Source organism: Protomyctophum parallelum, assembly GCF_964188405.1.
Source record: "Protomyctophum parallelum genome assembly, chromosome: 8".
Classification (NCBI taxonomy): Eukaryota; Metazoa; Chordata; class Actinopteri; order Myctophiformes; family Myctophidae; genus Protomyctophum; species Protomyctophum parallelum.
Window position 1 is genome coordinate 27,734,074 of NC_139703.1, and position 69,774 is coordinate 27,803,847.

General features: G+C 41.2%; 1 protein-coding gene across 1 annotated transcript; it reads right to left on the reverse strand.

Moving 5' to 3' along the window:
* Window positions 1-2,497: 2,497 nt before the first annotated feature.
* Window positions 2,498-40,080, reverse strand: csf1a (colony stimulating factor 1a (macrophage)). The gene is made up of 10 exons (XM_083770411.1): window positions 39,897-40,080; window positions 22,587-22,700; window positions 20,140-20,202; window positions 16,687-16,857; window positions 14,738-14,933; window positions 11,065-11,781; window positions 6,683-6,867; window positions 4,793-4,839; window positions 4,273-4,326; window positions 2,498-3,950 (listed from the first exon to the last, which is right to left on the reverse strand). Exons 1-9 carry the CDS (start codon window positions 39,927-39,929, stop codon window positions 4,281-4,283), a joined length of 1,572 nt encoding a protein of 523 aa, XP_083626537.1. The 5' UTR covers window positions 39,930-40,080; the 3' UTR covers window positions 2,498-3,950; window positions 4,273-4,280.
* Between the last annotated feature and the right edge of the window lie 29,694 nt (window positions 40,081-69,774).

The following is a 69,774-nucleotide window of genomic DNA, read 5'->3' on the forward strand; positions in this document are numbered from 1 at the left end:
AAATGTCACTGAGGGCAGGAAGGCTGCATCCAGTGATCTTCTGGACAGACTTCACCACCCGCTGTAGAGCCTTCCTATCTGCCTCAGAGCTTTCATGCCACACAGTGATGCAGGATGTTAGGATGCTCTCAGTGCTTAATTTCAGCCGCTTGGCGGAGCTCAGCTCCGGTACCTGTCACTTGAGCTCCCCTACCTATAGAGGCAGCTCCGGTAGCTGTAGAGGGCGCTCCGCCACCCCAAATGCAATATACAATACATCTCTATTATTATTTTAGTTTCATTTTCAAGTCAACTAGGCTCCTTCCTCGTCATAGTTACTTCTATTTCCAGTACGATTCCAAAATATTCTTATTTTGAAATGTGTGGCCGTTTTGAGAGGAAATAGGTGTCTATGGAACCCCGGCGTCGTGAGGCTTGACGCCTCAAATCACTGTTGACGGTGCCGGGTGCGTAAATAAAAACAACTCGTCTCGACTTTTGCAATTTGCATCTGTTGTCGTTCGTTGCATATGGAATATGGAACTTTCATACTTTTATGGAACAATAGATTAACTGCTACTTGGAGTTTATAGCCTTGGGGACAGCATGCGTTTTGTTTTCGGTTAGTTTAGTTGGTGATGGTGAAATGGTGAGTTCTTATGAACAGAACTGACTGCATTGCCAAATCTCGCAAAGACACGCGGCTTTACAATATGGCTCCATCAGAATCGAATATGATAACGCTTGCTTTGGTGGGCCCGAAATAAAAAAAAAGACTAGTAGGCCTACAGAATTAAGTAGTAGTAGCATTATTGAGTTGTCATCGGATGAGGAGGAGGTCGGTGGTCGGAGGAGGAGCGGAGGAGGAACTTGGAATTTGGATAAGGACAACAACGCGCATGCAGGTATTTAGCATTGCGTACTGTTCTGATGATGGGCCACCCTAACTTGTTATACTGTATTTTATACATTATGTAATATAATATAACGTTGAGCCGCTGTGCCAACTGAACTGCAAGTTGTGTGTTGTGGCGGGCCCCTGTGTAAACTGCTGCTGCAAATGTTATTGATTGACTGATTGGACATTTTATTCAGCTTGTAGAATGGTATACAGTTCAATTTGGCTGCTACGAGTATAAAACCAGAAAAAGAAAAATACTTGTTACTTCAGGTTCCTCCATTTTCCATTGCGTGCACGCACCAGAGCTCTGGCACCTAACAATTTAGAAATTAAGCACTGGATGCTCTCCACTGCAGCGCACACCTGTAGAAGGAGGTTAAGGACAGGGGTACCCAGCCACGCCCACTACAGCCTCCTCAGGAAGTACACACGCTGGTGGGCCTTCTTTACTAAAGGAGGCCGAGTTGAGCTTCCAGGTCAGGTTGTTGGCAATAATGCACTCCCAGGTATTTGAAACTGGGGACCACCTTCACAGCATCTTCTCCACCGATGAAGAGGGGGCTGGAGGGGGGTCCACGATCATCTCCTTTGTCTTTTTGACATACAGTATTATGTCAGCAGGGTCCTCTGTATTATAGATTTTTTTTTCTGATATTGTAAAATAACTTAATCGAAATATGCACAGTTTATACCTGGATTTCAGAACATGGACGATGAATAGTGGTAAATATGCTTAACTGGATTCAGTAATACTGGCTTTTGACTGATCTATTTAGGTATGTAATTATTTAGACTGGCTATCACCTGAGCATAGATCAAATAGTTACTCATCAGTTATAATATATACCTATAATTAGACTGGCTATCACCTGAGCATGATCAAATAGTTACTCATCAGTTATAATATATACCTATAATTAGACTGGCTATCACCTGAGCATAGATCAAATAGTTACTCATCAGTTATAATATATACCTAAAACCTTTTCCTCTTACAACAATTGAATTTCATATTTATATATTATGTATTCCTGCCATACTTTCGCTGTCAGGTGGAAACCTTGCATGACAAAAACAGTTATGCTTATAGGAAATGGAAAAAAGAACCTGCATGTGTACTCCAATGTAATCCATTGTTATATTTAGCCACAGGCACTTAACTGAATTAAGTTAGGCCTAATTTTTTATTAAAACCACAGACACTCCTAATCACTGAGCATATTTCGGGCTATTTGACATCTAAAATACATCTAAATAGCCATCTAAAACCGGGTTATAACTGGTCTAAAAGTGAACGCTTTTTAGCAGTCTATAAGCTTAGATTAGACATTGAAACAACGTAATTTCAACAGCTAGACAGTCTATATATAAATGCTTAAAAGTAGCTAATCAATATCTAAGCTTAGCTAAGCCAAAATCTCTAAAAGTCTTTAACTTTTAGACCAGTTATAACCCAGTTTTAGACAGATGATAGCTGACTATCGCTCAGTGCGTAACCACTTTCACATGGCCAGGAAATTTCAATATTTCTCCATTTAATTTGTGTTACACCGTCACACAACAAAATAGTGCATCAATTTATGATAAAGCAAAAATACCAAACATGGAGATATACAAGGTTTTGCCACGATAGCAACAATATGATAACATTAATCTTAACGTATAGTAATTACTTGACAAATCACTTGGCACATTTGGACTCTCATATTGATGTAATTATTGGAACATTTGTACATTTAATGTTGAATAATGACTTGAATAGACTTGAAAGTACAAAGCATATCAATGGGTAGTAAATGCAGTCATTTTTCACATTGTGTTTGCAAAAGCCCTCTGCAGACTTTGCAGTGTTGATGTTCTTGGTGTTAGTGTTAGTTCTGTTGCATTAGTGGCGCTGGTGGGTTTACAAGTTGGCTACATTTCACAGAGCCTCACTGCTGTAGTTTCATATATCAAGATATCTGTGGTCGTATTGTACAAGCTGACGGACATGTCACGCCGCACACAACACAATGGAAATCATTCTCATCATGCAGGGGCTTGGTCCAGTTCTCAGGATAAAAGGTTTCTTAAGACAAGGGTAAATAACAGACTATTCTTTTGATTCCATGGGTTGTTGTAAGCATATAGTGCTGTCATTATTCTTAGTGCAGTAGTGTAGTACTTCTTATCTATAGACTATAGTGTGCATTATCCATTGTCAGAGTACTTGAGGCTAGAACTGCATGGGCGAAAACAAGAGGTTAAAATCTAAATATCAGCAATGCAAATGCTTTTTTAAAAGCAATCATACATTGTGACGGCACAGAATTGTTTTCTAAAGCAGTAGGTCTTGTTAGTGGCTGTTTCCGCCCATGCAGTTCAAGCCACTATATTGAATTTTGATGTTTCAGACAGTATGTCTGTGATCATCTGCTCCACGGATGTGTGCGCGCATCATCGACGATGACTGACATCATTTGCCAAAAGAAGTCCACATGGATCTCATCACTGATTTAAGTGACTTAAAAAGGAGAGACACACTCGATTGCAATAAGCCATCAATTGTTATCATTATCAAGTAGTCTGCTATATGCTGTTATTAAACTGCAGTCCTACAACTGTAAAGACAGCTTAATTTCCACATGCATATCTTAAAATATGGGCGCCATGAGTAGTGATTCTCAAACTTTTTAATTTCAAGGAAACCCGTGTTGATATGCATTAAGCCATTACTACGCAGTACTGCAGGTATAGAGATAACAGTGAAAATATCAAGATAGCCATTCCTCTATGTTCTCTAGCTGTATTTACTTATACTTGTAATAATGGCAGAGATTAACAATCAATCATTTAGCTGAGGAGCCCCTGGAACACATTGAGAACCACCGACTTAGAAAATAGTAAAAGCACTCTCTTAAAATTCTGACAATACATTAGCATGAATAAACTTAATCTGTATAAAAATAGATACTTCTTTTATATCCATATATATGTACTGTATATATACACACACAACATAAGATAACATCAAGAGGAAAACGGGATTAGCTCAAACATTTCCATGTATTTCATCTGACATGTTCAAAGCCTGGAAAGAAAAGAGAGAGAGAGAGAAAAAAAGACACAAATAAGTAGTTTACCTTACATTTCAGTATAACTCAATCTATAGCTGACTTAGGGTTAGTTTAGCTCTAATGCCATTGTCAGTAAAAAGACAATAAAAAGAGCATATTGATAAGAATTGTATTCAGAAAAGACATTTTTTATTTCATTAACAACCATCAACTTGGCATATATATATTTTTTATCAGAGTATCTTTAATAATAGCAGATATTTCTGCTACTCGCCGTACAGGCCTACAGGGTTTAAGATTGGGATTTCTTCCCCCCAATAAGGAAACAACACTCACCAGTTCTCTCACACAATGGTGTCACAAGGCTGGAGCGCCACTTCTTTGCCCACCCTGTAAAACAATTAAACAAAAAATAAACATAATGTATTGTATACATAATCACTGTTCGCTTACCTTATCATATAATTTTATTATACAGTATATATGTCCCAGCCCCCCCCCCCCCCCCCAAAAGAGAAAGGCAGGCAGGCAGGCAGACAGACAGACAGACTAGTCGCTGAATGCAGGCTGCCATGCACAGCGACATTGACAGGGGTTTCCACAGCTACCCCACAACACAGCATCTCAATGTTTTAATCATAATACTACATGTACAATAACTAAACATAAATCTCACTTGAATAGGATTGCAACACTTTACAATTTCAAATCATAAAATAATAATAATATATATATTTTCTTTTTCTTTTGGAGGGCCTCCCCCTGTCGGGGCCCCCTGGCTGTAGCCCACCCTAGCCCAATGGTAAGACCGCATCTGGCTGTGCCATGTTTTTAGAACAACTGTATCATAAATTACCTCTTTTTGTCAGTGAGACGAGAGCAATGGAATAGGCCTTCAAATCTCTGAAATAAAATAAAGCAAAACATTTTGATTGTCTTTCCAAACACACATTCAGATTGTCATTAGTTTCAAATGTTCTAATAGGCTATCAAAAAGCAGGTACGACTGAATAATATTTAAACTGATTTATTGTCCCATTTAATTCTGAAAGATGCTCACAGATTATTTAACCACTTGAACCGTATCCTTCCTATGGGGCAAACAGTCTGTGAAAATAGCAGATCTATTAAGTTGATTGATTGATTGATTGATTGAATACTTGAAAAAAAAAGCACAGAAAGTACAGTTCTATACGAAAGGATGCTAATTAAACCCAAGAAAGCACTATGGGGGGGCGGCGGTGGCTCAGGGGTAGAGTGCCTGGATGGTAACCGTAAGGTTGCCAGTTCGAACCCGGGCTCCCCCAGAGTTACTGTCGAAGTGTCCTTGAGCAAGACACTGAACCCCTAATTGCTCCCGATGTGCTAGTTGGTGCCTTGCATGGTTTCCGCTGCCATCGGTGTATGAATGGGTGAATGTAATGCACAATCTCTGTAAAGCGCCTTGGATAAAGGCGCTATATAAATGCACCATTTACCATTTCTTTTACCATTTGAGCTTGTACAGCTGCTATTTTCAGTGAAGAGATTTATTTAGAGGGCAAAAAAGGAATAGGCCCTAGACCTCTAGGGGACTCCCCCCCCCCCCCCCCAGGTTGGCAGAGGAAGTGTAGCGCCCAGGATTACATTAGATAATTGACACTGGGTGAAAAAATGGGTTGCAAAATTGTGGGATAAATTTTTAAAGATAATTAAATATACAGAGGAGAGTAAGAAAAAGCCCACTGGCTTGTATTTGGTGCAATATGAGTAAAATAGATTCAGAAATAAAGGAATCCTCTTTTTCTGTTTTCTGTCTTCTGTAACAAGGAACTGGACGTAGAAATTCTATTCACTCACATTTTATGATGAATGCAATATAGAAAACTATTAGAATTGTGCAATTATTATCACTCCGGTTCCTTTCTCACAGAGAGCACATAAAGATGATTGACAATTTGGACTCATATAAGAAAATGTTCCATGCAGAGCCTTTCAGAGTTTGGATCAGTGGGTTGCACTGGCTAGGCTAGGGGACTGGCAGTTTTCCTTTGAAAATGAATCAAATATTATGCTCCGGTGCATGTGAATGCATTTATCTTGCCAATATTATGAACTACCAGTAGACAGCTGAAATTACACTCCTGCATGCAGAAAATGCAGTTATATACAGTAGATATACATGTAGAGGAAACGGCACAGAAGGTGAGAGGGAAAAACTAAACCAAATGGCTGTACAATTCTGTCCAGTAACTTGATGGGCCATACCGGGTTTGTATTGCCCAGTGAAATGGGTTACATGGGTTATGTTAAGATTGTTGACCACACAGCACACAACAGGAAAAAACGATTATGCATATTATGTTTCAATAAGGTTGCATCAGTCAGTCCGTCAGTCAGTCTGTATTTACTTGAGATTGACTATGAGATTAACTTTGACGTAGACCTACATTTTAATGGCCTTCAGTTTATGTAAGAATTTGAACATAACCCATCTGCCTTTTTTAATAGATGTCAGTTCTAATCAATTTGAGTCTGTGAGTCAGTAATTCACTCATTCAGTCAGTCAGTCAGTCAGTCAATGGCCTGTGGACTTGTGACATTGACTATGCTGACTATACCCAGCTAACTTTGACATGCTTTGACATCTTAATTGTCGGTATTAGGTAACAATTTCAATAGAACCCAGACCGTTTTATAGATTTTTGTTCTAGTAGTCAATTTGATTTTGCAACGCTATTTATTTCAAAGCATAACTATTACTTACTATTTTCCTTATGAAACAATAGAAGGCGAAGAATAACAAAAATCCCCCAGAAACTGCAGCCAAGGTGAATACCGGCTGGCCAGAGAGCTGTTCCCAGCTACTGGTTCCATCCACATTTTTTTCTTTTGGACCCTCGTACAATGACGTCCTGCTGGTGGCCGTAGATTCTATGTTAGGAAGCACATCTGAGAGAGAGAGAGAGAGAGAGAGAGATAGAGAGAGAGAGCAAAGCAGGATAGCATGAAGTAATGATGAGGTTGCATATTGAATTTTCCATATTCAGTGAAAGAGCAGATATGGGCCAGCAAATATAATTTAAGTCAGGAATTATATAACAGAAGTTTTTAAATAACTGTGATGGCACGGCCCTTTAAGGCCACAATTATGTGTATGCTCATTTTACATTTAATCACAATTGTGTACACGGCAGAAAGCCAACAAAAAAGTCAATTAACAAAAGACCAATACGATATATTTCTGATATTCCCTTTTCTCAACACCCTCCATTTCCTCTTCTGCTACTCATCCACAGTTTACAATTATTATTATTAGTATTATTATTATTGATAATTGTTACATGGCTTGGTTCAATGCTCAATTCTTATTGGTCAATCTTTCTAGCTAGCCTCCTATAAACCTGTAAGCTAATAACCATGCATAACAGCAATTGTAAGTAGCTGTGTAATTAGCAGTGTAATATACAGTTTCTCGTACTGTAGGTAATGCTTCAGTTTAACAATCTTAAGTAAATAAGTAGGCTTATCTTAAGAAGGCTACAGAGTTTTCTCACAGTTCCAACTATAGAATCCAATAAGACTGTGTTGTACCTTTGTTGGGGAGAGGGGGTGATATAATATTTTGTAGTTATATTTTGTGTAAATGTAAATCTTATATGTAGCTGTGTAATACAGACAGATAACCCTTCAGGGTGATTATCATCTGCTTTGGTCCAGTAATAATGATTCACTGTTCATTATATCTTGCAAAATCTGCAAAACACATCTCATATGTCACACAGTGTACACATAAGTAATTGCTGCACAATTGTGAAGTTGTATGTTATGTACATTACAGAATATGTTAAATCTGAATTCTAATATACAGTATTTTGTTCTAATACTTTTAAATTCTTCCTAATCATAACAGTAAAACATTTGGCTATTTAAAACATTAAATACTACTAGTTCCATGAACACCGGCCAGTACACTACTTGGTAAGTAAGGTAAGTATTATTCGGTGTATTTAAAAGAACAAAGGGAGCACATAATACATACATATGCATATGTAGTATGCATAAGTGGATATTGGATCCACTTATAAAAGTGGCACCGAAAAGGTGTAGGCTGAAGCCAAGGCTTATGGTGCTTACCCTTTATGAACGTGGCTGGGTTTTTTATAACAATACATTTTTTTTGGTTTGGACATTGGTTTAAATAATACATACAAAATATAATAATAATAATAATAATAATAATAACAATAATAATAATAATTATTATAATCGTAGTAATAATAATAATAATGATATATACTGAAAACGTTCATGTTTCAAAAAAGTTAAAAAATAACTATCTTTGTTTTAATGTAAGTGACACATTCCTCCCAGTTGATTGTTGTACATTTGTTGAGGTTTTAGTAACAGTTGGAGTACTTTCTCATGTTAATGTATTTAATACTTGATTTTTAAACTTAAAAAAAAAAAAATTGTAAGCGTTGTACACATACTTCTTTGTCTAGATTATTCCATAGTTTAACCCCCTTTACGGATAGGCATCTGCCTTTTGTGTCTGTCCTTCTGGTTCCTATTTTGAATAAAGCCGTCCCCCTGAGTGGATATTGTGACTCTCTTAGTTCGAACAGCTCCTGCATGCAGGTGGGGAGTATTTTATTGTATACCTTGTATATAATTACAGCCGTATTCAGGTCCACTAAGGTCTTCTAATTTGAGATAATTTGTTTTTATAAAGAGTGGATTGGTTGGTGCTATAGTATATACTCGGTTTGATTTACAATTCTTATGTTTTTTCTTTTGCAACATAATAGATTGGTTTGATGATTGTTTTAAAGGTGTTCCCCCATACTTCCACACAATAAGTTAAATATGGAAGTATGAGGGAGCAGTATAGTATGTAGAGTGAGTTTTTGTTTACTTTTGTGTTTCATTTTATATAGTATTGCAATTGATTTTGATAGTTTTCTTTCGAATCAAATCAAATCAAACTTTATTTATAAAGCACGTTTTAAGACAACCAAGGTTGACCAAAGTGGTGTACAGATCAGTGGCAAAACAGAGACAAGCAAGAGAACACAGAATGTAAACAAGAAACACAATCAGAAATTATGACAAAAATATAAGCATGAAAGGTTAAAATAAGTTAAAAAAAAAGAGCTAGGATAAAGTAAAACCTAAAATGGACTCAAGAGGGATTGAAAGCCAGGGAGAAAAGATGAGACTTAAAAACATTAATAGACGGGGCAGATCGAATAATAAAGGGGCAAGCTCTTCCAGAGCCTGGGAGCTGCAGCCGCGAAAGAGCGTGCGCCCCTAGTTCTCTTCTTGATTATTCGGCCCTCTAGCAGTACCTGATCAGCGGAGCGCAGAGCTCTAGCCGGGGTGTAGGGTTTCACGAGCTCGGAGAGATACTCGGGGGGCCAGCCCATTTAAACATTTAAAAGCAAATAAGAGGACTTTAAAATCGTTTCTAAAAGAAACCGGGAGCCAGTGAAGGGAGGCCAACACGGGGGTTATGCGTTCTCTCTTTTTGGTACCAGTTAATAAGCGAGCAGCAGCGTTCTGGACCAGTTGCAGTCGTCTAATTGCAGACTGTTCGATGCCAATGTAGAGTGAATTGCAGTAGTCTATCCTGGTGTTATCTATCTTTTGGTGTTATCTATATGTGGTCTATTGTAATTCCCAGGCTTTGGAGTGGTTCAATGACATTTTATTGACATCAAGCCAGGATTTCAGGATTTCTAGTTCCCTTTCCACTGTGTGCAGGAGCTGCCCGAGATCTTTCCCGGGGTAGTGTAAACTGGTGTCGTCTGCGAACAGGACACATTTTAACAGTGGCAGTGCTTTGCATAGGTCATTAATATATAAGATAAATAATTTGGGACCCAGTACTGAACCCTGTGGTACTCCATATGTTATTTTTAGAAAGCCTGAATCACCATTTTCCATATGTACAAATTGTTGCCTGTCATTTAGATAACTTCTTAGCCATGCTTGGGCAACTCCTCTGATACCATACCTCTCCATCTTCTTTAGTAGAGTGTATCGTATCGAAGGCCTTCTTGAGGTCTATGAAGACCCCTATGGTGTATTCCCCTTTGTCTATACTGGTTGTTATTGCCTCCACTAGCTCTGTTACTGCCATTGAAGTGGACCTGTTGGATCTGAAACCATATTGGTGGTTACTCAGTAAATGGTGTTTATCAATGAATGTATCTAGCCTTATAACTAATATTTTTTCTAATATTTTAGAGAATTGTGATAACAGAGAGATAGGTCTATAGTTAGTGTATTGATGTTTGTCACCGCTCTTGTAGACGGGGATAACTTTGGCCGTTTGCATGGTGTTGGGGAAAATGCCTGTTGAAAATGTTGTAAATATGTGTTAATGGTGTGATTATGGTATTATATTTTTAATTAATGTCATATCAATATCAGAACTGTCAGTGGACTTTTTATTTTCATATGATCCTACAATGTACAATATCTCCTGTTCCTGTACACCTCTGACAAAGATTGAATGTGGATTTTGATTTATAATTCTATAGTCGGCTTCTCTGTCTCCTGGTGCTGCTATTTTGTTGGCTAGGCTTGGTTCAAAGAAATGACAAAGAAATCGTTGAATTCGTTGGCTATTGTTTTTGGATAAGTATTTTGGATTTTCACCTGTCCCAGTACCTTTTCTAATTATGCTATTTAGTGTTTTCCAAGTAGCTTTGATGTGTTTTTTACTGTATCTTATGATGTTAGTCAATTTATTTGTATGTCTTGTAACGGGTCTCTGTTTCTTTTGTTCTTTGTTTGATACATTTTCTGTATAATGCATTTTTCTTTTTGCAGGCATTTTCAATGCCTTTCGTTATCCACAGGGTATCCTGTTTGTGGTTGTGTTTATTAAGGGTTTTTCTTAGAGGACAATGTTTGTTGGTATTGTATACCTCATTATTCTACTAATACTGTACTGTTGAGACATAGGTTATAATAATAATATCAACCAACGCACGTACCCACGCACGCGCACACGCACACACGCACCCACGCACACACACACACACACACACACACACACACACACACACACACACACACACACACACACACACACACACACACACACACTCACTAATTCATTAATTATCAAAATATTACCTTTAATAATAATGTCCTGGATTGCATTAATGTCCTTTGGAAATGCAGTTTGGGCTTTGGGATCCTCCGCCATGGAACTATCTTTCAGTTCATATGAATGTAATTCCATCATATATGGTTGCACAGCAACAAAAGGCACCCTCTCAGTATCATGGTATGAAGTATTCATAGTGCTCTCAGTTTCTTTCCCCATAGCCTTAGGTTTAAGACTTGAAGCCCCATTTTGAAGAACAGTGTAAGGGGCTCCAGAGTTACTAGAATCCAGTGATCTCTTTGCCAAGACGTGTTTTGTATTACCGTCACTACTTTGAGTAATGTCCATCATACCATACAGGGAAGCATCTGCCCCAGATTGAGCCAATTTGTCTTTCAATGAGTCCTGAGTCCGGTTTCCTAATGGGAACCGTCTGCTTCTCCACTCCGGCTTATGGAGCAATGGCTGGTGCTCCTTTACAGTCGGCGGATGGAACAGCCATGAGGTGTCCCTCTTCTTAATGGGATGTGTATCTGGGAGACCGACTGCCACCGAAGGAATGGAGCCGTTGGTCTGTGCGCCACTAGGGGAGAGGGACCTGGGTGGCCTGATGCCAGGTGTTTGCTGATTAGGACGTGGCTGCCGAGGCCTTCTCCATACGCTGTTGGCAGGGTAGGAGACGGTGGTCGTCTGAGTCGAAATGGAACAAGAGCACTGGCATTCAGGACTAGGCCTACTTGTACCTAAAAGAAGGATAACAATGTGGGAAAAAGGAGTAATTAATTACAATTGTATCTTTATTATGTTTTTCATAACGCAAATGAAATGAGCCACTGTCATTTTAATTTAAGGAGAAACACGGACTATCCCCAAGCCTTCAGCAATGTTTTGGGGTTGTGCAGGTTTATGATCAATGGGGAGAAGATATATAAAGGGCTGTCATTGCATCGTTATGCTGCCCCCAGTGTAACGCGTTTGGACAGTGAACACATCGAAAGGTAGTGTGGCTGCTGTGGCATCACTAGGACAAACATGACGTTACATTGTTAAAACCATACGAAAACTCATAGCGTAGACATTTACAGATGAGGCTCTGCTGGCTGGGGTACATGCAGACTCAAATGAGGCAATAGCGGACTTCAGCATTTAATATGTATGCTTAATGGGATGTTTTGCAATTGCTCAACAATAGGACAGGACATATAATCTTCATAAACAGTTGCGGTCATGTTTCTCTGTCGCTCACACAAACTGTAAACACGATAAATTGAATTACAATTTACAATTTACAATTTAGGCATTTAGCAGACGCTCTTAATCCAGAGCGACTTACATTTAGGCAAGAACAAAAGCATGGGAATACATCACATAAAAGCATTTATCATGAAACATGCGTAAGCTAAGAAGGTAACAGTGGAATATCTATATGATGAAACTATACATACACTATACATAATAAACTATACATATTCACTACTATGCTATACATATGTACTATGGCGTGCTATGACTATATACAATACAATTATAGTGCTGTCTACATAACATGCTATAAGTCTGTGTCAAATGCTATCTAAGCCAACAGAAATGCTATCTAAGGGGTTAGGGTAAGTGCTATGGGCCATGATGGAGTCTGAAAAGGTGGGTTTTCAAATATTGGCAATGACAACATGCTTAAACTTGTAGTGTTTAGAAAAATACAAGTATTTCCTGACATCTTGTCAGGAAATAGGCTACTGTCACATGTTCCGTGCACTCATTATTGTCTGCTGTTTATATTCCATTACCCGGAGGGACTGCATGCATCGGGATTGGTTGATGAATAATTGCTGATTGAGTTGTAATGACCATTTTATGCTATTTCAAGGAGGAAAATCATGTTCAGCTAATACACTATTCGAATGGTGTATAATATTTTTTGTTATCTCTCTTCATCCCAGGCAGCTACCATTGCAGCAGGGTAAACATCTTTCCCCATGTAGCAGTGAGACACACAAAACAACATTTTCGTGAATGGAAATGGCAAACAGATGACCGCTTCCTGTTACACATTTTGTGAGAAGGAATTACAGACTCTGGATTGGTTGATGCTTCTACCAAGAGAAGAATGGAAGCTGAACAAGTTTAAATAGTGAAATGCGTGGGATTCAATCTGGTGAGCACTAGTAATAATAATAATAGCTTATAATAGCTTACATTTATATAGCGCTTTTCTAAATACCCAAAGCGCTTTACATAGGAACACTACGGAACAGACTTTATTAAGAAAAAAAAACAAAGCAAAACATACAGTAACAGATACAACAACAGTACAGGGTTAAAAAGATAAAAGGATAAACGAGGGAAGGGGGGGACATCCTTACCAGACCTCAGCTGGGGAAAGCTATCCTGAAGGTGGGTTTTGAGTGAGGTTTTGAAAGAGAGGAGAGAGGGTGTTGTCAATGGCATTAACCTGTACTCTGTGAGTGAAAGGTAACGAATGTCACTACAGACAATGTCAGACAGCATCTTTCTCTCCCTTTCTATAAAAGGACATAATTGTCCAACACATTGGCACATAGTGGAAAATCCCCGAAGTCATGGGTGACTTGCATGCCCCCTGTGCCTTTAAGGAATGTGTGCCGTTCTGTGTCAGGCCCAATCTCCTTTGCAGTGCTGGATTGGCAGCCCCCAAGCCAGCCATAACAAATGGAGGCTTTGTTAAAGCTAAAATGCTTTTGGTAAACTTTATTTAAATGCGCTGCTTTCTTTTGTTTCCGTTGGCTTTGAGTTGTTTGTCATTATTGCATCGACATTGCTGACAGGAGAGCAGGGAAGGACAGGGTCCTTTGGCCATGATCAAAGAGAAGCTGTATGAGCAGCAGGTTTTGAGCCCATGCACCGCCGTCTGCGTTTGTGGCTCAGGAGGAGAGTGTAGCCGCAGACGCAGTCACAGTCACAGTGCTAACTTTTGAACAGCAGAAAGAGTTGTTGAACTTACAAATGCAGTTGCAGGATAAAACACATACAACTGACAGAGGGATTTTGCCTTACAAGTACAACTGAAGGAGAAGGTTTTGGATATGGAAAAGTTAAAGCACGAGACAGAGATGGTGAGGTTGGAGATTGAGGACGCGTGGCTAAAGTTGGTGAGAGAGGGTAAGGTGAGTGAGGTAAAGAGGGAGAAGTCAGGTGGTGACAATGGCAATATTTTGAATCGTCTTCGGTTGGTTCCAAAGTTCAATGAGAAAGAGGTGGAAGTTTTCTTCACTCTGTACGAGCGGGTGGCAGACGCTCAGGGCTGGGGTGATTTGGACCGGACGGTGAGCACGCACGCCCAGTGCGTGCTCACTGGGCGTACGTGCGCCAAATATGCAGAGGCAATAATAAGTCCTATCTTGAGTATGCAGAGGCAATAATAAGTCCTATCTTGAGTTTGCCCGGGACCTGTCAACGCATTTCGAGCACTGGTGTGTGGCTTCAGGGGTGAAGGACTACCGATGACCTGGCTGCTCTTATTGTGCTGGAGCAATTTAAGAACTCAGTCCCCGAACCGGTGGCCATGTACATTAGCAAACAGAAGGCAAAGACTGGAGGCTGCAGCGCTCACCGATGAATTCTCATTGACACACAAAGTTATGGTGGTGTGTCTGGGGGTGGCAGAGTTGTGCGACAGGCCTAAGGAAATGTGCCGAGCTCAGTAGCAATAACCCACTGTACCTGTGGCGGAGGTGTCTGAGACAACAGTGGGGGATTCGGTAGTCTCCTCCACAGCATACTCTTCTTGGCAACTCCAATCCACAGTGCCAAGACTCTCTGACATTAGCATCATATACATCTGGAACACACTTCTAGCCGTTTTAAGAGCGTCTTTTGTTGAGCTGCCAAACACCCTGGTAAACCTTACTGGGTTGTCCTGCCAGAAATAGAGAGAAATGAAAAATGATCGCATGAAGTAGTATAGAAGCATGTGCACTGTATAGGCAGGAATGTACACGCGCACGCACGCACGCACGCACGCACGCACGCACGCACGCACGCACGCACGCACACACACACACACACACACGCACACACGCACACACGCACACACACACACACACAATCTGACCCCATCTTGTCGGACATGTCTCTCATGTCTGTGTTTCCTATCTCTCTACACTGAGATACATAATAATAAGCATAAGCATACAATTTGCAAAAGCAGCATTTCAACAATTTTACAGCATGGGTTCCCAAACTTTTCAGCCCACGACCCCAAAATAATGCTGCCATTGACTCGCAACACAACCCGAACCACGGAATAATTTTGTGCACATAAGCGTTCACATAAGCGTGCACATTTGGTGCGCATTTATCCGCACATGTAATGTATTAAGTCGACTAGGGATTAGGGTTGGGTGACGATACGAATACATTGTCAATCGCGAATATACGAATCCAATCGCCGAATATTTTTATTAGGCGGTTTCTCGGGACGATTTAGCCCAGATAACCTGTAAAGTGTGAGCAACATGTGAATCAATTTGGCCCAGCAAAGTAGTAACAGCGGCCGGGTGGAAATCCCCCGTTATAATGGTATGCTCCCACAGTCCCCGCACTGTCAGCAGCCAGCATCGGGCACCGCGGCACGGCACTTACGGCAGCCTGGCTGGGAGCCGAGGGAGGCTGTAGCCTACATGTTGTTTAAGCTCCGGAGTCCAGACCCATGCAGTTTAATAATATACAGTCACAACAGAATGCACACTGCTGTCTCGTGTCTCATCACAATCCCAATGCGCCACCCGTGAGTGGCGGGGGGGAAAATAAAAAAACTGTCTACTAGTGTTAGTGTATAGGCACGGGGATCATTCATTAGCTTAGCGATTAGCTTAGCGTGTAGCCAATACTGGTGCAACCCACTGATTGAACTTCATCTTCGCCTGTAATCCAAGTTATTTTTATTGACAACGTGAACTAACCCCGACACCAGCGCTGCAAAAATAGACAGATCTACAAGCTCTCAACGCGTAGCGAACGGCACTGCAAAAACAGGCAGGACGCGATGCCTTGAGAGCCTGTGTGGATCAGCCCGGCCGCAGCTCCGAGCCTCCGACGACCGGTGCGGGGAGGGAAGGGAGCAAGTTACCCTGGCTGCGCTGCAGTCTGCAGAAACAGACTGATCTACAAGCTCTCAACGCCTAGCGAACGGAGCTGCGAAAACAGGCAGGACGCGGCGCCTTGAGAGCTTGTAGATCTGGCTTTTTTGCAACCTGCAGTGAGCTGTTCTCACTTTACTTTTATGACACGAATACATCGTCAATCGGCGAATATTGGTCAGACGATTGGCGGTTGAAAACAATTGGCATATCGCCCAACCTTACTAGGGATCTTGTAACAATTATGGTTCAGATGTATTTGTAATCATTTTTATATTGTATTTCACTCATTCTGTTGAATGAGTTAAAATAATGATAAAAATAAATGTCCCTAAATAGTTTCGCGACCCAACTTTGGGAGCCCCTGCCTTACAGGGCAATGTGCAGCTAAAGAGTGCCCATTAAGCTATACTGTATACTAGACATAGGAGAATGAGAGGTGTTTGTTCTGAATTTGCACAATATTGACCTACACTGTATGTTGACCAGGCTGTGCCAGCTTTACGCATTTATGCTTATTTTATTGCTTACCTCAAGTTCTTCATTGATCTCATGTATACATCCTTGAGAATAGAGGTTGTAGATCATCTTCTTCAATGTGTTGACATATCTTCTGTTGTCTGACTTCCTGGCGTATTGGAAATGGGAGTTCAGCAGCTCCAGAATATATGGAAAGGTTGCTTTGACGTAACAGGTTTTACTCTATAGGACACAAAAGGTTGAACATTTCAAACCAGTCAGTTTCAGGGATGTTGATCAGAATGATCACCACTATGTAAAACTAGAACTGCACTCTGTCCAGTGCCAACTTGCCAACAAGCTGAAACAAGTTGAAATTTGAAGTTGAAATTTGAAGTTGAAATTTGAAGTTGAAATTTGAAGTTGAAATTTGAAGTTGAAATTAAATACTAAAACAACAAATAAACCTTTAAAGAAACGTATTATATAACTGGCTGTCGATGGTGACGTAATTACGATATGTTTCAATATTGGTTGGGTAACAGGTAACGTACCGTATGTATGTATACATGTATGTACGCAAGTTGACAGTACTGTACTGTGGTTGGCTGGCGTATGGTATACGTGGTAGGAATATATATTGGATGTTGATGGTGACGTAATTAGGATATGTTTCAATGTCGGGTGGATAAATGGTCTGTATGTATACATGTATGTAATCTGAAATCTTAATTACGTCACCATCAAAAGCCGGTTATAACCCGACATTGAAACATATCTTAATTACGTCACTATCAACATCCAGTATACTTACCACACATACGTCCACAATACTTGCGTGCTAATTATGTCTGTTTTGCGTGCGTGCGAATTGACAGCATCTTTTTCTCATACATAAAGAAATGCATGTTTTGAATGAAACAAAGAGCATTACTTCACCGTGTTGTGTGTCATCTGGTAAAGTAAGAAGTGGATTATAGACTGTGGGAGAATGGATGATGTAACCGAGCTGAGACTAGAACATTGTGGTCTAGCCAGTTGTTTGAAAGTCACAGGCAAACATCCAGACGGTCAGTGTGCGAAGTCTGGAGCTATTCAACTTTTTTCTTTGTCATATATATAAAATACAGAAGTGTAAGGCAACAGTTAAGGGAGTTGTCAGATCTGGTTATAGATGGATATAGACAGTTATTTTTTATTATAGACGGCTTACAGGGCACTCACAATTAGTATTCACTCGTTATAATGGATTTCACTTTTAACCATATGAACCCTAGCATCCTTATGTCATAACAGGCGGATATTTGGCAAAAACAGCTCAAGCTCACAGCATGCCACACTCCAGACTTTCCACCTCGGAGGCCAGCCTGGTCTGTGTTTCTAAATCGTTGTGTGATCCGGTCTAGACCGGAGGGTAAAGATTTTTTATTTTTATTTTTATTTTTTTTGGCGTTGCTTTGTTAACTATTCCAAGAAGTACGTGTCGGATTCATATGCTGCATCAAGGCATTTATTGGGTAGGCCCTAAAATGATGATGTCCATGATCACGGGTGAATTTGGGGTACCCGTTTGTGGTTTGCTTTTCAACCCCACCGGGGTTGAACCGGTGCCGTTCTTTTTCCCACCTAATTTTTAACCAAATTAATTGGTTCATATCCTTAAAAGTTGGTTGAGATCTGGAACCAAAACAAATGCTTCTTCTTGCCCTGAAGTGAGAACCAAAGTGCGTGTGTCACTATTCAGCTTGGAAGATGCAGATGTGATATAACCAAAAAATAAGGAACGGAACCAGTTCAGTCCCAGAATGTCCTTGTCTCTTCTCATGTATAGCCTAGCTATAAATATTTCCAGGCTATCTCATTTAGAGTATTGCAACTATAGCCTATAACTATAGCTTCAGCCAAAGTTGTTCTTCGGCTGCAGTTGGTGCAGAATGCACCTGAAAGGCTTGTAACTGGTTCAAAGAGATTTGTGCACATCACTCCTGTTTTAGCTACTGGCTGACAGTCAACTTTAGAATCTATTTTATGGCACCTGTAGCTACATCTGGGAGCGCTAACCCCTTATGTTAGTTATGTACCACCAGCACATATCCTGAGTTCGTCAGATACATTTTATTGGTTGCACACAGTACCTGCACTCCTACAGTAGGTTGAGGTTAGAAGTAGGCTTACCAGTTGTTCTCCCCGTGTCCCCTAGGTAGTAGGTACCCTCACAAAAAACATGCAGTAATCCTGGTCTCTAAACTACCTCCCCCTGGCCAGCCGGGGCGCCTGATGGAGGGGAAAGGAACTGGTCGGAATAACGTGTTCCTTGTATGTGTTCCTTGTATGTCTCACCGGGGAAATTCTCCCCTGTCAGGTGAAAAGAAGCAGCTTGGACTCCTCATGCATAGAAGGAAGCATGAGGCCAGTCCGCTGCCCCCCCCCCCAGGTTGGCAGAGGAAGTGTAGCACCCAGGATTACATTAGATAATTGACACTGGGTGAAAAAATGGGTTGCAAAATCGTGGGATAAAAATTATAATAGAAAAAGAAGTAGGCTTTGTGATCAGAGCCCCTGCAGGCTCTGAAATGACTTGCCTGAGGAAAGACAAAAACAAATTCCGGTAAAGTGATGTCTGGTTCCTTCCACCATTAAAGAAGAGGTATAGGCTTATTTAAATGTGTCAATTTAAAGGTGGCGTGATATTATTTTGTTCAAATAAGTCTTACAATGCTCTATATTCCACAATCAGGGGTCTACCCATCTCTACAACTCGTATAGTAAACAGAAAATACATGTTCAGGCCAGGATACCGATGTTATCCAATCAGGATAGATTACTCCTACATGATAAGGATATTGGAAGTGACGGAAGAAAATAAAAATAAATAAACAACGGCGAACGGGAGGCTGAAGGCAGGTGGAGAGGGGGGTGAGTGAAGGATGGAGGGGGAGAGAGAGCCTATATAGAGCGTCGCAGTCCCACCCCCTTTCATAACAACACAATATTTTGGACCAAACAAATAATTACAAAAAAGTGTTGTAACCTGCCGTTCTTTTCTTCTTTCTAATTATTTGTCCGGCCCAAAAAAAATTGTTTATTGTCATGATTTGTCACGACAAGAGTTGGCTTTGTCTGCGGCGTTAAATGTCTTTAAATAAATACTTTTTGAAATGTCTATGAGGAAAATGAACGGAGAATCATTTCCCGGGCCCTGGTAGGGGGCGGGACTGCGACGCTCTATTGGAAGTGACGGAAGAAAAATGAATAAAATAAACAACGGCGAACGGGAGGCCGAAGGCAGGTGGAGAGGGGGGTGAGTGAAGGATGGAGGGGGAGGAGGAAACTATACCACACGATCCTAGCCAATGTTGGGTATACTAAAACGTAAACATGTTCATCCACACATCCACACAGTACAATATAGACCCCTCAATGCCAGTGAAAAGTGCCACATTTTCTACTTCTAAATAAACCAACTGACATCCAAAAGTGCTTTATGTAGACAAGGGCACAAGGCACTCTTTTCTACTCACTCACCAGACTGTGGCGCTCTGTGAATGGATAGCTTATTGCACAACCATTGTCCAACTGGTTGTCAATCTGTGGAGTGAAAATTGAGATGTTTTGTTGAAAACCTGAATATAGGATATGCCCGTGAAGCCCACAAACCGCTAAATATTGTATTTGTCTTTCTTAATAAGTAACCAGAACCAAGGACGGGTGTTTTTGATTCATCTAAATACCAATTTAAAAACCGTGAAACACAAAAGCCTGCGTAGACTTTAAAATGACCCCAAACATGTTTGAAAGTGAAATATCCTTTTAACTTCCAGGTTATATAGGAAAAATCGAAAGAAATAGCCTAGGCCTATATGCTTAAAGGAGCTCTTCACCCATTTTCAATCTAATCTTCATATCATTGGTCCTCGCTAATTCTCATTATAAAGTGCATGTGCTTGGTCCCCTACCCCAAACCCTAACCTCACAGCCTAGGGAAGCCAAGGGTGAGTCTTAACCGGCAACGCATGTTGGACCAACGAATGCGCTCCCAATGCTGCTTCCGAAGTTTTCAGAAAGGGAGGTGACCGTGATGACATCCTTCAGAACTTCAGGGGGTGCATAATGTTGGTTAGACATACTGTCCGACAGTTCGACAACACCGTCACTCCCGAGTCTCGACATGCGCTGCCGGTTACAACTAACCCGTGCTGCGGGTTATTAAACTTCACCCGTGGCTCCTGACATGCGTAGCAGGTTACAACTAACCCGTGGTGGGTTAAAACTAACCTGTGGCTCCCGACATGCATGGCAGGTTACAACTAACCCGTGGCAGGTTAAAACTAACCCGTGGCTTCCTGTGAGGTTAGGTTTAGGGTTAGGTTTTAGGTAGGGTGTAGGACTCATGACTGTAGGACTGTTAATACGTTCCCCCGAACCTTTGATCTTATGTCCTGACTCTCCGAAGTAGTTCGTAAGCCCGTCCGAATTTATTTATTATTATTATTTTCCCCTAATAACATTGTGACTGAGGAGACGTTGGACAGGCACCATTTCTGTCTACTCACTCTGTGTCTCAGAGGAAGGCTGTGGACAGTTCAGAAACCTGCCTACCAGTGACATCACCGAATGCTAATAAAGCTAATAGAAACTGGAGACTTTCTGTTCCTGGAAAGATAGCATGCTAGCTAATGAAAGTCATTGTTCTCACGTTAATACAAATCAAAATATAACATATGACATGGGTGTTTGAAAAATAAAATAAAAATAAAATAAACCTGCCAAATGATGATGTCACTGGTAGGCAGTTTTCTGAAGTGTCCACAGCCCTCCTATGAGACACAGACCTAGTAGAAAAAAATTGTACCATTTTATAATGAGATTTTAAGGAGATTTTAAAATGGTACACACGTCGCAGCACAATGCCTTGTGAGCTTATATATTGGCTATTTTCAGCATGCAACCAAGTGTAAAATCAGGCATTACTTACTTAAATCTTAATATTTAGTCGACTAACACTAGACTAAAACCAAAACATTTCAGATGTACTAAAACATGACTACCACTACACGGAATTTCATTCAAAAGACTGTCTAATTGGCTAAATCTAAATCTAAATCTTGCTGTCAAAATCAACACTGCTGCATGGGGGTATTAGGAAAGTAACTATAAGTGCTTTTACTTAAAGGACAATTTATTTAGTAGTTACTAGTTACCTTGTAGATTTTGATTATTATTAAGCTCACAATGCGTCGCGATGCGACACATTGTGAGCTTGTAGAAAAAGGCTTTATCCACCTTTTCCCCCACCAAGGTACTGGGGCTCCTTGTGTATGTGCTTTGCTTCCTTCAGGCAGTGTTGCCATATCTGCTTATTGAGCCTTTGACTTGTTTTTCCTGTAAAGTAACTTGTAAATAAATTATTGGTAGTAGCTGGTTGATGTTTCTTTGGGCTTGATTCTAAAGTGTACAGTAGTTGCTTATTTGGGCTTGCTTCCTAATGTTGTTTAAACCAGTGGTTCCCACATTTCTTCACGTTAAGGAACCCCAGATTAATATGTAATTGTCCACAGACATCCATCTGAAAAATATTCAAAATATTTCGATTTATGTGTTTTTAAATAACATATGTACAACCTCACGCTGTCCGCTGTGAGCTTGTAGATCCGCTATTTTCATTTGTGCTTGTTTTCTTAGACCTGGCCACAAAACTGGCAACACAGCAAGAGAAAGGGGAACTTATGCACACATAAACGCAAAGACTTACAGGAAAAAGGTGGATACATCTTGAAATAAGACCTTCTGCATAATGTGTACTTGTACTTTAGGTACATTTTGATGCCAACACTTTTGTACTTTTACTCAAGAACATTTTGAATTTTAGACTTTTACTTGTAACTGAGTATTCCTACATTGCAGCATTGATACGTTTACTTCAGTAAAACATGCGAGTACTTCTTCCACCACTGGGTAGGATTAGGTCTCACCAGGCGGTTGAGGCTCAGCAGGTGGTCCTTCGTTACAGAGTATCGACATGGACCAAGGACGCCACCCCACGCCAGGCACACGCAGAGCAGGAGCACGAAGCACAGATGCCTAGCCTTGACAAGACAAAAAGCACAAAGAGTTCAGTCAGATAACTCACGAATAGATTTAACCAATATTTATTATAGAATAAAGACAGATCTTTATAGAGGACTTGAAGTTAACAATATAATCGACTTAAGTTTCTATATAAATGCTGCAGAATCAAATACATATTTTCCCATAGCTTTTGAATCTGGATTATGTACAACATTTGTGGAGCTCTCTCTGGTGGAATAAAGCCTTAGAAAAGTAAAAAATTACATTTATATTTTGGTACCACATTCCTGTAAACTATAAACATTTGTGATACTCTCCTCCACTCCGAGCCACTGAGGGTAATCAAATGAGCAGGGAGAAGATGTGTTGTGTTAATAATAAGGATGAATCTAGTCTCTCAAGATAGATTCTGCAGCACCACTGCCCTAAACATAATGCGGTTGTTAGTAGGAATAAACAAAGAAGTACCAGGGAGGAAGGTGAGGAGCCAAACCAAGTTCCTGTTTTTACTGAGGTGCCCCCCCCCCAGAGGCAAAGAAAAAGGGTAGAAAACATTTTATTATTATTATTCCGTTTTTGCCCAGCTTTGTGTGTCTGTGTGTACCCCATAGCGATGATTTCATTGGCTGAGGGCTTAAAAAGTGATTAAGCTAAAAAGTGAGGACACCAAAAGTGATTTGCCGGAACGTGATGATGTATGATGATAAGAGCACCCCTCACTTCACACAAGTGTGATAATTATTATTATGTAGTTTGGCAAACAGACTATAGTTATTGTCACACTTTTTATTATTCTTCTTCCGCTGTGATTGGCCGAGCTTTGCATAACGTTTGTAGTAGCTAATTGGCTGTTGTTGGTTATTATTACAATTGTCTCCGAAATGGGGATCAACCAAACTAATTAATTTTGTGAGGTCTGTAGCTTATTTATTTTTATTTTTTAATGTTTAGGTATGTTTCTGCATGCCTTTATTCATTTGATAGTGTACACAGTATGAACTGACAGGAAATGGGGAGAGATGAATCCCGATGACCTTTGGTGCATGGTAACACTTAGCAAAGGTCATGGGGATTCAAACCAGGCTGGATTATCAGCCTAGATGCCCGGACGTCTGCGCCAGCCGTCTGGGCCGAAATGTTACTTTTTGATGGACCTTTGAGATAGCTTCCAATGCTGTACACATAGTGCATTGTCTAATATAAGTATACTGCTTCCTTGGCTGTAACTTCAAAGTCACCTAGACCACCACTTTGAACTTAGTTAGTTTCGCATTAGACCCAAACAGTATCAACTCTGTTTTGCTAAGAGGTGGAGTTCTTCAAGTAGGAAAAATTGCTCCTCTGGAGCACAGGCCCGTTCAGGAAGGTTTTTTTGTGGGCTCACCGATTCATATTTGGACAAAATGTGTAGGCCCCTTCCCACTACTTCCTTCACAAGTGTTGTTACCGATGATATACTAATTAAGGCTCTTTCCATTTAGTGTACAGTGGTTCTCAAACTTCAACTTCAACTAAATTTCAAGGACACCCATGTGTGTACAAATTCCATTTGGTTATGTGGTTCCATTTGTACACTCTCAGAACCATACAGGGCCATTTGGGACCAACTCAAGGACAAGGACACTTTGAGACCCACTGGCACTGGTGTAGCAGAGTGTGTTATATATGAAGACAGTTTTATGACGGTAATACACCAATAAAGTACTCTAGGCGAGCTTCTCAGTTGAGTCTGTTTTCATTCTCATTAGTGCTTTAGCATAGAACAATAACGGTTTCCCTTCATGCATTGTACTCAGCACTACGGTAAGCAGCTGGACAAGTACTAAATGACACACCGAGAGACAGACTGGTATGTGGCCTAAGAAATGAAGCAGCACAGAAGAAACTGCTGAACGAGAGTGACTTGACATTAAGTCATTAACATCAGTGTCTCCATGGAAATGGCCTCAAAGGAGACTCAACCGCTACTGTAAACACAACAGGCAGAGTGCATACAGTACAGACAGAGAAGCAAAGTGGACAAGGGCCATGTCGTTGTCGTTGTGGAAAAACAGCCACGAAAAAGTCGCCACGACCTGCTGGTGTAAACTTATGGACTGCCGCAGTTGTGGGAAGAGGGGCCACATAGAGCGTGCTTGTCAAAGGAAAATAAACAAAGTCATGTTTTTGTTCTGAACTGGCTTAAAAATGTACCAAATGAAATTACATGATGATTAAATGTAATAATACACATACTCGTAAGTTTTAGCCTGAACTAATTCCTGAACTAATTCCTAAGCATATTGAGTCAAAGCATGTGCTATGAATTTGAATTGACTCGAAATGCACAGCAATTGCAAAGACATGAACTCATTCATGAAATACACAGCTATTGCAAAGATGGCAGTCAAACAAATGCATAGTCATCAAACAGAGACAGAACACAGAACATGCATTCTGCATGGCCACGTCAATGCTTTTCCAATTTTCTCCGATCATGCACCAAACTTGGTACCATAATCGTTCAGGGGACTGTCATCCGAATAGCCACACCAGGGACCATATGTGTGGCCCACAGGGGCCTCATCATGGCCCCAATAGTCACATGTTAGGGTCCTCGGGGACCACAGGAACACTGTCTGCACAAAACTTAGCTACAGTAGGCCTGCCCTACACTATGCTAGATGAACTGGCTTTTAAAGGAGAATTCCATGCTAGAAGGCTTTCTTACCTTCATTTGTAGTTGTTACGTCCCCACCAAAGAGGTTCAGGTGTTATTTTGTGCAAAAGTGCATTATTGGTTATTTCCGCTTATATAAGCCCTCAAGAGCGTCGCAGTCCCGCTCCCTTTCATGACAACGCCAGGCCCATACATTTCAAAAAGCCAACTCGAGTGGTTTCTACATTTCTTAAGCCAACTCAAGCCATTTTTCAAGCCAAATCAAGCCATTTTTAACAGTCCCCGACCTAGAAAAAGTTATCCATGCATTCATCACATCACGCTTAGACTATTGTAATGCACGGGCCTAACCCATAAATCCATTTCCCGCTTACAACTTGTCCAAAATGCTGCCGCCAGACTCCTGACAAACACCAGGAGACGGGACCACATCACTCCAGTCCTGGCTACACTTCATGGCTTCCTGTTGTTTTTATAATTGACTTTAAAATCCTTTTTATTAACGTTTAAGGTATAAATGGGCCAGGCACCCCAATATCTTGTTGATTTCCTAAACCCCTATAAATCTATTACATTGTTGTTGTTTTTTGTGTGTGTAACGTGTGTGTTGAATGTGAAGTCGGTCAAACTGTTCTCGAGTTACGTGCATTACAACCGTACACACACGCGCACACAGACAGACAGACAGAGACGTGGCGCATTTATTGTAGGATTAAAATTCAATTCAATTAATTGAGGGCTTATGGTAGGGGAAATAGCCAATAATGCGCTTTTGCACAAAATAACACCTGGACCTCTTTGGTGGGGACGTAACAACTACAAATAAAGGTAAGAAAACCTTCTATGTAGCATGGAATTCTCCTTTAAGCACTGCAGCTGCAACCCAGCTTTTATGCCTGATTTACATTCAATTGTTCATTGTCTCCACCAGGCCGAAGGCATGGGGGGAGAGTATGTTTTGCACTCTGTCCGTCCGTGTGTCCGTCCGTCCGTCCGTGTGTGTGTCCGTCCGTGTGTCCGTGAGCAGCTAATCTCGGCCACCGTTAACCCGGTCGATGCCAAATTTTGCACACACACTCCCTGGATGCCAACGATGAACCTCTGCCCCAAACTTTCCAGAACGGCCTGTTATAGCGCCACGAGGAGGCCGCTTTGTGCAAAACACGTTTTTGCACAGTACACCTACAGATTTTGTCCAAACATCACACAAATTGGTACACAGTCTCTCTAGAGCCATTCAACGAAACCGGTCTTTCAGATTTCTCAGACTCCATCCTGATTGGTTAAGATTGGCTTCCAAAGTTCACAGGAGTTCTCAGTTTCAAACAAAATGCTGCAAATCATGAACACATCGCGTGATTTCCTTGAAATTGTGCACCCACATTCCCACTAGGCCGAGGACGAAATGCCACATGAACAATTTCAACTCAGCCTCAAGGTGGCGCTATAACTGGCCGAAAAGTGCTTTTACCTCTAACTTACTGTGGATAACTTTGTATGCCAACTCCCTAGAGGTCAAGGAAAAACCTTTGCCTGGAATTTTTCACATCTGCTCTTTATAGCGCCACCAGGAGGCCGACATATGTAAAACACATTTTCTATTATTACTCCTTCAGATTTTATCCAAATGTCACGCAAATCGGTACACATGATCTCCATAGTCATGTGATCAAGACAGGTTTGTTTGATTTCTCATATTCCATCCTGATTGGCCACGATTGGCTCCTACAGTTTTCAGGAGTAGCCCACTTTGTACAAATCGCCACAACTCCTCAACGCAGCGTCCGATTGCGATGAAACTGTGCACGCATATTCCCACTAGGCTGAGGAAGAAATCCTGGTGGAGACCTGTGCCCAGAAGGGCACTTTTTCTTTGGTGCACTGAAATTAGCAGTTTTACAAGAACACAATGCATTGTGAGATTATAGATTGGCTATTTTCGGTGCGGGCCATGGCATGCAACCAAGCAAGTAACTCAGTCAAGTAACTACTCAGTCAAGTGTCTCCAAAAAGACAATTGTGCTTGATTACAACAACACTTTCCATTGTAGTTGCAACAGCACAGGCTATAAAATAACAAACAAACAAAAACCAAAGATAGTTAAGTTAATAAGAAATGTCACAAATGAATAATTTAAACTTAGGTAAGAGTCAATGCAGCAGCATTTACAATGAGCAACATGCAATAAGTGTGAAGTTGTTTGGAATAATTGGAAGAGGACAGGAACTTTGGTTTGTATTGGAACATATTCAGGACTGGATGGAAGGAGATCTAATCTATTTCCAGACCACTACAGTTCCCAGAGGAATTCATATGAAACCATAAACAGCTTGTATGCCAGCAGTGTGCAACACCACAAACAAAATGCTAAGCTCTGTCACATGACACCAGTTACTTTTCAGATAAACTTTTAATTACAACCGTACACACACACGCACACAGACAGACAGACAGAGACGTGGCGCATTTATTGTAGGATTAAAATTCAATTCAATTCATTGAGGGCTTATGGTAGGGGAAATAGCCAATAATGCGCTTTTGCACAAAATAACACCTGGACCTCTTTGGTGGGGACGTAACAACTACAAATAAAGGTAAGAAAACCTTCTATGTAGCATGGAATTCTCCTTTAAGCACTGCAGCTGCAACCCAGCTTTTATGCCTGATTTACATTCAGTTGTTCATTGGTGCACTGAAATTAGCAGTTTTACAAGAACACAATGCATTGTGAGATTATAGATTGGCTATTTTCGGTGCGGGCCATGGCATGCAACCAAGCAAGTAACTCAGTCAAGTAACTACTCAGTCAAGTGTCTCCAAAAAGACAATTGTGCTTGATTACAACAACACTTTCCATTGTAGTTGCAACAGCACAGGCTATAAAATAGCAAACAAACAAAAACCAAAGATAGTTAAGTTAATAAAAAATGTCACAAATGAATCATTTAAACTTAGGTAAGAGTCAATGCAGCAGCATTTACAATGAGCAACATGCAATAAGTGTGAAGTTGTTTGGAATAATTGGAAGAGGACAGGAACTTTGGTTTGTATTGGAACATATTCAGGACTGGATGGAAGGAGATCTAATCTATTTCCAGACCACTACAGTTCCCAGAGGAATGCATATGAAACCATAAACAGCTTGTATGCCAGCAGTGTGCAACACCACAAACAAAATGCTAAGCTCTGTCACATGACACCAGTTACTTTTCAGATAAACTTTTTTGCTAAGCAGTAACCGACCAAGCACTGCCATAGACTGAAAGTGAAATTTGCAAAAACAGTTAAAGAATTGGGAGCAGGCTGACTGTGCATGTGGTCTTGCATTCAAGTTTGTTTTGTGCCAAACTGGCATCACAATATCACAGTTCAGAAATGTAATGTTGAAATTGGACGCAAAATGGTTGTGTCCGAGTCAATTAGCGAGTGCTCTGAAGCGGATCAAAGCAGCAGCTGAGTCCGGCAAGAGAAGAACAGATACTATGTTCGTCTCTGGCAGCTTGTTTGTAAATCATCTCTACATTTTATGTACGGAAAAGGACATGCATGTAATTGCTCAGTCTAAAATATAGTCTGTCAAAATAATATTGTAATCAATAAACTATATCCATACGGTACTCAACTTCAGCTCTGCATGGACACCGCGAGGAGGGGGCAGAGAGAGGGAGCTCAGGGAGAGCAAGGAGAGAAAAACAAAAGAACCGGGAAGAAACAGGTCAAAAGATAAATCATTGCCCAGGCGGTGGCGTGACCATCTGGGCACCCGACTGGTAATCCAGTCGCAGTGTGCCGCGGGTTTGACTCCCGAGCCCGACACGGCCTTTACTGCATGTCTTCCCCCATCTCTCCTGTTTCCTGTCAGCCTACTGTCTGTCCCTTCAAAAAACCAATAAAAGACGTAATCAAAAAAAAAAAAAAAAAAAAGAGAAATCATTGATATAGCCTACATCGATTTTCAGTTCGTTATGCAGCCTTCAAATCCAGTCCTATATTGCGCTGATCAGACCAATGGTCACCAATTATGGCGTTAAACACGGCTGCTGTAGTGCCCCATATGTGCCCAATTTAGTTTTTTTGGTGTGGCTATTCTCATGGCAGAATCCTGAACAATGTTTGTGCCAAGTAGGGTGTGGATCAGAGCAACAGTGTGCCTGGGGCCCCGGGGGGCAACGTGTGGCCCCTGCATGTCACATGTGACCCCGGGTGTGACTATTGTCATGAATGGAGAAATTCTTAATGCCATCAAACTCAGAAATGAATGTTACTCTGAGTACAATAAAAACAAAAATGAGCAACTAATTGAAACGTGCAGAAACATACGTAATGTAACAAAATGATCACAGTTGCCAAAAAGAATGTCTTAATGAGAACATTGAGGGAAACAAAAGCCACCCACAAAAACTGCCACTAAAACTAAAACAATTTTGGCTGCAAGAACAAATTCCAAACTAAAACTACAAACATCTGCATTATTTCAAGTGGCTCGCTCATTACTGCCAAATTGGTTGTGGCGAACTGTTTTAACAGTTTTTTCACCACAATTGCGACCCTCTGTTGGGAGAAGAGAACAAGTGGTTGACATCAACGGTCCTCGTCCCTCCCAGTGAGCTGCGGGGTTTCTCAATGAAGCATAATAGGGCCGTTACTGTTCCTTCTATACAGTACATTAACGACATGAATGCTGCCTGTAACTGCAAATTGTTTCTGTTCACTGATGCTGATCTCTGGAAAGGACAAATTGCAGGTTTAGGACCAAAATCCGTACTTGGCTTACCGATAACAAACTGCCACTACACCTTGGTAAAACAGAATCCATTCTTTTTGGGTCCATATAAATGATTTCAAGGTCAGAGTTGATGACACAGTAATTTTTTAGCAAAGAAGAGACTACCTATTTGGCCTGTATTATTGACAAAAAATGACAGGTGAAAGCATGGCAACAACGGTGATCAAAAAAGTAAACCATCCAATGCAACTTTGAATATGCTTGCACCTCCTGGTACTCCAACATCTCAATAATAGGCCAGTCAAGCTAAGCTAAAAATGGGCGTGACCCAAAATAAATTGCAATAGTAATCGTTCATGGTGTTTTGTAATCTTTAGGGTCATCCAAATAACATATTAAAAATTGTTGTATTGAAAAATTGTGGATCATGGTTCATGATTCATGATTCTAAACCCATTCCAAGCATTAGTTTTGCACAAAAAACACTCCTTGGGCTAATAGGTGGGTGCCCATAGCCACCCAAATGTGATGACCTCATCACATTTTTGAAGGCGGCTATGGCCGTTTTTAGCCAAAGGAGTGTTTTTTATGCAAAACTAGTTTGACATGTCACATGCTACTTAAAGCGTAATTCAAATTAGACATTTTTACCTTATATAGGTTTTAACGTTCAATCCTTGAATTTACCATGATCTAAAATGTATATAAATAATCATATGTTATTTGGATGACCCTACGGATCATAAAAAACATTGAACGATTACTATTTATTTTGCGTCTTTGACTATTGACTGGCCTATAAATACTACAGTAGCTTCAAAGTTCCCAAAACAAACTGATTCTCGGCCTGGGGCACATGACCCACCTTTTCCCCACCCATTTTGCTAGCCTAGAATGGCTCAGGGTAGAAGACAGCTGGGTCAAACAATAAAAAATGGGATTGGTTTTCAAAATAGTCATTGCCCTCAACGCCCTCAATATTAAATTCTTCTTAATTCCTTGTCAGTCAGAGGAAGTAGGCCACAGCTATTGCAATTGGTTCACACAGAGCCAAGATATTTCAGCACAGAGAGGGACAGAATATTGGAGGATACTAGCAGTATTGTCTTTATAAATCAAATGATTTGTAAGTGTTTTTGAGCCAAAAGGCAATTTATGGTCAGCATGATGATTAAATAATAATATAGGAAAAAACAATCTGATTTTTCTTGTCTAAATTTATCTATTCAGCCTATAATTAAAAGCCTTTTACAGTATGTTGCACCAGTCACCCCAACCATGGACCGTTTCAGCTGCTACTGTCTGGCAAATTATTGTACCACAGCCTCAATGCCCAGACCAGAAGACTCTGGGACAACTTTTCCATTAGACAACTAGGTTTATGAACAAAATATACAGTACATGCATAGGCTATGTACAGTATATATGTGTATTGAATGACTGAATGGCTTTCTCTTTTTTTTTACATTTTAAAATTAGACAAATTCAACAAAGAAAATGCAATGTGAAGAAGACAAAACAAAAACAAGCCTCACAGGCAACAACAAACAATACTAATTCTACATATTCGAAAAGGAGTAGAGTGAAGTATAAAACGTATGGTATCTACCGGTAATATACCCTTTCATTCAGCGGCATCACACACACACACACACACACACACACACACACACACACACACACACACACACACACACACACACACACACACACACACACACACACTGCATGTACATAATATGCATACTGTATGTAACTAACTAACTAACTAAGTCTGTAGATATGAATGTACAGTATAATTTGATAATGCTGCCATAAGCCATTAGTGCCATTGCTGCCATGACTCATGATTATCCTGATAACTGAAGCCTGGAAGAAACCAGGTGGTTCATTAGTTAAACCGCTCAGTGGTTCCCAAGCATTATAGCTGGAGACCCAAAAGAGAAATTAGATGTCCGAGACCTAAACTATTTTATTTGTCATGGAATTCGTTTGATTATTTAGTATTTGATAGTAATCGTTACATTGATACATTCTTAGTTTTTTTTTTCTGAAATCTTCTGATGTTTCATATATCTAATTTAATAGTTGTAAAGTTGTCACGTTGCGCAAAAGATGTGCCCTCTAGCCAATGAAAAGATGTGCCCATGAAAGATGTGCCCCCCATTAGCCCCCCCCCCCCTCCCTCTTTGGCTGCTGTAATGTGATCTCCCCTATGGATCTCCCTCCGTCTCCGCAGAGAAACCTTACCTCACGGAAGGTCGCCTCACCATTTCGCTTATTCCTTCTAAATCACACACACACACACACACACACAACACTACCCCGTGTCCCACACACACACAACACTGCCGCGCGGATTTAAGCTGTCAAACCATACAGCATTGTCATATTTAAAAGGCGCTTTATAGCTTCTCTCAGCTCAAAGCGTGTATGAATAAGGAGATAAATGAACAGCTGACGTCGGTGGGAGAGGACGTCAGCTGTGTGTGTGTGTGTGTGTGTGTGTGTGTGTGTGTGTGTGTGTGTGTGTGTGCGCGCGCGCACGTGTGAGAGGGAGGTAAACAGTCAGCAACACGTTAAATTTCTACTTCTACTAAAGAAAGAGGCAGCGATGGAGCCATAAGTCCATATCCATAAATTCGGGGACATAAATTGCGCAAAATACTGTTAAACATGACGGCATCAGCCTGCTGCATCCTCCTAGCTGTTGTGTGCTAAGCTAAATCACATCATACAGGACCACAACAGTCAACACGGCATTGACCAGGGTTGCCACATTGACTGAGAGGGAAACAAGCAACCAGGTCTATGAAAATGTTAACAGGCCAGTAGCCTGACCTAAGCAGAGACATTTCTGGTCTAGAGGGGCGGGTCGCGCCTCAGAAATGCGCGCACCCTGATTGGATCTCATCGATCTGTCCGTCACCCCCGGCCCCTCCTCTCCCCCCTAGTGCAGCGCTACGTCACATCATTTAGAGCGACGCCCACCCGGAAGGGTTGACTCCCACTTTTAGACTGGTTCAGCCCACGGCTTTTTCCAGGCTTTCATCTTTCGCGCAGACGAAATGAAAGCCTGGGTATCGAGGCTAACAGGCCAGATCAAGTCAGAAACTGTCAAACATCATTGTCCAATGTTGTTTTAGAGCAGTGGTTCTCAAACATTTTCATGTCATGGACCACTAATATTCTATATATATATATATTTATATATATATATATTATATATAATATATAATATATATATTTACTATATATACACACCGGTATATATACAGTGTACACAAACCGTATATCTAGGTGTGCCCCCAGATTTTTAGGCTATGAAAAGTGTGCCCTGGGACAAAAAAGGTTAGTTAAGCGGTGCCCAAAAGGTAGATCACGATCTCGGCCAGCGCCAACAATGCTCCCCGACAGCATAATCGGAGCAAATACCGGGCAGTGTGTATGAGCCATAACGTGTTGACTACACTACACTACACTAATAAGGACACAATAGGACACAAAGGACATAATAATAACTAATAACCCATCCGTTACTACATGTGGAGTCAACTCCCGCAATTTCCTTCTTCCCATAGTGCGCGGCAAAGTAACTCTGGGATGAGCGGCCGCAAAGCGGCCGCGAAATTCTAGTATATATATGCATATCAATTTCCAGCTTTCCACAGTTTCCGAAGATACGGCAGTGCACTTTTTCTGCCTGGGAGTTTGTACCTGGAGTCCTGCATTTTAATCAGTTCAAGTAATGTAATCCATCTTTGTCCACTGAGCTCAGGGAAATCATGTATTCCGTTATAACGTAAGATTTGTTGCTTTCCATATTGGGAAATGGGTACAAAAGATAATGCAATTCTTTGTTGTTTTGTTACAGCCCCACTGGAACACATTGGACAAAACCTGTGGCCAGAATAAAGTTACCTTGGGCCCTTCACTTTTGAGATATGCACACTCACTTTCAAATGGAATCATTTTTCACATCCACTTTCCTCTCCAGTAATAGCTCAAAGCAAACAATCCATCACAGCAGAAAATGGATAGGTGCCCAAGCCACAAACTCTGACTGACTGACTAACTGACTGACTGACTGACTGACTGGCTGGCTCACTGGCTGGCTGGCAGGCTGGCTGGCTGGCTGGTTGCTGCATTTACTCTGCCGTGTGATAAACTGTTAGATATATGCGGCGACATGGGCACAAGAGCTACGCAGCAACTGTGCAGGCGGGTCCTTGGTGTCCGATACCGATTTCTCCCTTGGGAGACAAAATAAAGAAACCTTGAACCTTGAACCTTGATGATTTAGTCTTGTTTTTTAAGAGATGTATCAATTTTTGCTCACCAGCCATCTACTGTCGACTATAGCCTTGCCAAATGTGGAACCAGATGTCATAAACATATTCAATACCACAGGATGCCTTTTGACGCCTTTCCCATATGGCCCTCGACCCTCGTTGCCAATGACGCCTTCAACACCTGCTGTCCACAAAGTGGCACTGTATAAGTTAACTTTGCAAATCCCGGCACAAAAGCCCTGTCCTTAAAATACAGATTTGCCACATAAACACATATTTAATGGACAATAATATGTTGACTTGCACGTACAGTATATGCGTGTGTAGCCTAATGATGTGAACTAATGACTAATGACCAAATGTGGGCTTTGTTGTGGATGTATAAGCAATGTAAAGCAAGAGTATTTCGGGAACACCCAGGGTCGGATCCTGAGTCCAGGGGCCCTGGTCTGAGACCTCTAAGGGACTCCCCCTTCCTCTGCTACACAAATGCATGCCAGCGCCATGTACATATACAACTGCCGGTCTATTCTTATGCAATCTGAGAAGACATCATAAAAAAATAAACCCTTGGTTGATTGCCTCGAGAAAATAATTATACATGTAACACTGATAATTTGCTATGGAAATAGAAAGGAAATAGACTGTGCATTCATTCAAAGAAGGAGTCATCAATATGTCCAGACAAATCTGTGGCAAGACTTGTTGTCTGTGGCAAATATTAGATTTAGTTTTCACATAACATTATAACGTTCTTATTTTGATCATGAGACCCATTGATGTGAGTCTCCAGGTTTTCTTCAGAATATATGATACTGATTTACTATCTAAGACACTATATGGCACATTTGGGGTCTGCCAGTACAGTGGTTCTCAAACTTCTTATTTTCAAGGACCCCCATAACTCTGAGTGTGCACAAATGGAGCCGAAATGTTCAGAGTTGTCCACCACAAGCCGGCATGACGATGAACCCTGATTCAAAGTCACATGCACTCAATCAGCATGCTAAGTTTGCACATGGCAGTGGTTTATTGCGTTCCGTTGCAAACTGTTAGTAGTGCAAATGATGGTCAGTGACCTGTCTATGACCGTAGCAATTCATGTCATCCCATATCCCATTCCATCTCACTCCTATAATTGAAAAGACACTGTTTGTGTGTGCGTGTCTGAGCATGAGTTGTCCGTGGTAAACTGTCAGCATTGTACTGCACACATGCCCCATCTGCAGGGAGCTGCAGGGAGAACAAAACTTCACATGCAGTGGAAAGTGAGTAGCGACACAATGTGTCACTGCTTTGTATGGAAGATGCTCCACTCGTGACCACGAGCCAAAGACTACAGAGAGTGGTTAAAACAGCACAGTATATCACCAGTATACTGAGCTGCCAGCCTGCATGCAGGACCTTTACAGCCAGACACTAGCAGAGTGTGAATATTGTGTCACGCTGTCTTTCTCAATCACCAGCTCCGTCAACAACAGTCAGGGGCAAAATAATGAATTGCCTCAGCCCGTGTTCACTCATGGGCAGCTCAGCTCTGATCTAATGTGCTTTCTCCAGCGTAACGAGAACCACCAGTGTGAACATTTTTACAGTGGTAGGTGATGAGGAGGGAACCAACTGACAACATTGTTTATAAGGAGATGCTTAAATGGTCTGTATGAATGCATTTTTATTTTCGTGTCTTGTTGTTAAGACCCATCCCTTACGGGATTATAAGACACCAACAACATAAATAAACAATATCACGTTCACTTCCCACACAGAAGTTACACAAAGTATTTGATAACAACAGAAATAAGCATTATCATAAAATAAAATACATCACATATAAGTTTTCTTTGTCCGTATGTCCCAAGCTTTCTCTATATATTCTGCTAATGCAAATATCTTTTGTTCGAAAATCCATCTCAGTCGCTCTGCATCACTTAACCACATCAGATCTATATTTTAAATAACTTTTGACGTAGCTCATGATACAACGGGCAATAGAAAAGAAAATGGAACTCATTCTCAATATCATTTATATCACAGTAGGTGCAAATACGTTCTTTTTCTGGAACTCCTCTATACCTCCCAGTCTCAAGGTGCAAGGGCAAGATCCCAGAACGGAGTTGGGCACATAGGGATCTTTGTCTTTTGAATAATGGGGCACAAACATACTTTTCACTAGCGTAACAGCTTTTTATCGTAACAAATGTTCTCAACTTTGGTTTATACAATATGTCCCTTGACCATTTGTTCTGAAATAAACTATAAAGTGTGTCTTTAACCATGGAGATGTTTACAACCCTGTTGTCTGTAAGTGATTAATTCAAACACATGTTTGTAATTATTTTGATCATAAAATAACATACTGCATTCATAACATTCTCTAACGATCGACTTCTGCTTTTCTGGAATAAAACGATATTGCTGCCTGCATGTATGACAATGATCAGCATAGATTACCCTCATGATGGTGATGGGAGCAGATGGGAGTAGGGCTGGCAGTGATAGGCTGTACAGATCATGTGGGGCCTAGGCTGTACCCCATATCAATTTCAAGCTTTTATTTATTTGAAAAGAACAAACACGTTGTGGCCTTCATCAGGCTATCTTTATGGATCCATAAATATAGCCTGATGAAGGCCGCATAGGCCGAAACGTTGCTGTTTCCCTATTAAAGTTTTTTCACTGCATTTGAAGACAGTGTGCAGGTGTTTGTTCTTTTCCTCTCCTATATGCACCTGTCGCCTGCGTGCAAAAGCTTTGCTTTTTATAAGCTGTATTTATTTAAAATGCTAAATCACACAAACATCTCAATAGTATCACTTTCCAACATATTACAATATCACGATAAAAACAGATCATGGGCACATGCAGAGATTATGGTATTGATTCTGGGGACAGAAAGGTATGTGACATCTAGTGAATGGAGGGAACAGGAGAGCATATAAGGAATGATGGAATCTGACAGGTATACGGAGAGCAGAATCAGAGAATCAGAGCAAGCCTGAATAGAGAGCCAAAGGAGGGATTTGACGACTGGAGTGATACAGTATGTACTGGCTTAGTACTGTAAGTAGGCCTAGTCTGGCAGCAGATGGGTGAACCGGAGAAAGGCTGTTGTAGTAGTCGAGTCGAGAAGAAACAAATGCATCCATCAGGTTTCAGCACCCGGTGCATTTAGCAATGATAAAATTGATGTAGCATAAAAAAGAAAGAAAAAGAATATGCTAGGTTATTAGCTGAGGGAGTCTTAAACAACCAGGCAGTAGGACCTTATGTGCCTCACTGTGGCAAGCAGAAAAAACAGCAAAACGGACTATTTTACTTTGTCGTTAGCAGAGTAAATTCTTGAACCTTTTGAGACCCTGGGCAGAAAATCCCATGGGGCCTTTTAAAATGACTTTTAATGACTCTGGGCTCCCGGTAGTTGCCTACTGTACTGTGCCTGTTCATTAATGTGCCTCTATATTTAGGGCCTTTTTGAATCAGGCTCTGAAATTCAGGGCGGGGCTCTGGAACGGTCTGGCCGCAGTTGGCCCAATTTTCCCGCCAGGCTCGTTCAGGGATCCAGCTCTGGGGATATAGTACCTGACAGCCTGGCACACACCTTCTGTCTGACACTATGCTCTATGTGTCCTCTGTTCTAACTTTATTTGTACTTTATTATTAGAGAACTTACAACACTATGAGATAATGTGTATTCGGACAAGGAAAGCTTATCAAAAATATAATATATATATATATATATATTTTTATATTTATATTTATACACTTTGATGCTACATCATACATGTCAAATTACACAACAGCCTATAATACATCCATGTATATATATATATATATATATATATATACACACACACACACACACACACACACACACACACACACACACACACACACACACACACACACACACACACACACACACACACACACACACACACACACACACACACACACACACACACACCATATTTGTTGTTGTTATTGTTGTTGTTGTTGTTATTATTATTACAATTATTATTATTATTATTGATGAAAAGGCAATTCATGGGTGGCTTGTACAAAAATAATACATTTCACCCAACATTTTACAACTATAAGCTTGATGTGTGATGTTTAAAGTGAAATAAATCTAAGTTGAATGAGCTGCAGGCCTAACTATAAGCTTAGTGGAAATGAAATGTGAAAAAAGGCAAACATTAGCAAGGGCAGAGGGTAAATATTTCCAGCATTTCTCTTAAGAAAAATCTGTTGCCACTTTACAGACCAGACCGTCTGTGATCTGTGTTCAAATCTCTTCACATGCAGCTATCACTCCTCTGTCTGGCTGTCCATTCCTCTCAACTTGCCAAAACCACCTGTGTGTAATATACTTCAGTGTACGACTGCGTTGCTCACCTTAAATAACTTGGGGGGTGGGGGAAATGGTGAGCAGCTTTTAAAGGCAAATTATAAATTGGCTTCTGTTTCAATAGTAGTACAAAGATAACATAACTTGTATTTGTACGTTAAATCTAAATAAAGTTTAAAGTTTAAATCAACTGACTTTTCACTTTTATCCAAGTCAATTCTGTGAAGAAGAAATGTTACTTTTTGTAGGAGGAAAGGTAAAATTTGGCTACATTTTTCTTATGACTTTTACACTATTACACTTGAACGGTTCCTTCCAAATCTGCTGTAGCGCATACTATACTGGCAAATTTCTTCCTTGGGAGACAAAATAAAGAAACCTTGAACCTTGAATGCTGTTGGTGTATACAATATACCAAGATCATATATACATGTGTACATATATGCTGTTCTCTTTTTTGTGCTCTTTTTTGGACTCTCTCCCTCCCCCTTTTTACAGTTTTATCATTATTGTTATTTTTATTATTATAATTATTATTATTATCTATGCTGCTGCATTCATTGTCTGAAGGGAAGCAAAACTAAGTTTACTCTTACGTACCTGTACACAAGATGTTACAACAACCTTGAACCTTGAGTAGACAGATTTTTTCGCCTTAATTTGTTAATTTGTATAATAGGGTTTAGGCCATATTTGAATTAGCACATAGTTATTTTGTATTTTTTGGTTTATTTCTATTGGACAATACAACTTCCAATTTTCTATTTTAGACATTTCAATTACATTATGATAATTTAATATAGTGACTCAGTACTTATTCTTCTTTTCAGTAGATACTTTCTTAGTCTTACTCTTTGGATTTTACTTATATCTGAATCGTTATTTAAAGTAACAATAATACTTTTACGCAAGTACAGTTTTTGGCGAGGTGGGTGGGTATAGATCACTGATTCCGTGCTGTGAGGTAAGGGAGAAAAAGTTAAATTGTTTGATTATTTACCTCAAATCATTTTTTATGCCTGGTACAACCAACTAGAACCAGAATCATAGGACGTGACAGCTTTACTATGGACGGAACTCCAGTTCTAGTTAGTTGACTCACAATGAGCTTACAAACAATTAACTGTGAGAAAATGCACTAATTTATTTTATTACATTATGGATACAAGGCCTGTAGAGTGACTTACCTTGGCTGTAAGGACTGGTTTGTGTGTGTTCATCTGGCCGACCTGGGCAAGTAAAAGGAAATAAAGTCCACTTTTAGAGTCATTGGCACAGAGGTGTTGTCTGTCTGTGGCAAAGATCAGCCTAGCTGTGTCACATTCCAGGTGCTGGCCTGTGCTGGAGAAAGGACATGGGGACAGAGCAGTATTCACGACAGACTGACTGAAGCACTTCAAGGTGGAGCTCTGCTGCTTGACTGTCACTATTGAGACAGAGAGAGAGAGAGAGAGAGAGAGAGAGAGAGAGACAGAGAGAGAGAGAGAGAGAGAGAGAGAGAGAGAGAGAGAGGGGTGGGGGGTTAATGTTTGATGCCCTCTTCTCACTGGTTCTTTATATTGACCACTGTAGACCTGTATACTCTTCTCCGTTCAATTTTAGTATTACTCTGATTATCACCGGGGATAATAGACTTGGACAGTGAAAATGGGGGTTTAGAGCTGTGGTTATTACACATATTACTGGTAACAGTTTAAGCCTCCCACTAGACCCGTTTAATATAGCTCTTTAGTGTCATTTGGTTTGGGTTGCAGCTCTGAGAAAGACCAGTCTCAACTTGGCTACAATATTAATGCGCCACTCAAATTTGTAGCTTCTAGAAGAATAGCTGCCCAGGAAAAAGTGGCTTCATATTTGAGTGCAAACAGCTGGCAAAAAAGATTAATGGCTTTCTCCGTTCTTTTACTGACTGATTTACTAACCAAGCAACACAAATGGGACTAGCTTTGTGGTTTATTGTGACTGTAGGCGGCTTTGGAGGACAAAAACGTGGCCCACTTTACCAACAAATGTATCAGAAACTATACTGTTAGTCTTGCTTTTGTTGTTCAGTGTTGTTCATTAAATATATTTGAATATATTTTTGATCGATTGTATACTTATTAGTCTCTTTTTTCTTTCTTCTTCTTCTTTAGTCCCATAAAGCATTTAGGCTAAAATGACGATACAAATAAGTCCTGGGGACTTGTTTCCAGTATGGTTCTATGTATCACAGGACCATAATTCATAAATAGGCTATTGACAAATAGGCCTAGCATATTTACAATCACATGATTGATAGATTATTGGCAAATGTTTAAACAGTTGTCTGGAACTAACCCACAGATTTATATTCTTGTCTGCAAGTTATTACATATAGGCCTATAATAGCACCATATTTCCTGTCCACCACCACCACACTATATATACACATGAGTATACCCTCATATTAAGACCACCTCTTGAAAATAAAGCAATAATGGGGGCTTGAGCAAATTTTTTATAATTCTTTTTTTTTTTGGCCCTTCAAGATTGGCCCCCCAAGACGAACATTTGTTCAAGTAATGATAAATTCCACTATCATAATGAATTATCTTTTAATCTGCCATCAGAATTTTAGTTTCAGACTAATGAGAACATATTGCTTATTGTACTGTCCAATGACATGAAATGGCACAAGGGAAGGACTCCACAAAAAGTTTTTGTACACATGTGCCCTTTTCTGGAGTTTGAGCCTCTGCCCCCCCAGTGCTCTCTGCACGGCCCTGCCAAGGGGTTCATGGAAGTCATTTCTCTAGCACTACTGTAAACGATGCATCTACAATTTGTGCAACTGTGCAATGAGCAATGTAATTGTTATGTCCAAATAAATAAACATAAACATATAGAGAATAACAGGGGCTCATCTTAAAATCGTTTCATATAAGCAATGTGGTCCAAAAATAAACAAGCTGTCTCTGCGTTATTGTCAGGGAGGTGTGTCTGTATCGTTTGTGACAGTCTGTCACTCATATATGATACAGTCTATGTCACAGTTTCTTGCAAAAATGTAACTAATTCAGTAGCAGTAACAATAGCGTTTTCTCTCAGTCCGTTGATTCTTCATATCCATATGAGTGAAATGGCCGGGATGACATGTTTAATTTTGAAACACAGTTCATATATGAGGCGATCTAAAATCCACCTATGGGGATTACAATGCAAATAAAAAGTACATGAACCTGTGGATTTGCGGCCTCTACCGATATTGACGTCAGACTTCGGTGCTCTATACTGTATGCTATGCAACCCAGATTGATAGCTAACTCACAGCTGTCCACTATATGGTAACTGGATAGGGTGTGTCAGCTAATTTGGGCCACTTTTTGGTAATTAGCCTGGGAAACTAAGAAAAAGCGATGCATGACACTAAATTGGGTTTATTAGACCGTGAGCCAGGGGGGTTGGTCGCGGTCGGTACCATCTGGCTGAATAATACCAGATAATAATTTTTGTGAAGGTTCAAGGTATACATGTCTAGAGTTAGAAAATATGTGATAGCATTGCACCAGTGGTAGCTTTATGAGTGCTATCATGCACTAGGTTCATATTGCATGGGTCAATATGAACACATATTAATACACCCCCCCCCCCCCCTCCCCCAATTTTGTTTTTATAGAAAGGGTTTTTCCAATTGGTTCTGGTACCTCTAGGCATGCTTAAGAATATACTGAAAATCTAGGAAAATATATGTTCCTGGCTATATAAAACTAATACTAATTCATCACTATTTGGGGTTTAAGGGCTAAAGGAATGTGGCTGAATCAGTGAAAGTGATATTACCATCAGTTAATTATGTATTGGCAAATCCAAGATGGTGTCCATACCAAACCCAAAGTGATGTTCTATTGTACTGCATTATGTAAAAACAATACAATTACAAAATTAATAACTGTCACATAGAATCAATGTCTATCTCATAAGCAGGTGTGTCCAAGCATGCAGCAGATACAGTATGGTCACTGGTTGACATGCACAGTATTCACCTTACCGTTGATATGCAGGTGTTTGTTGTTGTAACCTACAGCAGGGGTATTCAACTAGATTAGGCCGGGGGCCACAACTGTAGAATGATGGTGTGTGGTGGCTGCACAGCGTGCACGCTTTCCAGAAAATGTGAGGGTTCTCAAAATGCATTTGTGCTCAAACACAAAGATGTATCTATATATAATACATTTGTGCACAGTGATGAGCAGGATAATATGTGCATAAACATAATTGCCTTGACATTAACGGCCATCAATGAGCACCAGCTGGACACACACACACACACACACACACACACACACACACACACACACACACACACACACACGCACGCACGCACGCACGCACGCACGCACACACACACACACACACACACACACACACGCGCGCACACACACACACACACACACACACACACACACACACACACACACACACACACACACACACACACACACACACACACACACACACACACACACCTGCCCTCTGCAGTACTCTAGTCTAAAGTGACTGTCTCATTTCTCTCCAAAAGACTAACTAACTAACCAAAACACTAACAGACTAACTTTACGAGAATTAGAGAATTAGTTTCACATGGCTATGCACACGCCACGCATTATACACAGTTTATCTGTAGGTCCGCAATTAACCTATTATTCAAGCTCCACCCTCCGCACTAATACGAACATCTGGTGGCCACCGTGGACTGGACTTGTAGGCTGATACTATTTATTATTGGATGCAGCATGCAGAGCCTTTGCTTGCTGCTGACGTGGTGCAGTTGATGCAACAATGATTATTAACATGTGTTATTAACACAGTGATATAAAAACATGAACATGAACATGATAGATATCCCTGTCGTTTCCATGCGCAAGCTGCATTTCTCACCTATATTATAGTAAAAATGATAAACGCTAATGAGCGGTGACGTCATCGTTTCTCAAAAGCTCCGCTTCGCATAACTATACAGATCACTGATCTGGATATTTAGGAAAATCTTCACTTATTTAACCGTGGCCTGAAAACGCCGTTTGCGTGTGGCTGAAAGGCCCAACCCAAATGCACAAATAAATGTGCGTTTTGAAAAATGTCCAGACAGGTGTAGCCCAGGCCTAATGTTTGAAGTTTTCTGTTGAATGCATTTCATCAGTGCTGGCACGCTTCTCTAGATTGGAGGGTGCCGAGGAGGGGTGTGTTGTCTGTCTGTATTATTTAAGAGCTATATTTTAATGGTCTGTTGATTATAAGGTAGAAAATGTAACTTATATTATGTTGTACAACATCCTTTGAAGGTATAGGTACGTCATAGACTATGATAATGTGTACAGTAGCTGCCAGCTGGGTTAATGACTTTTAATTGATGTCATGCCATTGCCATGTGGTAGGATCCACTCCCTATAAGAGGGAGGTTCCAAAATGAATCAGTTGGCCTTGGATAAACTGTTGGTAGAGGATTTGTTTGGGTAAAAATAAACCCCCCAAACCTTTCATCACTGCACTTCAGTCGGCCAACTAAGAACTTTACACTAGTTAAGCGCTTCACTGGTTTTATGGTACAGTACATGGTGTCGTCCCTAATTCAATTCCGTCTAACAACAGCATCATAGTGGCTTCCAACAAACCATCAAGCTGTTACCGGGTCATGTCCAGGTTGTGCAAGTACTGGCTCAGCAGCCTGCTCCTGATTAGGTAGCATGATTGTAATTAAATATACAGTAACTAGTCGAATTACCTTTACATGAACATGAAAGAATCTCATCATATCTGGTCATCGTGTACCAATCTGGGAACCCAGTCTGTCTCGAGAGACTACATCTGTACACAAAATATCCTACGAATGATCAAACCATGGTTTGCTTCTCCCCCGACCATAAATGTACTTATTTACTTTACACCACTGCATATTTGGAATGACAATGCAAAGAGTTAAACAAGTTTCAATAGGATTTCTTTGCCCCAGTGTCACCAAAACGAATACATGCGCTGCCAATGTTGTGGAAATTAATACAACAACACGAATAACTGTTGTTAGGTGTAACAGCTGATAGGGAACCTAACATCAACATACTCCAACTCATTTTGACAATACTGGAATAAAATGAATAGCTTCATTTCATTTCCAATCATGTATTTGTCTTTCCCAGTGAAACATTGCAGTTTCCTCCTGGCCCGTGTTCCCTCTTCTTTCAGCAGTTTCAGGTTAATGATAATTTGGCTCAACTATGCTACTATCTTGCACTTTTTTTTTTCTTTTTTTTTCTTGCAGAGCAAAAGGCATGCTCTGTGCATGTGTGAGGCCGCAGAAAACATCAACGTCTCTTAGTTCTTAATTGCCTGAGAGACCGGTCACCTTCCAGTGGAATTTAGCAGTTTGCATGGTTCTATTAAATTTGAATCGCGTGTGTATCTTTTCCTCTTCAGAAAATAATTTGAGTCACCAGAGGTTGCACAGAGGTCACTGGTGTTGGTGTGGACCAGCAGCTTCTCACATTTGCAGCATTGACGCCTGAGCACTGGCACTTTGGCATGGGGGTGTCAGACCAACATATGGAATGAATTATGTACTGGCCATATATGGAGCGTACGATTGTACAGGGTTTGATTGAGGGCAGATCAACATATGGAATGTCATAACAGGTCAGCTCCATATGGAGATCTAAAGGTGGCAGCGGGGGCAGTGTCTTGAGTGTACAGGGTTTGATGAGGGCCCAGGTAGGGCCGGGCCTTAATTTTCGGGCCTGTTGAGAACTCTGGTTTCAAAGAGGAAGGATGGATGGGGAAGGATCAACATATGGAATGTCAGAACAGGTCAGCTCCATATGGAGATCTAAGGGTTTGAGGTGAGGTGAAGTTGAAGTTGCTGGCCAATATTGATGACATCAGGGATCTCCATATATGGGCTTAATATTGATGACATCACGTGACGCCATAGGGCATGACCAACTGACTGACAGGAAATGCACGATGTCATAGTTAACTGAGACAAATCTCAAAATGCGTACATCAAGAAGACAAAAAGCAGAAAGATTTAAAAGGACTAAGTAAGAATAAAAACAATGAATGCATTCTGTGGTCAAAATCTTTGTTTCCACAGTCACCTCTGTCAGGTCTTCACACTCTGTAACATAAGCACAAGTTGGAACAACTTGATGAATGAAATATGGTTAGGTGATTTGGTCTTAAATGCATTAATTTCATTACTTGAGTATAGGAAAGAATGATTGCGTGTAAGAAAAAAAACATTTTCAAGCAAGACATTGGCCAATATATCATTATGTGCACAAAATGCATCATCATATTTGGAGTTATGCACACAGGTGTACACATTGCAGCGCAACAAAACACATGAATATACCTAGTGTAAATACCCCTTTATATGTTGACAAATTAAAACATATAAAGGGGTGAGTTCCAAGTGTTTCCATTTAACTTGTTTTTCTCCCATCTGTAATACAGATGGAAGTTGATGATACATAGTATCATGTCACATTTGCTCTGTACTAGCCAATTGTAAAAAGGTTTTTGCACTGATCCAAAAGCACAGTTGACAGCCTGTCACTTTATAGCACTAAGATGCGTTGCAGGAATATCTGTGACATCACCACGGTAATGAAAATGTACTCAATTTACATCCAACTTGAATTCTCATTAATACCCCAGTAGATGATAAACAGGTCTGGTAATTAGCTGGAACATTGGATGGATGTACAGTATGTATTTGATTTGTTTTTGTCTTTAAGGTAGTTGCGAATTGATTTAACAAGATGAGGCACATGCAGGGTTAGGGTTAGGGTCAAATATCAGAGGAATTATTTCCCCCTCCACCAATATACAGTGTGCCACATCTGTTGCATCTTCTGGATCCAGGCTGGCTCCCAGCAACCTCAGTGTTTTCATATTTGTAGAGGATTGGTCACAGACCACAGAAATGACGTGTTTTGAGACACACAGTGTACATGTTAACATAATCTCTGTAACATATACGTGAAGTATGAACGTAATTAGATTCATATCATATATGTACACATCTAAATAATATGTAAAATACTTACTGTGAAACCAATTTCTGACAGTATAGCTGCCATCTCTTCTCCTGAGAGAGCAGCTGTTCCAAGGAAGTGTCCTGTAGCCTGCTGCAGTGAGCAGATGAAGTGCATTCATTTGTCCTGAGTGAACACACAATCACTCCATAACGTCTCAGCATAGGGTGCAGTACTTTAGTTAGACATGCGGACGCATGTCGAACTAATGCTCCGTCGGATTATAGTATGCCACCCTTCTTGGACTACTTACATAGACATTTCTATTTATGAAGCATCTCAAAGTTGTTTGGCCTGGAAAGTGCTTCCTCAGTGGTCCTGTAGGCACTGGGGCCGTGATGGAAAACCTTAACACCCAGCTGTTTGTCATTATGTTGGGATTATTAGTATTTTTGTCCTCTCTGGTTTTCAATTTACAATTTAGGCATTTAGCAGACGCTCTTAATCGAGGGTGATTTACAGTAAGCAACGACACATGGTAATACATCAAATACATAGAAATAGAATCATAAGCATGCTAAGAACCTAAAATCTGTCTAACAGTAGAACATCCGCACAGTGAGTATACACTAGAGTGCTATGTAAATTACCGGTACATAAATTTAGCCTTTGCATACGCCTGTAAGGTCGTTGAGTGGTGCAACCACTCCAAGGAACAGCAATGTCCCTATGTCTTAAAGGGTAAGACCACTTTTTTGGATGTTTGGGTTGTTTTCTTACCTTATTATGGTCAAACTAGTCCAGTCCAGGAGTTAATTCGCTCCATTGTGCAGTTTTATAGAAAATAACTTTATAAAAATACCAGCCCAATGAGCCCATTGACTTACATTGTAGCGGGGAAACAGCTCTCAAAGTCACTCTTTTAGCACATGAACGAACGCAACAAAAGCTGATTCTGATAGTTTATGACATCAGGAAAACTCATGCGGTTTTATTTTCGTGTTTTAACGTATATTTATAAAGGTACTATTTTGTTTGGAGAGACACTGAAGCTGCAATGCGGTCTTCCGTTTCCGGTTTCATTTGTAAACAAGGAAGCACGCTTCCTTGTTTACACCCACGGCAAGCAGTCATAAGTTTGTAGGCTTACGATACTTTTAGAACGGAGGATGCACTGTTCCAGGTTGTTGCAGTTAGAGTTGGACCAATCGGATCGTAGTACCGCGTCACGTGAAAACAGAAGTGATTCGGTTAGCGTAAGCATACCTACCAGATCTTCTTTCTACACAAATTAATCAAAACAAGACAACGTTGACATTTTTTATTAAAAATAAAACCGCATGAGTTTTCCTGATGTCATAAGCTGTCAGAATCAGCTTTTGTTGCGTTCGTTCATGTGCTAAAAGAGTGACTTTGAGAGCTGTTTCCCCGCTACAATGGAAGTCAATGGACCCTATTTTTTATTTCTTAAATTGCTAATAAACAACACAACGGAGCGAAATAACTCCTGGACTGGACTAGTTTGACCATAATAAGGTAAGAAAACAACCCAAACCTCAAAAAAAGTGGTCTTACCCTTTAACCTATGTCCCGATGTTTGGAGTACCAATAGGGGGTGCTGTTGCACCACTCGCTTCAGACTGGTCAGATTATTTTATTACTTTTATCAGGAGCAGGGGGGGTCAGGAGGCCTTCCCCGGTGCAGGCTGGGCAGGCTCCCCGGAGGCTGTGGGCTGCCCAGGCTCCCCGGAGGCTGGACCTCAGTTCAATTCTTTGAACTACTAGGCTAGCTGGTCAGCAACTATTGCTAAATTAAAATACAAATTTAAATCACTACAGACAGAGAGATGGATCGCTATGGTCAACCACATTTTTTTATTCTAGGCTTCTTGTCTCTCGAGTCTCCTTGCTGGTATAACGAGAACCTGTGAGGCCGTGACTGAAGAACCATGTGGTTCAAAAATCGATCAAAATCTGGACCCAATACAGAAAAACCTTTAATCATCTCCTTCCACCATAGTTGTATCTGGTAGTTATGGCCTACATGTAGTTTGGTTTTGGTTTTCTTTGCTGAATTATTTGTTGATGAAACATACCGGGAACAATTGTTTTGTGCCAGGACCACAAATAATAAAAATAAATAAAAAAAACACTAATTCCACACCCGAACTTTTGCCTCAACCTCGAACTTTGAAACATAACCCCCTAACCACCATCTTTGGGGTAGTAGTCCCAATGGAGGAGGGCCTTTCGGGTAAACTAAGTAGTGCAATTGCATTTGCCTTGTTGTTGCTGGCTATTTATCCTGTGTAACTGGAAGGCCAAAGGTCACCTTGTTTTATTCAGTGGATCCAGGAGGTAATGTAAATGTTGAAACAATGGATTATTCACGCCATTGTTTCGGTGGACACTGTCAGTAGGCCAACTTACTGTATGGGTGGCTCAGGAGGGCACAGGATTTGAGGATTTGCATGCGGCGCTGGGTGGGGGACTGCCCATAACTCTGACATCATTACTTCAACTACGTGTGCGTTTTGTTAGGGATAGGGTATGTAATGTGGGGGTCGGAACTCGGAACCAATTGGAATAACACGACGCCAGACTAATGACGAGTGCCACCTGTCAGTAAGGATGTTGGAACCCCTGGAACCGTTTACTGTACATATTCAGCTTTTTTATTTTAAAATTATGTTTTTGCATTTGTATGTCATTCAATGTTTTGCTGAATTGAGTCATATAGGCTTTCTTGGGGTAATCCTCTTAGCAGACCTTGTATTGAACTGTACTTTCCTGTGCATTTTTAACTGTTAATGAAGTGTTCAATCAACCAGTGCACTGTCTGGCTGTCATCTTGAGTTGGATAAAGAACGTAGCAGCCCAATAGTGTCTCCCGCGAGTGGAGGAAGTTACAATAGCTATCAGGTGATTCTGAATGTATGCATCTATGGACCCCCTTGAAAACGAGATGATTCATCTCAAGGGGTTATTCCCAATGAAGAATTTAAATCATTGTATGTCATCACGCAGTACATTTGCAGGAAGTAGCCTAATTTAAAATCTAATTGTAGGGACTTTTGATTTAAAAATACACAAAAAATGATGTATTTCAAAATGTCTTGGCATGTGCCATCTATTGATATATAGTCCTCATTACCACTGTGTGCTCTAAAAGTGTGTTTCATCAAGGGAATACTTTAGAGACTTTAACTGTTATTAAATTGACTGACCATGCAGCTTGTTGTGACCATTTGAAGCAAATCAAAACAGGATACTCCATCATTATGACAAAATTCGCATTGATGGTTCTACAATTTGTGTGACAAAAAACATTTTGGCTTGCCACAAATGTATCTTTAATTGTTTCTCCTCCACAAGTCTGACTTGAATTTCCCTTTTTGCCCTTTGTATTTGCTGGCTTGTCTTGAACAATTTACTGCTGTAAAACTGACATCTGCTCTATGTGATTATAATCCAGCATGCAAATATGAAATATTGATTTTGAGTACAAAGATATATCTTTTTGGAATCACTTTTAGTCAACAGACAACAGCAACCTTATCCTCACCATTTCCACGCAGGCTGGCTTCCTGTCACAAATCCATGGAAACTCAAAGAGATATCATGGAGCAAGAGCAGCCGAATAGAACTATATATGTATATGTCCATTTCCCACAAAAGCATTAAACTACAATTATTAAAATGTATTAATTCATTTGATGTAGGCCTACTGTACTGTATTCAGTTAAGCCTCAATTGTCAACAGGTTTTGGATTTGATGAAAGGAAAGGCAGGAATATGGCTGAGGAGGGGGGGGGGGGAACTAAAACATGATTTGCTTTTAATTCAGTTAATCAATATCAGTATATAAAACACAATTAAATAACATACATCAATTCTCAATTACGTATAAAACAGATTAAAACAAACACTAGACAGAATAACTTGTATAGGCTATATATTTAGCCTAAAGTTGTTCATTCAACTGGTCATTCAAGTAAATAACTCTTTACCTTTTTTTTAAAGGCTGATATTATTATTTGTTATACGGATGTCAAGTGCTAACTTGTTCCAAAGATCTATAGCTCTATAAAAAAAATCATTGAGTTTGAACTATAGGTACAGCATATATGCCCATTAACAGCATGCCTTGTCATCATGTGATTGTGTGGCTCCCTCTGCTGATCGATCTGTTGTGCCAGTTGTGGACATCTATAATTAACCTCACCAGTCACCTGTGTCTAATAGAGACGGTTTTCTTTAGTTTATAAACACTAGTCCACTCTTTAGTCTTTACCCATTTGAAGACAGATCATAGCCTGTTATTGATAGTATGCAGTTTGAGACAGGTAGTCTGCGAACCCCCAAGTGGCCCACAAAGCAAGCTCAAAGCACTGTCTCTGCCTCTCTGTACGTATCTCTCTCTCTCGACTCTCTCTCTCACACACACACACACACACACACACGCACACGCACACACACACACACACACACACACACACACACACACACACACACACACACACACACACACACACACACACACACACACACACACACACACACACAGTCACACCTGATCATTGAGAGAGAGAGAGAGAGAGAGAGAGATGCATGGCTCCCTTCGTTCTCAGGAGATCGTGCCTTAGTTCAGGCAGACAACTCACGAATAGATTTACCAATATTTATTACAGAATGAGTAACAAGTGTGCATATGATATTTGACTTGGCGTTCAGCTCTGCTGGATTTCTCCCTGCTCGGCACGATTAATCAACAACATAAAACATAAAGAGCAGGGAGATAGATATACAATAACCCCCCCATGGGGAGCATAAATAGCAGAGCCCACCGGTGGTGCTGGGGTGGTGGTGGGTGAAGAAGAAGATCCTAAGGGATCGAAACGTTGAATCAAATAAACCAGTGGAGCTGAGTTTTTCATACCAGTGTTGCAGACTCTATTTTTTCTCTTGTACTGCCTTTTGTCTAGCACCTGGGCTAGAGTGGAGGTGCATGCTCTATTTCCTTTGGTGGTGGGTGAAAACATCACATACAACCGGGAACCATGAGCAGAGGAAGGCAGGAAGAGCATGGAGTCTAGTGAGCTTAAGTAGCCTGCCCAATTGGTCAGCTGACTGCCGCATCGGCGAATGACGTGTGAGACTTGCACACACTTATACGCCCACATACAGTAGTAATGCAGCATGTTAACCCCTTGAGTATAGAATGAGCCTTTGAGAATGGCATGAACCCCCTTGAGGTTGTCTGCCTGAACTAACTCCGCGGGCTGCGTCTAATTAATCATAACGCAATTAGCATCAATACTAAATAGGTAACATGTGTCCCGTCAGCGGACACGCTGACGGGTTGCAACACGGGTTGCAACTCTCTAGAAAACTAGAGAGTTGGCGAAAACCGCTAATAAACAGCGTTACATAATTATTTTAAATGGAAAATAGGGCCTCGTTAAGACCTCCGTAATGTAATGGGGAATGCCTGTGTGCAAAAGCAAATTCAGGGCCATTGGTGCAGCCATTGGGGAGCAGCGACATTGCATACAGACATACACGGCAGATTTAGTCTAGCACCACTCAGTTGTGATTGGTTTTCACTCCCACCGAAGTAGTGAGGAACCAATCAAGGCCCAGTATGCAAATATTGGGAGGCTTTAAAAAGAAATCACACCCGTGTGAACTGAGTGTTGCAATTCCCCCCCCCCCACCTCTCTGTCTCTCTCTCTCTCTCTCTCTCTCTCTCTCTCTCTCATTAGCAGGCAGCAGGCACAGCACTATCTCTCTCTGTTTCTGGCTCCCCCTACTGGTACTAATAAGTCATATACTCGTGCTCATGACAGACCACTTATACATAGATACGCACAGGCTACATAGATATGCACGGACATTGCTGGTTGTAGGAGTGGTTGCACCACTCAAAAACTGCTCCAGTCTAGTGTATGTTCAGGGGGCAAAACCACTATGATATGCACTGTTGCACATGATTAGACTCTAATCAGTCCGCTTTTTTTTACCCTGCTTCATGGCGGCATGTTATGTATACACACCTGCATATGATGCTAAAGTTCCGGTACGTTCCTGCTATTATGCTATCTGTATAGGCCCTATATGCCTGAGCCCGATTGGCAGGGTTGTTGTGGGTCGAGTCTAGGTTGGGGGCTACACAAGTAAGACAGCCATTCCTCCAAGGCTCTTTGTTATAGTGGCTGGTGGGATAAACTCCTCAAACCATAAGGGTATGGAAAACACAGCATCATGGGAACTTTAATCAAAAGTGAGTCATTCTTTTATGCAGAGACATAAAGTGTCCTCCAGGGCTCTTTGTTATAGTGGCTGGTGGGATAAACTCCTCAAACCATAAGTGTATGGAAAACACAGCATCATGGGAACTTTAATCAAAAGTGAATCATTATTTTATGCAGACACATAAAGTGTTTAGATGATTTGTCTGTTCAAATTGGAATGGACAAGGGGAACGTTATGGTCCATCAAATTCTCCTGCTGTTAGCGAACATGTGAAGCTAATACTTAGTATAATTTGCTCAAGCCATCCGGTACTGAAGTCTATGTTAATGTCATCATTCAAATAATCAAATGATTCCCGAGCGCGGCACGGCTGCAGCTCACCGCTCATTGGCTGCGGCTCACCGCTCCCAGAGATGGGTCAAATGCGGAGAATAAATTTCACTGTGGTAACATGTGTGACAAATCGTACGACTTTGACTTTGATTTTGATCATTGAAACAATGTGAAATCAGAGATAAATTATGTTTCATAGCTGTGTGGGACCAATGCTCACAGTATGTGGGGGTGGACAATCTTTTGAATAAAATTGCATTTAGTTTTAGTCATATTTTTATTTGCAATAAGATCAAGGCAATTCAAACATGTTATGCTATATCACACACACATAAGGATTTTTTTATACAATACAAATAGAACTAGAACTGCACTCTGTCGAGTGCATACTTGCTTGTTGCACACTAGTAGGCCATAAATGGCCAACTAGTGCGCAAGCAGAGCGAGCAAGTACTTTCGACCACTACAAACTGTCAACCAATTACATATACATATACTATGTATATGTATATGTAATTTATGTAATTTAGCGGTATACTGTGGTTACTTTGCACCGTACGCACGTCCCAGCCTTCCCGCCACTTTTGATGCGTATGCATCGTCCCAGCAAATTGTGCCTGATATGGCAGTGGTGCCAGATTACATACATGTATACAGGAGCATTACCTTTAATCCTCCCAACACTAAAACATATCGTCATTACGTCACCATCGAAAACCAATTACACTCTGACATTGGGTCCTTTAATCCACATTATTTCTTACGTCATCATTGAGAGCTAGTTATACATACACACCATGTAATCTGGTCCCAGCAAATCAGGCACAATTTGCTGGGACGGTGCATACGTACGCATCAAAAGTGGCGGGTTGGCTGGGACGGTACGTACGAGCCGGGCGAAACTATTACTTGCACGCTCTGCTTGCGCAAGTAATAATTCAAAATAAAACAGAAAAATCACACCCGTGTGAAGTGAGGGGCGCTAATATATTAAAGTCTAACTTAACATGTGAACGGTGGCTTGGTTATCTGAATGGATGAGAACTGATCGGCTGGTCCATTCATGACCCAAAAGAGAAGCCGCGACTATGACCGGGTACAGTGAAAATCATTGTAGAAAAAGAAGACGCCTTTCCAGTTTGACAGCAGGAGGTTCCAGAGCCTGAGCTCTATGCGGCATCGCCAAATACGTGCCATGAGTCTGGGTGGAGTGGGAGCTTTGGACAGCCAGGCACCGCGCCCAGCGAGTCGGATCAGAGAGATGGTAGTGGAGTGAATAGGGGCTGGCGCTGGTAATACTGGGGATGGACGAACCGTGTGGGGCAGCTTTAGATGATTAGCCTTTTCTTTTCAGAGTATGTTCTGGTCCTAATGGGCTTATGCAGCATGAGGGAAATGGGGGGGGGGGGATCAAATGGAGCCTTGCTTGACCTCTTTCTCAAGTAGAGTAGTGACAATGTCGGGTTCTGCTAGAGCAGACTGGATGTTATTGCAGGAATGGGATTGATCGGGGAGTGAGAAAAGACCTGGTGAAAAACCAGTGTTAAGACCATCGATGAAAAAGCGAACGAATGGGATGTTGGGGTGGAAAGCGAACGCTTCGGCTAGGGCGGGGATATTGATGGGGGTGGCCAGATGCTTAAGGAGTCAACTGTTAGCTGGTTTGGTGGGATTATGAGGGCAACTAGACCGGTTGTGCACTCCGCCACAGTAGGAGCAAACATGAAGTAGTTTGTATGAGTTGGCTTGGCAATCCTTTGTCGTTATAATTTTTACAAAGCATGAACATGATTTTTCTGCCTCGCTTGTCCAGGGCCTGGAGCAGTCGCAAGCTCGACATCCAGCGCGCCCCAGTAGGTGGAAATGTTCCACTGCTGGAGTCGAGTCGCTGCTCTCGCTGCAAACTGTCTGTGGTACTCATAGAAGAGAGAGCCACCGAAATGGTGATAATGATCCAATTCTTGTCTCCTATAATGGAGATAGGGATATACGAAAAGCATAGAGGATTCTGGGTGGTTTTGGGCGCGTATAAATAAGGTCAGATAGATAGGATCAAGGTGTGTTCCTCCGCCTCCTTAACATCTGTTGTTTCAACTCCATATAATTAATTTGGCTTGAGACAAAATGGCTATAAATCAAAGTCCTACACTCTGCCAGAGAGGGAAGAACTTTAATTTCCAGACTGTTGGAGTGAGGGGCCTCATAGGAGAATGCAGTGTCACCAAGTTCAGTGCTATAGCTCTGAGAACTCTACAACTAGAGTCATTAGAATGAGTGCTGTAGGTTGCAGAATTCCATCAAGGTTGTTGATACCTCTTATCTTATAAGACTCAATGTTGAGTATCATACCAGTATCTCCTAAGTGATCTCCCCACCCCGCCCGCCTTTACAACCCCTTTTTTTGCTTCCACTGTATGTACATGTGTTTTATATTTTGTGATGATATTTTGTTATTTCTCATGTCATGTTTATGAATTGAATACACATGACCCGAATAGAAACAAGACTGCAAGGAAGTTTTTGTTGCTCTGCTTTTAGACCAAGTGTTTGACTACTTTGACTACAGTACTAGTAGTAGTACTGTTTACATTTCTGTTTACATTACTGTTTACATTTCTGTCTACTGGGTCCTCAGAACTAAACATACATAGCAAATAAACCAATCATATCAAAATATGCAAAACCAGAGCCAGTATATCCACAGCCGTGGATGTGGTTAACCCAGGAAAGGACCTGGGGCCTATTTCACGAAACTTGGATTAACTAATCCAGGATTTAGGCCAAAGCCAGGCTTTTTAAATCCTGATCTTTACAGCCTGGTTTATTCCGTTCCACTAAAGCCAAGCGAGGCTCAGAATTGGTGGATTTGGCGAGCCGGGATCAGCAAGCCTAGCTTAATAGACAGTCTGGCTTTTTGTCTCTAGACCCCTTATGTGGATCACAGATTTACTGATCCTTCTTCTTCATGCGGTATTATGGCAGTTTGCATCCTTAATAGTTGCATTACAGCCCCCTTCTGTATATCTCATTATCTTTACTAATCTATTCAAGACTTACTGATACAAGGACTTAAGCTTCTAAAATAAATACTGCTGCTGTAATTAAAGAGAGAACATACTCTCAATAGTGGATAGACTGAATGATTAACTACCCCAAAAATATAGTTTACATTTTACCACTACTATTAACTTAAAACAGAATTCTTAATATTGTAAGCATAATGATATTGTCGCATTGTGATATTTGGCCATAACTCCCTCCTCTGAGGGAGCTACCTTTGGGGAAGGGGGTTGTTGTCCAGACAGGTCCGGGTCATGGGTTCATGTAGCATGCCAAAGTTTGTGCTATTGCCATTGAGAATGCATTGGGCGTTTAAGTTAAATAACTCAGAAACTACAAAACATTTCAAAGTAAAAAGTTCCAGCATGTGTCTCCACAGTAAGCTGAATTTTACAAAGTGTGAATGGAGTTTCTAGGTGAAAGTGATTTTTTTAAGTGCCACTATCTGCCTATAAATGTCTCAAATTTGAAAGCACTATATTTCTAAAACGATGAAACATTTCAAAGATTCCTTTTCAGGCACACATGTCCACCGTAGGATGAACCTAAATAGGTTTGAATGGGGTTTCTAGGTGTAAGTATGTAGGACTAGTAGTGGGTGAAACGTTACAATGGTAATATGTTGTAAAACAATGAGTAATGGTAATATTTAGTGGTTTTCACTTTTACAAAAAAAAATTATAATAATATAATATAATATAATAATTCTTCTTAACCGTGCACTTGCACGACAGCAAACCTATTCATGGGGAACATTCACCAAAAGCAGCTGATCTACAAGCTCACAAGCTGTCATGATGTTGTGCAGCCTATATATTTTGGTTATTTGATTTTATATAGTGCTTAAATTAGTCCTTTAATGCAGACCGATACAAATAAGGCAACATAAACCCATAATAATTGAATAAATCTGGAAAACATCATTGGTTTGTGATCAGTTTTACTGCTTAATGAACAGTAAAGACATCAGGATTAGGTTAAACCAGGCTGTTAGCCTGGTCCGGAGCAGGCTAAGTCCAAAGCATTAGTTTCCATGGTAACTTATGTAGCATCACTTTCATGAAACCGAATCAAGCCTCAACATATCCAGGTTAACTGGTTAAGTTAATCTGGCAAGATCAACCAGCTTTCATGAAACCGGTTAAGCACTGATCCAGGATATATTAAGCCAGGATATGTGTTAAAGCCTGGCTTAATCTCTAAACCTTTTGTGAAATAGGCCCCTGGAGGCTCTGGAAATTTATGTTTATGTTTTATGTTTATTGTTTATTCAACTTTCAGCATGATCACAGGTTTTAAAAGACAGGTGCCATTAAAAACACTGAATTATTTTGCCGATCACAAATATAAAACTTCAAATCTAAAATGCAATAGCCTATCTAAAAATCCAAATGGTGTAAAACTCAAATCTAAAATCCACTATCATTTAAAAGTCTGCACATAATGATTGACTTTAAGTCAAATTGTGCCATTACCATCCGAACACCCGAAAACACCTGCTGCTGATCCCGGACGAGCCCCCAAATATATTACGACCTTAGTGACCCTAAATTGGGTCTAGGCTCCAAAGGAGTAATATATGTGGCCATCACAAGGATCACAAACCAGGTAAGCAAACAAAGCTTTACAACACTATGAGGATAGGGCAAGCATGTAAGACATCAGGGTGGCCAAAGCCAAAACAACAAACAAAAACCCCAACCCTAACAGTGGATTACACACAAATCACAACAACACTAAGGCCACATAGGGCCGTAACAGTGATTTTCTGTATCTCTCAGTTCTGTATGATGGGGTGTCCAGGTCGTCTCCATTTCTAGTTTGACGTCCAGAGATCTCTTTCCTGAGAGGAGGTAGCCAGTTCCTGAAGTTAGATTTGAACAGCTTCCTGGCGAAGTCAAGGCATAGGTGGGCGCGCTTCTCTGCTAGGGTGCACAATGTGAGGGTGCAGAGAGCTCCTGTGTATCCCGAGTACCTCCGGCCGAGAATGATTCTGCAAGCCCGTTTTTTGACTCTTTCCAGACTTTTAGTCTGGCTGGCAGTCAAGGAACTGTGGCAGACTGGGGCTGCATATTCCAGCAATGGGCGCACGTAGCCTGTGTAGATTAAAACCAATTCAGGGTCTTGGACCACAAATTTCTTCAGGCGACATAGGACAAAGAGCTTTCTATTGGCTGAGGTCAACATATGGTCTACCTGGCTGTCACATTTCAAGTTCGCTTGAATGGTGACCCCCAGAACCTTTACTGAGTCACACACTTCTAGTATGTTTTGGTCAATGGAGAGTGTTGGGAGGGCCGGTTTCTGTCTCATGCCAGTGATATGTATGACTTTACATTTTCTTGGATTCAGTTTCATTTTGTGCTTGTTTACCCAGATGTCCAGACCATTCAGGGTCTTTTACAGAGGATAAATTACCCATCTCCCATTTCTTCCTTGGCCAACACATCCACTTTGTTTATGTGCTGGAAGTTGAGAACCCACATAAACTGTACTTGAATTCCCCTGTGAATCAACTTATTGTGAGCCTTGATCTAAATTACATCAATTAAGCTTTTGAGCATACCACCACCGTATCTCGTTTTGTACTGCATACATTTCTACTGTATACCCCTAACTTATCTGGGTATAGATCTATATGTTGCAGTTTTTTCTCCAGGAACTACAAAGGCTGCCCCTGTCCTTCCCGTCTCTGAACATGAGGCCTCAAACCTGCATGGTCACCCCATGGGGGCGTGTGGCGATCCCCCTGCAGGAACCTGTGGAAGGAGGGGGAGAGATAGGGAGAGAGCAGGAGAGAAACGGGATGGAGTGGCAAGGAATGTGGCTGAGGTGGTGACAGGGGCGGAGGAGGAATATACGAAAAGCATAGAGGATTCTGGGTGGTTTTGGGCGCGTATAAATAAGGTCAGATAGATAGGATCAAGGTGTGTTCCTCCGCCTCCTTAACATCTGTTGTTTCAACTCCATATAAATTAAAGTAATTTGGCTTGAGACAAAATGGCTATAAATCAAAGTCCCACACAGAACTTCCAGACTGTTGGAGACCATTACAGAAGTGAGGGGCCTCATAGGAGAATGCAGTGTCATCAAGGTTGGCGGAGTGTGTAGAGCCCAGGATCACATTAGATAATTGACACAGGGGTAAAAAATGGGTTACAAAATCGTGGGATAAAAATTATAGAAGCAAGCAATTGCACCACAGGGCACACAGGGAAATCTCCCTGGTCCCCACTCACTAATATGCTAGCCCAGAAGTTATCGCTTTCATTTAGCCTAGTTGCCAGATTTGAGGTTGAAAGAATAATGGGATATTTCACTTTCAAACATTTTTGGGGGCCTTTTAATGTCTACACTTTTGTAAGTGGTATTCTACACTTTTCATGCCAAGGACCATTATTTATTCAGCATCTGAGCCACGGAACACCATTTGATGAGTTTTAGCCTCTCAGATCCAAAATTAAAGAATATATTTGTTGTCGTTGGATAAGAAAATTCCATGCTTTTGGCAAACGTTGAGGGAAAATAATAACAATTCTTCTACATTATCTAATTGTGTAGTCTACTCTACAGTCTACACAATGTATTGTATTAATTTACAAGAAGATCTAAGACTGCCTTGACACTGTGTAGCATTCTGCCCTGAGATGGTTCACTGGTGACAGCTATGGTACCCATCATTGTACACTATGTTGGGAACGCAGGCTTATCCTTTCTGTCTGAGAGGCGTGATAAGCACTGGTATCTGTTTATTTTTAAAGCCATCTCAGGAATGTTCCCCCCTTATATTGTTTTTATGTTGGATCAGAACCCTGCCTATCAATCTCGCTTGAGTGACTTCCTGACGCTCAAGGTTATTTTTACTCAGACAGAGCTAGGCAAGGCAGCATTCTCTAGTGCTCCATCTGCCTGGAATGAACTCCAGAAGTCCTTAAAAATCAGATCACTTCCATCTCTGGGTCCGTTCAGGGCAATGCTTTCCAACATTTTTGTTCAGGATTGTAGCTGAATAAATACTTTATTTAAGTATTAGATTTTTGGTTTATATGTTTTTGTTCTTTGAGTTTTTTTTGTGTGTTTTCTGTCTTCTGATTTGCGTATTTTGATGTTGCTATATATGTAATTCCTGTAGATTATTGTGTTCTGTATTTCGCTACATTGAAAATGAGGGCCTGCCTTTCAACTGTACTCTTGTGAAGTACAGTTGAGTGTGAAGTAACTTCACACTACATTTTAACCAACAAAAAAAACTTGACTATTGTAACTCTCCCTCCTTACTGGCCTACCGGCATGTGCACTTAAGCCTCTCCAACTGATCCAAAATGCCGCTGCTCGCTTGGTCTTCAACCATGTCTCCCCCCTGCTACGCTCCCTGCACTGGCTCCCGGTCGCTGCCCACACAGAATACAAAACTCTGATGCTGGCATTCAAAGCAACCAAAGGCATGGCTCCCCCACATCTTGCAAGCACGATTGAACCCTACAAACCCTCCCGCGCACTCAGATCAGCCAACGCAGTAAAGCTGGAAGTACACTCACTAAAAACGCCGGGACAACGCTCCACACGTCCCAAACTCTTCTTCCTTCTGGCCCCAAAACTGTGGAATGCACTTCCTGTTGCAATCAGAACTGCAGCATCACTCCCAATCTTCCGCCGTAGTCTGAAAACCCACATTTTCAGACTCCATCATGGCCCATAGCACTTACCTTACCCCCTTAGATAGCACTTTTTAGACTTAGATAGCATTTTAAACAGACTTAGAGCATGTCATGTAGACCGCACAATAATTGCATTGTATGTAGTCATAGCACTTCATAGTACATATGTATAGCATAGTATAGTATATATGTATAGTTTATATGTATAGTGTCATTATATAGATATGTTCTAGTTACGTTCTTATCTTACGCATGTTTCATGATGAATGCATTTTATATATGTGATGTATTCCCATGCCTTTTTGTTCTTGCTTAATGTAAATCGTTCTGGATAAGCGTCTGCTAAATGCCTAAATTGTAATTGTAACCATGTTAGATTAATCGAAAACACCTGGCCTTGGTTCTGCTGACTGATATTGTCCTTTTAATACTTGGCTCTTGGTTTTTCATTATTTCTTTAATTTTCCAAAACAATTATAACAAATAAAATATAGCATGAATGTCAACATAAACGTTGAAACAAACCCAACATACAGCCAGAGGGACATGTCTTTCTGTAGGAAAACACCCCAGCACAATTATACAGTATAGTGGCTGAGAAAAATGCAAAATATATATCTTTTGAATAGGCTTAAATGTTGTCTATACCACCTTTAACCCAAAGAGTAAAAGTATATTATAAAGAGAGAAGGCATGGTCCTGAGAGAATGCCCACCCTGGAGAATAGACTTTCAACAACACAAAACAGCCTTTGTTTCTGTGAGTGAGCAGCAAAGTTGTTATTCTTCATGTCAGGTCATGTCATGTCTATGAATTGATTGCATAGGGCTTACAAGCACGGCAGTGGAATTTTCTTTCAGCAGAGGAGCGCTTGGCATGGCGTCAGAGAGAACTCTGGACCAGGGCTAGGAGGGTGTCCCTCGTCCCATCTGGAGCAGGAAGGCTGGCCCTTTGGACAGGTCGAGCAGCCGAGCGACAGCCCCCTCTCAGCCCTGGAAGTGCGCCTCGCTTATTGTGCGTATTGCATGTAGTCTTTTTTATTTATTGCTGCATTCGCTCTTATCGCTGCTTGCAGCTATATTTTTATTCATTCATTCATCATTTCAAAATTATAGGAGATCTAAGGGTCAGCCAAATTTACTACTATAATAGGGCAGCAGCACATCTTTGTTTCAATCTAAACACACGCATGCACGTCGCACGCACGCGTTTCTCGTGAGGAGACGTATGTGTATTGAAGTTTTATTGGTTGTGCCCTTCATGTTTAAGGAGGGTGGCATAGCCTTCTACCATATTGCATTAAACAACATTAAACGCCATTGACATTGAAGGGAAAATGTACGTCATATGTAAACGAGCAAATCAGCTAACCAATCAAAAGCAACAGGCATTCTGATTGGCCAGTATGAGATGATGCATGATGATCTATGATGATAACTGGTGCGATTTTTACTCCTATACAGCTTTAATGTTTGTGTTGTCTGAACAAACCTTAAAAATGCCATTGACAATGAACAGAGAATTTACGTCATATGTGTCTGAGCAAATTGGCATTATGTATCGGCGGGAACCCTTGGCCAATAAGGGACCACAATTCTTGATGATGATGTATGATGATGTACAACATTTAGAGCGCCCCTCACTTCAGATTTCAGATTTATTGAAGGGATAGCCCCTTGAGATGCTGCATCTCATTTTAGAGGGGGGCCCGTAACATACAAACAAGATACATAAGACGTACAGTACACAGATACAGACAATATACAAATATATTGTGGAGTGTGTCAGGTCTCACCACAGTGGGAGGGGCGCGTATCTATGGCAACCAGACAAGCGCCGACCCGGCACGCCCACGGCCGTGTCATAGATAGTGTCTACTATCCCAGAGCAGTTCTAAACCAGCTGCGTCTAATCCAGCCGCCGCCCGTGTTAGCAATTAACGGCAGCCGCAACCTGTCAGCCGCGCCCTTTATAAACGACCCTCACGCCTAGCAGTATGACTCGCTGCTACACACCAAGACGCGCAGGCAGCATATGCCGTCTACTTGGCGTTGGATGGCTTGTAGGAGTGGGGCTGAGAGCACACACGAGAGTGTGTGCCCCCCATAAGCAAGTGTCGACTGGAGAGCCGCACACCTACCTGGAGACCCTCCTGACTCGGATCGGGGACGAGTAGCAGAAGACGGGACCCTCGTATGGAACGGCCGCCCACCTCTCGTTAAGGTCGCAGTAAGACAAACATTCTCTCTCTATCACCCGTGTTATTAAGAAGAGGCACTCGCAGACGCTTGAGTAGCTAAGGATAATAACTGAAGATTGTGAATGAAGGAAGTCACCCTGTGGATGCTTACTGAAGATTGTGAATGAAGAAAGTCACCCTGTTGATGCTTACTGAAGATTGTGAATGAAGACAGTCACCGTGTTGATGCTTACTGAAGATTGTGAATGAAGACAATCCCTGTAGATGTTTATGGAAGCTAGCATGCTCTAGACAAAGTGTCACCTTAAACCTGTGAACGAAGACAGGCCGTGTTATGTTTAGTTCACCCTTAGAAGAAACTTTAAGTTGGCGAGAGCCCGCCTCGCACCGGTGAAAGAAGCCGCTAGAAAATAGAGTGCTTAGTTTTCTGTTAACACATTAACTGCCGTTGTCGTGTCGACACGGCCACCCCGTAGATAGAGAGAAATCAGAGTATAAATGCTTGTGTACCTACGTACCTGTTGGCCGAGCCTAAGGGGCCCTAGGTACCATACTCACCCGGTCCCTTACCAAGTACTTTTACTCTGATTACTCAAAGCGGTGTATCCGAGTACTTCTACTCAAAAGTACTCTTTGGTGCCCTGTGGAGAGGGAAAGCTACCTACCACCGTACCCACCTCCGGGGGGAGCCTCCTGGGGCCTCTGGTACCTGGAAAAGAAGAAGAAAGCAAGTTACAGAAAAGACTAGTTGGTAGGATTGCCGAGACAGGAGTCTCAGGCCCCAACTATATGCTCACCTTGTACTCTGACCGCATGCTAACCACCTCTCTCATCCTCTGCAGTGATAATTCCCGCCTCGGACCCGGGACTTCTTGAAAAGAACATTATCTGTATGAGAATTCTGATTGAAACTGACTTTTGTTGAACTGAACTGAAATAAACACAGGGGCGCCACCGTGCGTCTAACCCCCGACACTGCTCTCTGAGTCCTGTTTCCCACCCGACCTCCCACAATATACATATACATAAATACACGTCTAGCTTGCTCAGCCTCTCCCAGCCACCCCACCAACCACCACACCATCAGCTGTTAAGAAACAGAGGAATGAACGTGCAAATGCATTGGTGAATGTACTATAACTGCTACTTTAAAAGCACAGGTGTGATGTTTTTCTCTCGGTGTGAAAGGAGAGACGTCACCTAGCTCTTCCCACATGTGCTACTGCACATGAACCTCGCTTGTCTGTTTCAGTTATTTTGTTCCCCTGTTTTTGTTTTTCGACAATGTCCTCATTTAGGGCTCATCATGACAGCTGCTGGCGAAAAACAAAGAAAATCTTTTTGAGCCTTGAGCTCTTGGCTTTGAGGCATCTCAAGGCTCTTCCAATGTCTCATCATCACAAACAGTTTGTTGCTAGGATGATGTTTGTCCTTCATAATCCTTCACCTGCTCTCATAAATGTCCCACGGAGACGGGAGAGAGCTCCCCGTGGTGTCGGCTCGGCCGACCGCATCACTTATCGCAGCATAGTCCTGGGAAGAGCTCCATCGCATATGGTCAGACTCATGCCACCTGACAGGATGCTCTGGGTTGTGGCAATGTAGAACCATTTGTTTTGACAGAAGTCCAGGAGCATCTCCTTTGATCTTGCCGACATTCAGGAAGAGGCGGTTTTCCTTCTCGTTGTCAGGCCCACCAGCACTGTGTTGTCAGCACGGTTGATGTGAGAGACACGTCTCAATCAATGAGAATGACAGTGATAAGCCTATACCTATACAAAGATTAAATTATGGATTCATATACTGCATTCATTGTAGCATACTGTATATGTGGCGGTGTAAACTCCTGCGTATTGTTTCACATAACATAACTGACTCCAGAAGATCAGCGGATGGGGGCCTATAAACACAGATTACAAGCAGAGGGGAGGGCCCCAAATTGATCCTCAGAGCAATATATTCCAAAATGTTTAGCCAGATGATCAAATCAAAAACATACACAGACAAACCAAATTTCACAAAACAATTACATAAACAAACCCGCAAAGCCAAATCTGAGTTATTGGCACAAGACATCGGGGTGAGACTGTCTATAACACTAAAACATTTACACAATCCAATGTTATTAGGCACCTAAATAATACGAAGCTTGCGAGGCAGTTCAGTCAGTCAACCTCAAGGGGGTTCATGCCCTGCTCAAAGGCGCATACTATACTCAAAGGATTAACATGCTGCATTACTATGTGGGTGTATAAGTGTGTGCAAGTCTCACACGTCATTCGCCGATGCAGCAGTCAGCTGACCAATCGGGTTGTTGCTTAATCGTGCCGAGCAGGGAGAAATCCAGCAGAGCCGAACGCCAAGTCAAATATCATGTGCACACTTGTTACTCATTCTTGCAATAGATATTGGTCAATCTATTCGTGAGTTGTCTGACTGAACTTGAATTAAAATGAATTATTTCCAACCATTTCCTGCTTAAAGGTATAATGCATTAATGGGCATTAAAAGTTGGGGCTTTAAAAAGGTTACAACTAAGAATAAAAACTGATGATAATTATAATCATTATTGTCTCCACCATAGCCAAAGGCATGGGGAGAGTATGTTTTGCACTCTGTCCATCCGTCCGTCCACTACCAGGAGGCCACAACCTGACCTGGCCTGGTGGAGACCTGTGCCCCAAGGGGCACTTTTAGTTGTTGTTGTTGTTACTTGCGCAAGCAGAGCGCGCAAGTAATGTTTTCGCCCGGTCTCCTTCGTCGTGACAGCTGTTCCGCCATTCGATGCTTACGCAGAAAAACATCAAATCTGTGCCTGTGTTGCTGGACCAAATGACCACAAATGACCATATCTCTTACGTCATCATTTAGAGCTAGTCATACGTATACTATATACATAATCAGTAAAAAATTAAATAGCAAATTGTGCCTGATCTGCTGGGACCAGAGTATGTGGTGTGTATGTGTATGACTAGCTCTTAATGATGACGTAAGAAATATGGTCATTTGTGGTCATTTGGTCCAGCAACACAGGCACAGATTTGATGTTTTTCTGCGTAAGCATCAAATGGCGGAACAGCTGTCACGGTTTTTGGCGCAAAGTAACCAGAGTATACCGCTAATCAACTTACAACTACACACTTTATACAGTATAGAGTATAGAGTATATATGTATACGTATATAGTATATGCCTATATACTATATATATACTATATATATTTCTTACGTCATCATTTAGAGCTAGTCATATGTATACTATATACATAATCAGTAAAAATAAAATAGCAAATTGTGCCTGATCTGCTGGGACCAGAGTACGTGGTGTGTATGTGTATGACTAGCTCTTAATGATGACGTAAGAAATATGGTCATTTGTGGTCATTTGGTCCAGCAACACAGGCACAGATTTGATGTTTTTCTGCGTAAGCATCAAATGGCGGAACAGCTGTCACGGTTTTTGGCGCAAAGTAACCACAGTATACCGCTAATCAACTTACAACTACACACTTTATACAGTATAGAGTATAGAGTATATATGTATACGTATATAGTATATGCCTATATACTATATATATACTATATATATTTCTTACGTCATCATTTAGAGCTAGTCATACGTATACTATATACATAATCAGTAAAAAATAAATAGCAAATTGTGCCTGATCTGCTGGGACCAGAGTACGTGGTGTGTATGTGTATGACTAGCTCTTAATGATGACGTAAGAAATATGGTCATTTGTGGTCATTTGCTCCAGCAAACCAGCCACAGATTTGCTGTTTTCTTGCATAAACATCAAATGGCGGAACAGCTGTCACGGTTTTTGGCGCAAAGTAACCACAGTATACCGCTAATCAATTTACAACTACACACTTTATACAGTATAGAGTATAGAGTATATATGTATACGTATATAGTATATGCCTATATACTATATATACTATATATATTACTTACGTCATCATTTAGAGCTAGTCATACATATACACACCACGTACTCTGGTCCCAGCAGATCAGGCACAATTTGCTATTTTATTTTTACTGATTATGTATATAGTATACGTATGACGTAAGAAATATGGTCATTTGTGGTAATTTGCCCCAGCAAACCAGGCACAGATTTGCTGTTTTCTTGCATAAACATCAAATGGCGGAACAGCTGTCACGGTTTTTGGCGCAAATTTTCAACACATATAATAATAATAATACATTTTATTTATATGGCGCCTTTCAAGTCACTCAAGGTCGCCTAACAAAACAGAAAAATACAAAACAATAAAGCAAGTTTAAAAATAAAGCAAGTTTAAAATGCACACAAAAGGCCTGCAGCAGACTTCTACTCAAGGTGGGAGTAGGCTTCTCTGAAAAGGTGAGTTTTGAGGTGGGATTTGAAGGTGGGGAGTGAGTCCATGTTTCGGATGTCGGGGGGAAGGCTGTTCCAGAGGCGAGGGGCAGAGCGGCTGAAAGCTCTACCCCCCATGGTGGACAAACGAGCTGGGGGAACAGTGAGGTTGGTGGAGGAGGCAGACCTGAGTGACCGGGAGGGAGTGTTGATATGGATGAGATCAGACAGGTAAGGGGGGGAGAGGTTATGGATGGCATTGAATGTGTTGAGGAGGATCTTGTAGTCTATGCGGTATTTGATGGGTAGCCAGTGGAGTTGGTGAAGAACGGGGGTGATGTGGGAGATGGCAGGGGTTTTGGTGATGATGCGGGCTGCAGCGTTCTGGACCAGTTGGATTTTATGGAGGAGTTTGTGGGGGAGACCGAAGAGAAGGGAGTTGCAGTAATCGAGGCGGGAGATGACATATATGTGATTTATTTGTCTCTGAAAAACTAAAAAGGGATCCAGAATATATCTACAACGATAAAACAGTATTTCTTATATAGATAGAAACTTAAATCATACTTAATAATACTAGATGTTTATATGTATAAAGTAGGTAGCAAATAGTTACATCTAAACATTAATCATTTCAAACGTTCCTTCACAGAGATACTGAGATTTGACAGTTTACAGCGGTCGAAAGGACTTGCGCGCTCTGCTTGCGCACTAGTTGGCCATTTATGGCCTACTAGTGTGCAACAAGCAAGTATGCACTCGACAGAGTGCAGTTCTAGTTATTGTTGTTGTTATAGTAGTAGTAATAGTAGTAGTAAATAGAATTAGGAATAATGAAAGCACCAAAAAACTCATGGTAAGTTCATACGGGCACTTGAAACGATGCAAAAAGTTGTCAGTTGATTTTGCCTCTTTGCAACGCCATTACATGTCGCTGGCTTCCATTGACAATGAATGATAGACTGCATTGTTTCAGCTGCCCGTGTGAACGCGACATAAGGGACCTTGCTTGGGACTCTGCACATGGACCTCCCGGGATTCACATTAACAGGTGTAAGAAATATCAGTTTTTAAGTATACCCCCTTACCCGTACTATTTTACATTCCTTAAATATGAACAGTCAGTCCACCCTCTGTGTGTGTGTGTGTGTGTGTGTGTGTGTGTGTGTGTGTGTGTGTGTGTGTGTGTGCGTGTGCGTGCGTGCGTGCGTGCGTTTAGATTGAAACAAAGATGTGCTGCTGTCCTATTATAGTAGTAAATCTACAGTGTGTAAAATGAGGAATACAGTTTATGCACAGTGAAAAGCATTTGCCTTGGCAGGCCTCCAGTTATGAGGCCAGTTAATCAGAGTAATAGCCTGGTAAACCATCGCGTGAATTCACATTACCATGCCTGCCGCAAGCATTGGGGACCTCAGGGCAAAGTGATTGACAGATGCTGTCTGTCTCTTCCACTCTTTGGTTTCTGCAAGAAGCCCACCCAGCGCTTGGGGCCAGACCGGTCTGCCAAAAGACACATGATGATGTGAATTCACACGACTTTGGATGGTTTGTGGAGTCAGAAAACTTGGTGGCGGATGCATGGCAGTAAGGACATGTTTTCTATTTTTCAACAGCCGCTATACAAATGGCTTTTCCGATCATTTCCAGGGGTGAGTCAGTAAATGTGAGCAAAATAGAGACTTCACTTATGCTGTGCCAATGTGCCACACAAAACACAGAGGTCCCCACATAATGTGAGAATAGGGAATTAGTCCTGATATTTTTCCCTTACATCAACATTTTAATTAGTTTTCTGATATAAAGGCACTGTTTAATTATGGTACTTAGTTTTATTACACTTCAAAATGAAGGCAATTGTGGTTAGTTTAAAGTAAACCACTTTTGTCTGGTTGACTGAAAGGTGCAACATGGCCTCAAGTGGGTGCTGCTTTTGCTAGACTCTTATTCTACTTATTGTCTCCACCAGGCCGAAGGCATGGGGAGAGAGTATGTTTTGTACTCCGTCCGTCCATACATCCGTCCGTGTGTCTGTCCGTTACCAGCTAACCTCGGCCCAGCCAATGCCAAACTCTGCACACACACTCCTTGGATGCCAACCACGAACCTCCTTCAGAAGAATACTGGACTATTCGCCCCGGTGCTTGCCCGTTTTTCCTCCCGGAATTTTCCCCAGTGAGGGGGATAACTTTGTAATAAATTATGCTATTGGCTGTTTGTATTC

Bases quoted from the DNA above. Each gene is read 5' to 3' on its own strand.
- csf1a (XM_083770411.1), bottom strand. From the start codon at position 39,929: ATGAACACACACAAACCAGTCCTTACAGCCAAG. The intron at 16,858-20,139 runs GTGAGTGAGTAG...TGTGTCCTATAG, and splicing joins TCACAGAGCGCCACAGTCTG to AGTAAAACCTGTTACGTCAA. The intron at 4,327-4,792 runs GTAATTTATGAT...ATTGTTTTACAG, and splicing joins CGTCTCACTGACAAAAAGAG to GGTGGGCAAAGAAGTGGCGC.